The sequence below is a fragment of the Drosophila tropicalis genome, unplaced genomic scaffold, assembly GCF_018151085.1.
Source record: "Drosophila tropicalis isolate 14030-0801.00 unplaced genomic scaffold, ASM1815108v1 contig_332, whole genome shotgun sequence".
NCBI classification, from domain to species: domain Eukaryota; kingdom Metazoa; phylum Arthropoda; class Insecta; order Diptera; family Drosophilidae; genus Drosophila; species Drosophila tropicalis.
In genome coordinates this window covers 149823-221911 of record NW_027172790.1, presented here as the reverse complement: position 1 = coordinate 221911, position 72089 = coordinate 149823, and the positions used below count along the sequence as shown (strand labels likewise).

General features: G+C 41.0%; 2 protein-coding genes across 2 annotated transcripts; one reads left to right on the top strand and one right to left on the bottom strand.

The window, feature by feature from the left end:
* Nucleotides 1-38955: 38955 nt before the first annotated feature.
* Nucleotides 38956-39690, top strand: LOC137572493 (uncharacterized). The gene has a single exon (XM_068284246.1). It carries the CDS (start codon nucleotides 38956-38958, stop codon nucleotides 39688-39690), a length of 735 nt encoding a protein of 244 aa, XP_068140347.1.
* A 13235-nt stretch (nucleotides 39691-52925) lies between these two features.
* Nucleotides 52926-59338, bottom strand: LOC137572492 (uncharacterized). Its single transcript, XM_068284244.1, has 4 exons — nucleotides 57998-59338; nucleotides 55920-57903; nucleotides 53994-55824; nucleotides 52926-53826 (listed from the first exon to the last, which is right to left on the bottom strand). Exons 1-4 carry the CDS (start codon nucleotides 59336-59338, stop codon nucleotides 52926-52928), a joined length of 6057 nt encoding a protein of 2018 aa, XP_068140345.1.
* Nucleotides 59339-72089: the final 12751 nt, after the last annotated feature.

The window sequence follows — 72089 nt, the reverse complement described above, 5'->3', positions numbered from 1 at the left end:
CTAGAGCCCTATCTCTGACCTGTTTTGCCATGGCTTCCATAGTCTCGGGAGTGTAACCCAGTGTTTCGATTTGGTCTAGTATTAAAGACATCTGTTGGTAAACGGCGAAGTAAAATTGATGAATGGATGCGCCTTTCTGGGTCATGGTGAATAGCTGATATTCTAGAGTGCTTAAATCTCGTTTGTCTGAGTACTCAGATAACAGACACTGAGAGATTGCACCCCAATGTAAAGCAGTGCGATATACTTTCAACAGTGTATTCGCATGGCCTGTAATTTTGCCTCGAATGGTTACCAGAATTGCAAAGTATTTGGGTGTTCCCTGAATGGGAGCATACAATTCCATCAAACGTGTGGCGGAAGCAAACCATGTTGAGAATTCTTCACGACTACCTGAGAATTTGTCAAGATTTTTTACGATATCTGGCACTTTGTCTAATTCATGCCAGTTATCCTGGACGCTAGCTGTCTGGTCCCTAAAGGGAATGTGTCCTGGCTGGGAAAAAATTTAATTGTTTCACTATTTCCTGTAGCTGAGATGACAAAATTGTTTGGATAGCTACATCTAATCCTTGTATCGACAGTGCCTCTATTCTATTTACGGCTGCTGCACCTGAGGTGGATGCTGTCGGAGCATCGGAAGCTGCTGCCTGACTACCACCCTGCTGGAGGACTGCTGCTTTAACCCAGTTGTCATTAGTCATTTTGGAAAAAATATTTCGAACCAGGTTTCTTTCAAGGAAATAAGTGTTACGATATCGCGAATATTATGACGTCACGAACGATATAATGCCGCGAAAATTGGATTTCAGTTTATATTGACAAAGGTATAGCGGTATGTCCGCTAATCTTGGTGGAAATGGTTTTTGGTACTTAAATACTTAGTTTGTGGTATTATGCAAAATTTTCAATATTAGATGATTATTCTCTTTTTTTTCAAAATTATTTCTTAAATCTTAATTTGTGGTATTATGCAAAATTTTTCAATATTAAATGATTATTCTCTTTTTTTCAAAATTATTTCTTAAATCTTAATTTGTGGTATTATGCAAAATTTTTCAATATTAAATGATTATTCTCTTTTTTTACAAAAAAAATTTTTTTTAAATTTTGAATTATTTCTTTCCCCTTTTTTTTTGGGATTACTTATTACTAGTTTCTTTTTCAATTTTTGATTCTTTTTTCTTGAGTGAGAAAAAATTTAATTAAGGATTTTATAAATATTTTAGCTTGTGTTTTTCTTTTTTCTTTTTAAATTTAAACTTTTGGTTTTGGCTCACAAATTTTTTCTCACTGTGTTTACACAAATTCTTTTATCTTTTCTTGATTTTCTTTCACTTAGAATTATTTTGCTTAACTTACATTATTAATAACATCTTCGGTGCTTGTACTGATCGGCTTGTAGGAGGGCTCGCTTTTCCAACGTTGAAGGTACTAACGCTCCTGGTCAAACACGTTTGGGTTATCAGTTTTCCTCTGAACGGATCTTGGAGGAAATTGCAGCGATAAATTTGACCCTGTCTGATTCTTAGTGTAGTTCAATATAGTGTTTTTATTTCGTTGACACTTTAAGGCATTTAACGCGTTTTCTCGGTCACGACCACTGATATCTTTCACTAACACTCGATCAAGTTTTATTTAGCAGGGTCCCTGCTCGGGCGCCAATTAAACACTTCCTTCACTCACGGTATAAAAAAATATAATTTTTATTTAAAGTCACTTTACAATTACAACTTAATGATAACTGAAAGATTCTGACTGAGTGAATTCCGCGGAGCTAAAGCGAAGTTTTACCGGATGGTTTCGACTAAGGCTTAAGACTGATTTTCTATGATTTGATTATGTTGGATGAAGGCTTGGATAATTGACGTCGTCGCAGGCGGCGGCGTTGGCTGAGTCCAATAGTCCACTAAGAGCGTGGGACCATTCTTTGTTTACACAAGTGTTCAGGACCATTCTTTGTTTATTGCCGAAATTTGTGGGGTGATTCTGGGTATCAGGTTTGTTGTTTATCCTAACGATCGGACTGTTGCTGGGGATAGGCGATCATGCGACAAATTGGCATCTGACGATTGAGTGGGGTGACTTGTTGTTTATCCTAGCTATCGGACTGTTATTTGAGACAGGCGATCATGCGACAAATGGGCATGTGACGACTGGGTGGGGTTGACCAATGGGAATTGCTTGTGATGATGAAATAGGATCGGCCAATGGGCATGTGTTGACGGACTTGGGTTTTATGGTATAAGTACTTGACTCCTTGTTATGATAGAAGTGCTTAACTTATATACGGATGTTTACTTTAACGTTATGAATTTTAGGGGGCGAAAAAGTTTTATGTTATTGCGTATTGGAGTTGGATATATGACTCCCCCATCCTAAAGAAAATAGCCTGTCCTCAGACGGATACATGGGGATATAGTGAGGGGTTTTTTCTCAGCAGTATAGATTTGATCAATTTTGTTTATAATTTGGGACTCAATTTTTTCAATAATTGGGGTTTCAAATTTTTCTGTGGGAGCTCGATTGTCATTTGATCGAATATGCTTAATTATTAATTTTTGTGGCATTGTCTTATAGAATAAGTATGTAATCAAACTTATTATAGTAAGTACAAAAGTGGTTAATGTAATAGTTTAAAATACAGTATAATTTTTGGATAAAGGAAATTATATAATTTTGTTTGGATAAAGGAAATAGCTTCTAGCCTGGTTATATTGTTTGTTACATAAATGCTTTGGCTATAGTCAAGCAATGAATTTATTATTACAATCGTAAATTTTTATTATGTTATTGCCTTCTATTATTAAATCGTTTTTTACGCAATTTTGGTTAATTTTAGTTTTTGGTAACTTCCATGTTAAAATGATGTTTGGTTAAATGTAATTAGTTTGAAAATTCTTATATGTTTCAGTGTATTTACAAGTGGTTGGGATTTGATTTAAAATGCCAATTATACATTCATTAGTTTCTATTTGTTTCGTATTTTTATTGAACAAAGTGTTGTTCTCGAATAGTATTTTTCGTATGAATTCTCTTTTAAAATATTTTTATTTTCATCTGGATAAGGAAGTATCTTAAAGATAGGGGTTTTTATTATTTCTGGAGGAATGTTTGAAATGATAAATATCTCGTTTGAATTCGGTTTAAGTTAGGTGGCAGTTTTTGTATTCAATAGTTTTATGACTTAAGTGATTATGTCTTAAAATTTTTGGGTTAAAAATTCCTAGTCTAGTGAGCTGCATGCCCATTTCTATGTCTTCAATGTATTCTGTGAAATCCTCAAAATTAAAGATTAGAACTTCTAATCTTACTGATTTTTTTTCTTCCCTGAGGTTGTTTATTACTTCTAAACCTTTATTAACAGTGTCTATTACGTAATTTAATTCGTTTCCTTGTACGCTATTGCTTTCAAGATTATTTATTATTTCTTCTAATTCATCTTTATCGTCCTGATCAAGAGTACCAAAAAGATATTTTTATATGTTTTGAATTAGGTTTTGAAAATCGGGAAAACAATATTTTTCTTTAAACAAATTATTCGTTCGATTCCTGGATGTAACAATTCTTTATGTTGTTTTAGGATTATTTCTTAAAATTGTGCAAACGTTTGAAGGTCCTCTAACTTAATGCTAGATTTCGAGGTTTTTGTATTTGCATTCGATTGTATTATTTCAATAAAAGCTTGTTGGAATATGGGAAAATCTTGTTCAATTTGAAAATATAGTACAGTGTTCTTACTGCAAAGATATCTTATGATTATATCCCTTGCGTAAGCATTGGTCATTTCTTTGTATGTTATTTTTATGTTTGTTTTATAAAAGTAAGTTGTTCTTTCTGCTTTGTCTTCTGAACCTCTAATGAATTCCTATTTGCCTGTTGAAATAATTAATGGGTTTTTCTACTATTGGAATGTAATTTTCATTATCCTCATGAGCACTATGTATTGTAGCTGTTGTGCTTTCTGTTGATCCTAAAAAGTTTTCATCTATTTTAATTCTGGAAAGGGTATCTGCTACGTGATTTTCTTTGCCAGGTAAATATTTAATTTTGTAATCAAACTCATTTAGTTTTATTTTCCATCTTTGAAGTTTCATATTGTAAGGAAGCTCTGGCTGGGGTACAATTCTCAGTCCCAGAGTCCAGTCTACAGAACATTTATTTGATCTGGAGACCTTGACGAGTATTAGGATAGGGGACTGAGACCACCTAAATGGGAGGAAAGAGAAGGGAAAGGAGTAGAAGGAGAGTCCAAGAGGAGTAGCAACGACTGATATCGTCTGACAAGCGAAGCCCGCTTGGCCAAGATCCGTTGCCTCTTGGACTGGGAAAAGGAAGCGTGAAAGGAAATGTTAGTGGGGTTATTAGACAGGGATGTTGAAGAGGAACTGCAACGAGCAAAGCTCGCTTGGGCAAGATCCGTTGCCTACTCACCTTGAGTGACTGAGCCTAGAGACCAGCGACTGACTTCGACTGCAGGAGAATGACTCATCCTGCCGAAGTCCGCTGATCCTTTGGCTCTACTCAAGTAGTTAAGTGGTCAAGGACAAGGGAAGGGAAAGGGTATACACAATTTGGTCACATATAAAGTAATAATGCCGGGTATATTAAATGTTAATGTATATTATATTGTTGATTAACTGATACTACACATTTTTAGTAAGTTGGGTCCCTACCACACTCAAGTAGAAATGAAGGGGGATCTAAGGACATGAGCTCACCTGCTAATCCTGGATGATTTCCTTAGGGCACTGTGGCTATTACTTTTCGCTGCTATTGCTTGCACTTGTCGACTTTTCACTCTCGTGGTTACTGGCGAAGTCATTTTCTCCTAATTCTAGCTTTCTGTTCAAACCCACCCTTGCTCTGCCTAATTATGTCCTAACGGTGAAAACATTCGATGCGTCTTGTGCTTCGGGACGCGTCACGATCGCCTTCTCTCTCTTTCACTTTCGGTTTTCTCATGGTCTCTTTAGCGTCGCCATGCAGCGCAGCGTCCGCAGTCGGGAGGTTGTTCTCTCCGCGACGCGTCGACCCTGCAGCCGCATTAGAAAGAGATGCGTCGATCGTAAATATTGCCTATCAGAAAAAAAGAACTACAGTTAGTTTTCATGTTGAGGTATTTAATGTGCCTTCCATGGGCCTATGAAAAATAGAAGTAACAATAATGAGAGGCCCCACATGGGCGTAGTTTAAACTGCAATGAAAATGTGACTCGTCACAATATTTGGTTCTTTTATGTTGTTCAGCCATACTAAAGGCTTATGGTCGCTTAGAATCGTGAACTTTCTACCGAAAAGGTATGGCCTGAAATATTTGCTTGCCCATACAATAGATAGTAATTCCTTTTCTATGGCTGAATGATTAAGTTCTTCCTCGTTAAGTGTTCTATTGCCATAAAAAATGGGTCTATGGTCCTGTGAGAGGAACGCACCTAAAGCTATATTGCTAACATCTATGGTTAGGAAAAATGGTTTTTTGAAATCGGGATATGCAAGTATAGGATCATTCATAAGGAGATATTTTAATTTTTCAAAGGATGAAATATAATTTGGGTCGTTTATGTTTATTTTAGCTTCTTTCTTTAATCCTAGAGTTAAAGGTTTTGCAGTATGTGCAAAGTTGGGTATAAATTTTCGGAAGAATCCGCATAATGCTAAGAATGATTTAATTTCTTTTGGGGTTTCAGGTATCGGAAATTTTTAAATTGCTTTGACTTTATCTGGGTTAGGTTTTATACCTTCTGTTGTTATTATATGACCAAGGAATGCTGTTTCCTTTTTCATTTATTCGCATTTGTCGATTTTTAGTTTAAGATAAGCTTCCTTTAGTTTGTTAAATAACTTTTTGAGTGATGAGTGAAGTGGAGTACACAATGATGTCATCCAGACAAACAAGACAATCCTTATAAACAAGGTCTTCCAAAAGATTATTCATGCATCTTTGAAATGTTACCGGGGCATTTTTAAGACCAAATGGCATACGTGTGTATTCGTAATGGCCATGCCTAATTGAGAAAGCTGTTTTTGCAATTGATTCAGGATCCATTTGAATTTGATGAAATCCCTTACCTAAATCAATGGTGGTGAAGTATTGGCGTTTTCCCCAGTTTGTCGAGAATTTCTATTGTGATTTAGATTTCGATAGTCAATGACTAATCTGAATTTTTGTTTGTTGGAAGCATCTCGTTTTTTTGGAACGATCCAAATGGGTGAACAGTAGGGGGAGTTCGATTTTCGAATAATACCATGTTCAATCATTTCATTTATTTGTTTGTTGATTTTTATATCATATCCTCATGTTTTGTATGAATATGCTTTATTGTATCCGTGAAAGTCAAATTTTCACCTTCGAGGTACTGAATCTCACTGAATTCTTACAAGACTTTTTAAGTTTTTCAGTTTTTTCTTTGTTTAAATGGTCGAGTCTATACTCATTGCTTTCTAATTTTTCTGGGTCCCTCTCTGTGGGTGGGTCCAAAAAATTCAATGTTTTGTTCTTCTTCGGACAATCTATTAATTGAAGAGCCTGAGTCGACTACACATCTCAAAGGTTTATTGTTCATCATTATTCTGATGAAGGACTTGGCCCTATCTCTCCTTGCGATTGATCCGAGGCATTCTGATAAAAATTTTCGGTTGTGTCCATTTTACTAATTCCACTATTACTTTCTCTTTGAATTTTTGTAGGCTGGTTTGCTACATTATTTTTTCGATAATTATTTTGTTGTTGATAATTCATTAGTTTTTGAGCCCTGTCAATATTTAATTTTTGTTGAAATTCTTTGAAAAGTTGTTGGTTTTGTGTTGTATCGGATTGTTTTGTACGAGACGGAGTTGTACTATTGGTACAAAGGGTTTTCCACCTTTTTGGGTTTGATTTGATTTTCTGATTTCTGTTATACTTATAACAGTTATACTTCTCGTATAACCCTCTCTTTGAGCTACTTGTTTCAGCTTGCTGACTGTGGTTATATCATATCTAGCTAACGTCATAAATAATCTATATGGTAATTTTTTTTATTACATCTTTTACAGTGTTTTTTAAAGCATTTGTATAAAGAATAATGTTATTTGCGTCGTTTTCCAGACTTAGTTTGTTTCTAATAATATGGGATTTATCTTCTAGTTCTGTTACACACTTACGAAGGTTTCCTGTAATGCTGATGTTGAAGAGGCGTCGAAGAAGTTCCTCACAGCGGGTCTGCGTCTCCAATTCATTGATGAGGAGTGACCTTAGTTCCGGCCAGGTGTTGGATTGTCCAATTTGTGAGAGCCGTTGTGCCTCTCCAGCGAGCTGCATCTCGATTGTACTGAACAATATGTTATGTTGTCTTATATCATGGGTTGGATATAAGTGCATAATGAAATCTATCCTCCTTATGAATGACGTCAGCTTCTCTGGTGCTCCATCATAGTTTGCCGTCTGTCTAAAGGTGTGCTTGATTAAGGTGGGCTTCGGTGAGTTCTACAGTTATTTGTTTCTTCTTTTTTTTTTTTTTTTTAAGTGGTGTTTGTTTTTTTTTTTTTGTTTTTCGGGGTTTTAGTGATGTTTTGTTTTGTTGATTTTCTGGGTTTTTTGTGGTGTTTTGTTTTGTTGACTTTCTGGGTTTTAGTTATGTTTTGTTTTGTAACAGTTCACTATAGTGATTATTCACTAATTCTATGTAACACTCCCATAATAATTCTATTTGTAACACGGATAGAATAACTAGTTCACTTTTACTGATCCTACCGACTGCGCCAATTAAATATCTGGCTTTCCCAAAGAGAAGAAAAAGATTTTGGAGTTAAAAGCAACGTACTTTGTTATTTGAATAAAAACCTAAAACTGAGTTACAAAAATGTCTTATGGTTAAATTAATAGGCTAAATTTGTGAGCCCTTTAGTGGCGTGATTGATATTGATGCGATTTGATTGGACCGAATTTAATTGCTGAATTAGCGTTCTCACGCTTTTGGTTCTTAGGGGGACAATTATTATTGCAAGTGTTTAATTGTTTATGTTAATTAAGAGTTAGCGTTCACACGCAAGTGTCCAATTGTTTATAAAAACGGATGTTTAGTTTAACCCTCAGAATTTTAGGGGCGAAAAATTTATATGTATGTTTTGGATATTGGAGTTGGATATATGACTATATATATATCTATATCTCTTGTTAGTAAATTCAAGCGAACCCAAAAAATCAATGTGAAATGTTTGGAGTGGTTCTTCTACCTTAGGCATTGGATGCAACAGTCCCTCCTTTTCCCCTTGCTTGCGGTTTGAGATAATACACGGAATGCAGCATGTAATATGTCGTTCAACATTGTCCTCGAGTTTCGAGGATTATGTCTTTCGACTTTCTGATAGAAAAATGTCCTCTCATGAGTTTCTTTAATAAGATCACGCTGAAAGGATAAAGGTACAACTTTTAGTTAGACGTCCATCAGTTTACATAATAGACCGGCCTTCATGAAGTAATCATTATGTGATGTTTTTTCAGACAGAATATTGATAATATCTTTTATCCGAATATTAGTACCCTCTCGATGTTCTACCTCGAAGTCAAATTCTTGTAGCTTTAGAATTCATCGGCCACTTTTGTGAAAGCCTTTGCAGTCGCTGACGAGTATGAAGCGTATTCCAAGTAAGTAGAATCGAAATTTGTTGAGAGCTTCAATGACGACAAGTATCTTCAGTAACTTTTAAAAGAACTGCTTCGAACACGGCAATCGAAACATCGGTGTGGAGTTCAGCCTGATGGTGAAAATTATACATTTTTAATACGGGCTTCTCTGCTATAAATGTTTTCAATCTGTTAAATGATTTGATTTTGGGATCATTAAAATGGAATTTAGCATTTTGGTTTAGTAGATTGGCTAGAGGCTTAGCTATTACTACAAAATTTGTAATTTGCTTTGGTGTAAAATGTACCGAAGTAATCGACGCCTTTTGCTGTAAATGGTTTTTTGTGGGTGAAAAAACTTTCTTTGGGCAGAAATCCCATTTTTGGTGTTTGTGGTTTTGACTTTTACGTTTACACCAAACACATGCAAGAACTGATGTATTACTACCTGTGTTCCGACATGTTGTTCGTCGACCGGAATTTTATTGATCAGCATCAGAGTAAAGATATGTTTGCCATCGAGAACAACTGGGCTTTTGGTATATGTCGATACCTCTTTTGCACGTTCTATTCTGCTATCTATCTAAAACGTCCATACGTTTATCGCTGTCAATCGAGGTAAGAACCGTTGATCTATATTGATTTGTAGTTCGTGGCTTATCATATCAGCCCAACGGCATCCTAGTACGGCGGCCATCGTTCCAGTTTCGGAATAGTTATATGTTTGATTGGAGAAACCCTTGCCTTAGATGTAATTAGTGGCACATCAAATTGACATTTATCCTCATTATCGTAGCTGCATCTGATATAGGCTTTTGCCCTTACGTCATTAAATATGTGCATTTCAACGCGCTCGGCATTGCTCAGATTAGAGCTATAACACCTTGGAATTTTGGTGCCTTCAATTGATATTAATCCCTTTATCCAATTTCGCCATTTGTTTATTAGATCTCCCTTGATTTGGTCATCCCAGCCTATTCAAGAAAAATTGACACAATTCAGCCTTTGAGGGCATTTTCGTGATTACTTTAATGTTGCAGATAACTTCATATGCACTAGGTTTGCAATGGAGATATTGATTACTGATTTGGGTTGTTCATCTTTAAATTTGCTAGCATTGTAATTTTTAACAATTTGAGCCAGAAATGGTGGGCAAGTAGTTCCAAACAACATTGCTTTCATTTGAAGCATTGATAGCTCTCTTTTTTGGTCAAGATCTATCTTTTTTTGGTCAATATCTCTCTAAAAGAAACATTGTGCTGCAGTATCAAATTCTGTAATGCTCACCTGATTGAACATTTCGCGAATGTCTGCTGCGACTGCTACCGCATATAGCCGAAATCGTATCAAAATTCCTATTATAAACGTTGACCAGTCTGGGCCAGTAAGCAGGTTGCTATTGAGGGACATACCGTTGCAAGTAGCCGTAGCGTCGATCACAAGTCGCACCTTGCCGGGCTTTTTGGGTTGATAATAGCAAAATGTGGTAAAAACCACAGTTTTGGAGAGTTGAGAACGTTAATGTACATATGTTAACTGGACGGCGTAACCTTTGTCCAAAAGTTTTGTTATTTCGTTTTTATATGCTTCTGCGGTATCCTTGTCTCTAAAAAAGCTTTCGCTCAAGGCATTTGTGTCGTTGAAAAGCCATTGAATTGCTTTCCATTAGTTTTATGTCATCCGATTTACATGGCAATTTCGTAGAAATTACCCTTTTGATTAATTGAGCTTTCGGGTTTTGCTATTGCTAACCGCTCATCCACAGACCGTGTTTTGTCGATCTTTATTGTGCAGGCACCGATGTTTTCAATACTGAATTGTTGCTTAATCATTTGTTCTAGACATACATCTTCTATTTGACAGCAAGTAAAATGTGATGCTTGTAGATTGGTTTGTGCTGGTCCATGTATAGCCAGCCTAATTTGGTTTTAGATAACATTGGCCGATGCTCATTGCCATCTATAATAGCTCGTGCGGTAATTAATTTAGCATGACGTTGTCCTAACAATACCATTGGTTGCCTATCTTGTTTTTATACCCTTGCCAAAAGGGTATATTAATTTTGGTCAGAACTGTGCAACGCACAGAACGAAGCATCTCCGACCATACAAAGTATATATATTCATGATCAGCACGACGTCCGTCCGTCCGCTCGTCTGGATCAACGCAAACTCCTCCTAGACCGTAAGAGCTACAGAGCTGAAAGCACGTAGGCTTGTATATACTGCAGGGGTTGTATATCTCAGCCGGATCGGACCATTATATCATATAGCTCCCATACAAACCACAAAGTCACGAACAGTGACTTTTCTCAATAACTTCGTTATTTTCTGTGCTATTATCGTAAGAGAGTTTATTACGTCTATAAACGACTGTTCCAAATTTAATTAAGATCGGATGACTATATCGTGTAGCTCCCATAGCAATGATCGGTCGAAAACAGTGACTTTTGTAAATAACTTCGTTACTTTAAACGCGATTGCTTTCAAATTAAACATCCCATAGAAACGATCGGTCGAAAACAGTGACTTTTGTAAATAACTTCGTTACTTTTAACGCGATTATTTTCAAATTAAACATTTATTAGTTTAATATATCTGTCAATGACTGTGCCAAATTTGATTAAGATCAAGCGACTATATCATGTAGCTCCCATAGGAACGATCGGTGGAAAACAGTGACTTTTATCAATATCTTCGTTATTGCCTATGATTGTAGGCCATTCTTTCGCAAACATAAGCCTTTCTATATAAAACGTTCTTCCACATTGATGGCTAATAGGTAAGGAAAGAGTTACCAAAAAAGTTGCAAGGGTATACAAACTTTGAAGCGGTCACAGTTAGCCCAGGCCCTCTGGTTTGGTACAAATTCTGTTATCTTCTTATAGTCGAGTTGTTGTGTTGGTATTTTTAGATCGTTGACTAACCAAACTCCATTTAGCTGATGTTTCGGACCGTTTTTTCCACTTATATTAATGGTTGCCGATTTCCTATCTGCCTCATATCTGTAGACACCACCTGTCCAAGTAAAACAAAATGGTTTTAAGTCACAATTTATGCCAACTTCTCTTGCCAAGCTCATTTCCATGATTGTGGAGGTGCTACCGTCATCCAAAAATGCGACCGTTTCTTTCGAGCCTTTTTCGCCATGTACTGTGACTGGTACCATTTTGAGTAATGTAGATTTTGGTGAATCAGACACGCATCCTGTGACGTTTGTAGTGGCTGCAAGATTTACCTGTATGTACCTGTAATGGGTTGTGACGGCTTTGTTACGATTAGCTAAATCCCATCTCTTTTTAATATCTGCTTTTAAGAATACGTTTCCCGCTGCAAATAAAGCAAATTTCTTTTGGTTTTGGCTTTGGTTGGGTTACCGGCTCTATTTCCTGTTGTTGGGATTGGGTTACTTTTAATTGCTCTGCGAATGACGACTGCTGGTAAATTGATCTGCTTGTCTTTGTGCCCACTCAGCTACTTGTCAAATATATAGAATGAAGAACGCACGTTTGCATCTCGTAGATATGGGCCCTACTCTCGAAGATAGTTTTCCGATCATCATAGCTAATCGTTGTGTGTGGATTAACCGGTTATCAGTATATTCCAAAGCAGAACTTATGTTTTGAACAGTGTTATTGAATTCTTCGAAATTGTCGATATTATTGACTGGCTTTACTTGGCACGCTCTTGACATCGACTCTAGTGCAATATTTTCGGCTCCACCGTACGCTTTATCTAAGATCGATATGATTTTATCTGAATCTTTTGCAGAGATTAGTAGCAAAGAAACCTTTTCCTTAGCCACTCCCTTCAGATCTTTTGATAATCGTTTGCTCGTAGCATTGAACTCTTGGATAAAATGTGTCCAATTCAACGCAGATGAATTATCAAAATGCAGGTGTTTGAGCTCTGCCGCGCCAGCATCTGGTTCATGGCTCTTGTTGCCATGTTTGCCAGAACAATCTGTTAGTGCGACCTTGGTTTTCAGAACATTTTTTCTTACTACCAGTGCATCTTCTTCCGCTTGAAGAAGTTCTAGTGCCCTTTGAACTAATATATATTTCATTGTGCATACTAGTTAAGTCTAAAAGCTTTGTCTCCTTTTCGCACATTTTACGCTTGACGTCTACGTATTCTGTATCCACATTTTTAATTTGATCCAAGTTCCTTAGAGATTGCCTGCTCGCGTTCTGCCTTTTCAGCATTGTTATAATTTAAACCTTTGAACGTACGAAGCTGTCGTTTTATCAATGTTTCCGTAACAAATTTCAGGTAGATTGCGGCAAAGCTGCTGTTTGCTCCACTGCCACATTTATGATTAGATGGTTTTGTTTTGATTAGAGACTGTATTTCTATCGGACCAATATGTCATTTATATTTTGATACGCTTATTAACTTTATTTGGATATATTCTTAATAGTATGTTTTACAATGTTCTTATCGTCGGCGTATTCTTTTTCAAGTGTGTCCGTAAATTGCTAAACTGAGAATACATTGAAATAATCGAAACTTTAAATACTATATGATCGATCTTGTTCGAGGCATCTTACTACGATACAAATAAGCTACGACAGTGCTCCGATCCTAACAATTTTCATACTTGATCTGCTTCAGACAAAAAAAGCACACAAAAACAATTTCAGCCAGATAGCTTTTAAGATGGCTGAGTAAAACGCATACGCATGGTCGGACAGACGGTCAGACGGACAGACGGACATTGCTATATGGACTCAGCTTTTCATGATGATCAAGAATATATATACTTTATGGGGTCGGAAACGTCTCCTTCTGTGGGTTACTAACATCTGACCGATTTTATAACACCCTCTGCAAGGGTATGACGTTGGCACAAAAGTTAAAGACAAAGAATTTAGGTCCTTATCGAGTAACTAAAGGCACATCAAAGGATACTTACGTTGTCACTAAAGAGGACAATGATTAAGATGATGGAGCTACAAAGAGGATGATGAGAACCACGGAATTTAATACTGCCACCTCTAACGACCATACAGACGACTCCAAAAATAGAACGAGAATGATGAAGAAGACGAAACTGAAGACAACTCCAAAGCCGACGATGACGACCACGAAGCATTTGGGGAAAATACAATTAAGGATGGCCGATCTGTGGGGATGGTGTGGTAGCGCTGTAAAGAAAGACCTATCCTCGAGCAGCTGATCGACGAGATGGCAAGAGCAGAGAAGACGATGTGGCAACGGAGAGTCAAAAACGCGAAGAGTGTAGAGAACGACAAACGACGTGTGTGTAAACGAAGCAAGAGTAAAATTTAAATTAAAATTTTAAAATTTCTTAAAAACCAATAAAATAATAACTTACCAAAAAATAAATAATAAATACATAAATATAAAATGCAGTAGGATTTTCACAAAAGGTATTACTTATTATCTGGACGTTGACGCGTACAATGCGAAGTACGTTCAAGTGGCCCATACGATGTTTCGCGCGAGCCCAAGCAGAGGGGGAGTGGACAGTCCCCGGCGGCCGACCGACCGTGGGGCGCAGCTGCATATCGGACGGCACGATCGCGTGGACAAATACAAATAAAACGGACAAAAAATTAAAAATATGATTAACTACAGCTAATTACGAGCTAAATGTGCTAAAATAGAAGTTTTCACAAGGGAAAGAGAGGCTTCTGATCTGATTACGGGATACAGAAGATTGTAATCAGAACATAGGATTCGAAAAGGTTCATGCAAAGAATAGTTAGAACTACAGTGTTTTAAGGATAGAGGAATAAAATTTCTAGTAGGTCTACGGGGTACAGATAGGTTTAACTGGTTCAATAGCTCAAGAGAGTCTATTTCTCCTATTAAAAGTAAATGAATAAAGATAGCAGATAGGATTAAAGAAAGGATTAAAAGTTAATTTATGGTGATCCCAATTTAGACCGCGAAGAGCAAAAAGCAGAAATTGCTTTTTAACAGATTCAATTTTACTTTGGTGCGTCTCATATTGAGGTGACCATATACAAGATCCGTACTCTAAGATAGTACGGGTTAAAGAAGTATACAGAATTTTGGTTGTGTACTGATCGTCAAACTCTTTTGACCATCGTTTCACAAACCCAAGAACATTCATAGCTTTACTAACTGTAGTAGAAATATTATTGAAGTAGGCAAGAAGACGATGTGAGGTAAAGCTTGACATCATCCGCGTACATAAGCACCCGAGAATTTGACACTACCAATGGAAGATCATTTATAAAAAGAGTGAATAGCAATGGACCCAAATGACTACCCTGAGGTACTCCAGAGGTCACTTGGATGGTCTTAGAAAATGAAGACTTAAAGAGGACCTTTTGTGTACGCTTAGAAAGATATTGAAGAATCCAATCTAGCAAAAGGCTGGGGATGCCAAGTGCGTTTAATTTATATAGAAGCAGAGTATGATTAACGGAGTCAAAGGCCTTGCTGAAGTCAGTTTAAATGACGTCAGTTTGCACGGCAGTCTTGAACCCTGTGATTGAGTGAGATGTAAATTCTAATAGGTTAGTAGTTGTCGATCTACGTTTTTTAAACCCATGTTGGGATGACGAAATGATTGAGCTAAAAAAATGCTGCAATTGAGATGTTATTATTTTCTCAAATGCTTTGGGTATGGCAGACAATTTAGAAATACCCCTATAATTGGAGGCTTCTACTTCTTCCCCTTTTTATGAAGAGGAATAATATATGATTCCTTCCAGATAGGCGGGAAGGCGGAAGATGTGACGGATAGTGTAAACAACTTAAGTATTGGCTTACATAGAGCCTCCGCGCAAAACCTTAATATGCAGCCTGGTATTCCATCAGGGCCAGGTGCATATATTGGTTTGACGGAACTGAGCACGCTAAGAACCGAACTTTCATCAAACACAGGGTCTAAAATGCAATTAGACGATTGCAAGTGATGATGATTTGCTTGATAAATCGAAGAGCAATAAGTTGTTTTGAAAAAAATCAGCAAACATGTCGGCAAATGCCTGATCATTTTCAGCTTTATTGTTTTCGAAAGACAAGTAAGACGAGTGCACCGATGTCTTACGTTTTACATTTACAAATTTATAAAATTGCTTAGGATCGCGAGAAAACCTGAGTTTACATCGCTGAAGATAATCCTTATAGCAATGTGAATTCAGCACCATAAAATTTGATCGAGCAACTACATATAGGGAAAAATCCGATGCTTTACCGGATTTTTTAAATCTTTTATAACATCTCGATTTTACGTTCTTCAAGTTACATAACTCACGTGACAGCCAAGGAGGTTTATCAGACCATCCTAGAGTCTCACGCGGGACACAAAAATTAAAGAACGACTCAAGAGTTTTATAGAAGACAGAAATGGCAGAGTCCGTATCCGTGCAAGTATACAGATATGTCCAATCATTAGTTAACAAGAGTTTCTTAAGATTAGTTAAGTTTGTCTTGCGAAAACATCGGGTTGGAGGCTTCGAGTTATTATGTCGAGACATAACACCAAAAAAAAGGTCAATGGTTATATCCGGAGTTGGATGAAAGTTGTCTTCGGGGATAACTAAGGGATCAGTCCTGGAAATATCGCAGATGGAAGAATCCAACACAAATACCAGATCTAGTGATCTGTTACGACTATTCAGGACAGGATTTATTTGAGTTAGGGACAACTCAAGCAGACCATCTATAAAACAATGTGACAAGGAGCGCAACAGTAATAAAGAATCAAATGAGAGGGTCTAGGCAATCTCAGGTAAATTAAAATCTCCCAGAACAACGAACAAGTCTTTGTCAGAGAGATATGAGGATATAAGTTGAATATCTTCCAAATGGTGAGTGTATACTGCCAAGTCGGACTGTGGTGGAATATACGAACAAGTAATATAGGCAGAAAAAGAATTAAACGAAATTTTAACACAAACAAATTCAATCTCCTGATTGGAGGACTGGTCAATTTCAGACGAGAACGCCGAGTCAACAGCGATCAAAACGCCACCACCATTACGGATAGTCCGATCATGTCTATATATTAAATATTTTGAGGGGAAAATTGAAACATCGGCAATATCAGGCTTCAGCCAAGTCTCAATAAAGGCAAGAATATGAAAGTCAAAAGCTATACTATCTACATAGAGTCTAAACAGTTTAGTCTTTAGTCCCCGTACGTTCTGATAGGCCCGAGGTAGGGGCGAAATTAGTTTTTTGACTCGCCAACAGGTGCAGACGAGCCGGAAGGAACGTTATTCACAGAGGCAGGTAGCAAGTTAATCGGAGGACGATTCTTGTTTTTTATTGTATACTCTTTACAATAAGGTGTTCCGGACAAAAATCTTTATGACATATTTGGCCAAAAAGATCTGGGGAGACACCTATTTTAAAGGACGAAATGTCCCGAGTATATAAAAAACGGAACTTTTCCACAGCAATGTTTGGTGCTTGAACTTTGCCCTGGATGTAGGCTATGACTTCTTCAGAAGTAGTATTGGGATCAAGCCTCGAAATAAAAATTTGCTTTTTGGGTGGAACTACAACAAGGCAACTAGGAATACTAGTCACAGCAGTAGCGGCTACAGCATATGCAGCAGCAGCTGAAGCAGCCAGCCTGAAAACGGATGTTTTCGGAAACTACAACCGATATCGTGTTAGTAGGTGGGATACTGTCTTCAGGGGAAATGGGAAGAGACTCCACACCTGCCAAAGCCGGACTCCTAAACGATATCAGCTGCTGTACATTTGGTGAAAAAGGGTCAGTGTCAAAAGCGGAAACTAGTAGAGACGAATGTGCCGACGGACTGAACTTTAGAACTTCTGAAAACAATAGATAACACATAACAAAACGCTTTATGTCCGTCACATGCGTCCCACAACTGTCGGAAACACTAGCAAACTCGTATCGCTACAACACAGAACAAATACAGATAACACACAAAACCCAACAACACAGGACAAAAAGCAAGATTAACACAATGGACAAGAGCAATGTGGTTTATAAAATACCATGCAACGGGAATAATGCAGAAAACTGAAGAAAACGATATAGTCACACAAAAAGCGGCAGTTATGGCACTGTGCGGCCAGTGGACATTCACCTTCCATTTTACTGCAGAAAACATGGTATATAAAGAAAAACATTACACCAAACGGTTCACTTTCAAAATGCTGCAGATAAAAAATACCGACAAATATAATACTTAATAATAAGGTAGATACCGACAACTACGCTTATTTATAAAGGCATTTATTAGGGACAAATCAGTGTATAGCTTCACGTTACGGAGATGCCGACGTGCAAAAATAAGTAGCTGATGTAATCACACTTAAATGTTAGTTTATTCTAAAATATTGTTTGTAATAAGCATTGCTCTGCACAACTGGTAATTTTGGAAAAAACAAAATAATTTTTGGAAGCAAGAGACTCTTGTGCATAAAACATAGTTAAGATCTCAACTCGGTTCAAAGAGGCAAGATTTTTACATAGAAATTGAGATTGTTGCTCGTTCGACTAGTTAATCTAGCTCCGCTATTGCCTTTGAAATAAATTTAATGCATTTAATCCTCAAGTTAGGTCAGCGTAAGCTTTTAAATTCTGCAAGTAATTTCAGGTTATTTTAAAAATTTCTAATAACTAATAATTATACAATCTCATTCCACTTACTCTAGTCTTGGCCTCTTGGCTACGAAAAAACAACTGAACACGCGGTTCTTATGTATGTACTTAGATCAATGCAGCTGCGTATTTTTCGCATTATTACTTATGTATAATAAAGTACCGCAAGAGTAGAATGACAGAGAGAGTTTTAAAGTTTTTAAAGAGCGTCATTCTGTTGGTTCGGACAGAGTTCCGTTTTGTGATACAGTGGTACAAAGTTTATTCGCAGGCCCGAATTTCGGCAACATTCCCCTCGCAACAAGTGGAGCTTGCTTCATTTTTCCCGACATCGAGGACTGCTAACTTTACTGCTGGTCTGGAGAGGACACCTAGTTGGGTCTGTACCTTCGCCTGACGGACTTGACCATCTTGTGCGGTAGTCACTTCGACCACTCGATCCTTTGTCCAGGTATTACGACGCTGATTTTAGTCCACTATAAGTACGATGTCGCCTACACCAATTGGCTTTACCTTTTTATGCCACTTGGACCTTCGTGTTATATTTGGTAGCATCTCTTTGACCCAGCGTTTCCAAAATAGGTTGGCGAACATCTCACTCTGGCGGAGCGACCATTTATAGTTGGTTTGGTTCCGGATCGCAAATCGGTTTTTCTCCATTTGATGAGCCAAGGAACAGGTGATTTGGCGTAAGACCTTCTTGATCTTCGTCGTCCAGGGACACGTATGTCAATGTCCTGGAGTTACCGTCATTTCCACCTCTGCCATTGCGGTAAGAAGACTTTCATCTGAGAATTTTTGATTCGGTGTTGTACGGTATAACACGGTTTTAACGGAACGCACTAAGCGCTCCCCAGGCTCCTCCCATGTGGGGAGCTGACGGTGGGTTGAAGTACCACGATATTTCCTGCTGCGTCAATTCTCAATGCATTTTCGCATCTTCCAGTTGAAGTTTGTCTCTAAGAAAAGCATTGGTTCCTCGTAAATTAGTCCCGTTATCGCTGTATATTTCCTTTGGTGTGCCTCGGCGCGCTATATGGTCTATGGTAAGTCTATTAGGCATGAGTTTGTGGTTAGACTATGCACGATCTCAATGCTTATTGCTCGCATTGTGAGGCAGGTTATCAGCATGTTCCATCTTTTCAATTACTTTCTTTCATCGATAACTGTAAGTGGCCAACCAGTCAACTCCTACATACGTAAACGCTGGCTTGAATGCACCCAGTCTAGCCCTCGGTAGGGGCGCCATTAAGGTTGCCATGGGTCGAGCACTACTCAGCTTACATTGTTGGCAATTTCGACGAATCCCTTTAAGGAGAGGTCTTAGTTTTGGAATAAAATATTTTTGCCTCACCTCATTTACTGTTGTCTCATGAATCATGTAATAATATTTTTCATGGTAGTGCCGGACTATCAGCTTTGCAACCCAGTGTTGGGTGGGTAGAGCGATTCGTCCTTCAGGGATGCCAGCGAAGCGACTGGCTCTGTCGCGTACACACAATACCCCATGATCATTTAGAAAGAGTTGTAACCTCCATAGTGGACTGATCCGGCAAACGTGGTTGCCGTTTTCGATGGCTGTGTACTCTTTGGTGAAGAAACATTCTGGCTTCATTAATTTGGGATGCCGGTCGTTTTGTATCCTCATTTGATTTACGTATTTTCTTGATCAATTTCATCTTATAGGCAAGCCAACATGCAATTGCCCTTGTCAATCGATTCCATTTTGAAAAATACTCGTAATTGATTCTTACTCATTCCCTTCGCATGTGAAGGAAACGAGGACGCAGTTCCTCAGTGACTGTCCTTTCATTGGTAGTTTCCGTCGGCCAATCTGCCGGCGGTAGTTTTAGGAATTTGGGTCCTTCGAACCTTTGTGTATATGTTTCAAGCCTATGTTGTCGTTTGGTGGCGATGTCCGCAACATTTAGTTTGCTTGGCACCCATCACCAGTTTCTGGCCTCTGTGAGCTCACATATCTCGGCTATCCTAAACATTACATATTGTTGATATCGTCGCGGATCTCCATCAAGCCACGCTAGTACCGTTTTCGAGTCGGTCCATAAGTAACATTCCTCAAAGTGGATTTCATGTTGTGCTATTATATTTTTCATCAGTCGCGCTCCAGTTACTGCTGCCTGTAGCTCCTGCAGGGTATCGAAAGCGGCTGCAACGGAGCTACCTTGGATTTGGCTGAAACGAGACTCAAAAAGTATTTGGTTATTTTGTTCGATACGGAAATACGTAACGGCAGAGTAGGCGTCTTCTCCCGCATCCACGAATACGTGAATTTGAACTCGGCAGTCTTGTGCATGCCAACTTTTAAAATAGCATCTCGGAATTCGCACGTTCTCTATCAAGGGTAAAAAGGACAGCCATGATTGCCACATATCCCGCAGATTGGGTGGTATTTCCTCATCCCAATCAATCTTCGATCGCCAAACTTGTTGGAGCAGTATTTTGAGATACATCATTATACAGGATACAAAACCCATGGGGTCAAAAACTGACATAAAATTTCCCTTTCCCTTGACTGAATAGCTTTAGCTGCCGCAGGAAACTCGTCCGCGTGTTTTTTAGCGTTCAGGTCGCGCACATAGTGCGCTATACAGGGTGAGCACGTGGCTCCAAATGTCAACACATTTAATTGGAAAGTTTCTACGACTCCGGTTGTCTGATTTTGCCATAGGAATCGTTGTGCTTTAGCGTCTTCTTCTCTTAGTGCTATTCGATGGAACATTTCGGCGATGTCACCGCTCACGCCGATTGCTCTCATTCTAAAGTTGTACATAATCTGCAGCAAGGGCACGAGCAAATCGGGTCCTTTTTAGAAGAAAGTCATTTAAGGCTACTCCTGATGATTGAGCTGCCGCGTCCCACACCAATCTGACTCTGTCAGGTTTATGTGGATTTCGTACAGTAAAAATGAGCAAGTACCATGCGTTTTCGGGTTTCTCCCTGATTTCTTCTTCTGGCAACTTTCTGGCATAGCCTTTGGCTATCAAGTTTTGTATTTGATTATGTAGCTCATTTGCAAAAGGAGGGTCTGCTGCCATTTTCTTTTGCATGCATTAGAGTCGTCGTTTTGCTACCGGAAGGCTATTTGGAAAAACACGGGGGCCATCTTTCCAAAGCAATCCCGTGGTGTACGTCCGCGAGCTGTAACTAACAGTGTCCTCCAGAATCTGTAGAGATCGCTCTTCATCAGGGGACTTGGTAAATATCGGCGGTGATTTTTCCTCCGTTAGCAAATGTTTTTTAACCATCTCATGCAAATCCAGATCGCATTGACACCGATGCAGGTTGAGTCCTCCCCCAGATCGTCCCGATCCGCCATATATAGTCCATCCTAGTCTCGTTTTTGCAGCTATTGGTTGCTGCCATTTTCCTTCGCGCACCTTTAGCGAAGCTATGAGATTCGGATTATTACTGCCGATTACCATTTGAGGCATTGCGTTAATGAAGCTCGGGATAGGCAGGTTTTTTAAATGCGGATATCTCTGTTTTATCTTATTTGCTATCATCGTCTCGGCTGAAAGACCAATGGACTTAACGGTACAGACTTTATTTACTTTAAATAATTTATTGCCCAGTCCTTCTTTTGAGATTCTCAAGTTCAGCTGCTTGGATTCCGGCTCCTGCCGACTAACATCGCCGGTCCATCATAGGGGGATTGGCGAAACCTTTCACTTCGAGCGCATCAACCAATTTTTCTTCTACAAGTGTTAGAGTCGATCCGTGCAAAGTTACTGGAACGATTTGAACATAGCATTCTGGCTGGTTGGATAGTGACCCACGATGATTGTGCAGAACGCTTTCCGTCACATCCTTGTGAAGGAGACGGTGATGTTTTGCTTTGCAGCCATTTATGTCGCAAGCTACGCGACTCCAGCAGGATCCCTTGTAGTTTTTGAGGCACTGAGCACATAGGTGATGGTTATTTATCGCGTTCCACCTGGCTTCGACTGACATCCGCAACAACTTTTCGCAAGACACTGGTTTGTGGTGTCCTTTGCATAACGCACAGACTGTGTTTTTAGGATTATCTGTAGACGCTGCGGTATGTGTATGCATCACTCCTCTGCTGATTCTCTTCTTGACGCTTTCTAGTAATATGTTGGGCGTAGATACGCGACTCGCCGCTTCCGCCAATTCAAACAACCAAACCGCTAGATGCTGTATGTTCGGGTAGGGTATGGATTTTGAATGTAGGGCCCAGTTAAGCATCATATCAGGTCCCGTCTTCTTGATAAGCTCTTGTAATAACGTAGGGTTGTTCAGGTGCGCATCTAGCTTGCTTGCCCTAATGGTAGCGCACATATTTTTCACCGCAAATGCAAACTCGATCAGCGGTTCTAGCTTGCCCTTTGGAGGAGGCAAATTTCGCACATTCTCCATCAACAGTTTTATTATGTGTTCCGGGCGTCCAAAGTACATTCTCAGGAACATTAGGCTGTCTCGCACGGCTTCAAGGGCCCTACCTTTCAGACATCTCTGCAGACGCATAGCGTTCTCCTCGTTGCTGTATCCACCGATCCGGGTGCTAGTTTCATAGGTGCTTATAAAGAGTGGCCATTCTCTTGGATCTCCTTTGAAAACTGGTGATTCCCTCGGCATTGATTGTCGAGCAGCTACTTGTTGTGGTGTTATGCCGTTAGTTTTGCACGGCATGCTCTGCGCTCTGGTACTCGTCGCCTGTGGAGTATTGGTAGCACTATCATTCGTCATCATTATGTATCGATGTATTCCAGCAGCATGTTGTGGATGATCCTTCGCTTCTCCGTTTGACTGTACTCTCGGGTTGAGTAGGGCGTACTTACGGCGCAGATATTCCCTTTCGAGGCACATTTCGTCCTCTAATTGTTCCAAAAGTATTTGCTGGTCTTCCGGCATTGCTTCATCATCCATGTGCTGATCTTTGTTGCCTGGGTGGTTAACCTTGAAATGTGATTCAGTTTCGAGGTTATGTTCACCTTCATCAGACACGTGGCGACATGTCTCGCACATCCAGGAACTCGAGGTGGCACTGTTTTTCGATCCGCAGCAGGTGCAGTGGAATTGAGATGCACACCTGGAGCATGTGAGCATTTCCTGGTTGGCCGGCTCCTGGCACAGACCACAGTTTCCAGTCGTTGCCATGTCTATATGTACGTAATTTTACACGTGGTAAAATTAAAATTTGTTCTTTCCTTGGGATTTGTATTAGTCCCTGCTCTTTAGGTCTCCGTAGCTCTACTACACCGTAGGAATTAAAGAATTTGCTCAATATTCTTTACGAAAGAGTAAATTTAATTTCTCGTAGAAATAAAAAAGAATTTCATATAGAATTTAAAAGAATTGTTGCTCGTTCCACTAGTTAATCTAGCTCCGCCAGTGCCTTTGAAATAAATTAATTGCATTTAATCCTCAAGTTAGGTCAGCGTAAGCTTTTTAATTCTGCAAGTAATTTCAGGTTATTTTACAAATTTCTTAACTAATAATTATACAATCTCATTCCTTTTACTCTAGTCTTGGCCTCTTGGCTACGAAAAAACAACTGAACACGCGGTTCTTATGTATGTACTTAGATCAATGCAGCTGCGTATTTTTCGCGCTTATATGTCTACTTATGTATAATAAAGTACCGCAAGAGTAGAATGAGAGAGAGGGTTTTAAAGTTTTTAAAGAGCGTCATTCTGTTGGTTCGGACAGAGTTCCGTTTTGTGATACAGTGGTACAAAGTTTATTCGCAGGCCCGAATTTCGGTAACAGAGATAATATATGAAATATGGAATCTAAGTTAGTCTATTCGTGTATATCTTCCATCAGTGTGGCTTAATCGTTTTGCCTTGATTTGTCATCATTAGTGTTCACGCCACTGAGTGAACAGCAGGGAGTGAGTGGTAGGAACTTTACTAGCTCCTCTTGTAACTACTTTATTGGCAATATTCCTGAAAACGGATGTTTGCCCGGACGGTTCGGAACGCGGACGCGCCCTGAAACCTGGCTCTCTATCGCGTCGGAGATTCAATCAAAAGTTTAGAACTTCTGAATTGAACCTCCATCGCCAAAAAGCTCCTCTTGGAGCTTATAAAACGCCAGCTGACAGGGTTTTAAGTGCATCCCCAGTCCGTTTCATAAAACTTCGCATCTCGAGCTCCAAGCCACGACACGAATCACAGCCCCATTTAAGGCCGCCACCCTGTGCAATACTATACCGCACCTTGGCTGTGTAACCAGCACATTTAAAGTGGATTACATTGTCACACAGCCAACAGTAAAGAAAGTCTTCACTGGTCTTGCTGGGATTATTACAATTATATTTGCAACAGACAGACATTATTAAATAATTGATTTATACAAAAACAAATTATAAATCAATATGTAAATAAAAAGAAAAATGTATATATTTGTTAAGAGAGACGTATACAAACCAAGGTAAAATATAACTGTATTATGCAAATTAGAAAGAGAAAACAAAAATAGAGAATATTTGTACCTATCTGTATTAAAACACACAACAACAAAAACTTGTCACCAGCGCGAGGTTTACGGCCGCGAGCGCGATCAAAAGAGAAAACAAAAGAATAAAGAGCACCAACACCACACAAACAAAAACAAAATATGAACTGTAAATTGAGAGCGCGGGTGGGAGCAAAATCAAAAACTAAGCAGCGCAACAACAAAATTATATTTGCGTTTGTTAAAGTTTTGATTATAAATTTATATAAATGTTTGTAAATTTAAAGCAAACTTCGCGATGAGTATAGCGATTTATTAAGATGAGTATTGAGATTTATTAAGAATGAGTAAGGCAAAGAATTTAAATTGAATATTATAAATTAGCTTCACGAAAGAATGAATGACAAAAATTAAGCGAGAGCGCAAAAAAAAACGACCGACTTCGATGAGTGACAATAAATAAATGAACGAAATATTAGAAAGACATACTTATAATTTTAACACAAAGCTATTAAGCTTGCTAATAAAACATTAACTAGCCAGATAAAACAAAGAAAAGGAAGAAGCCTCAGAAAAGTTACATGAACAGCTGGACAAACATGATTTTGAGACACTCAAAAAGAGTGGGACGTGTCAACAGCTTTCAAGAGACATCACGAATCGAAACTTGAGAGACTATTAAAACATTGCAACAGCGTTCTCTTAAATAACAACAACCACACAAACGATTGGTATATAAAAACACGAATGTATAATTTCTGACTGACGTATGATGACATATTAATTTTAACATCAGATAAAGGGAATAAGACAGTTGCTATAAAAAAGACTGATTGTGACAAAAAAATGGATCGTATACTTAACGATTTAAATACAGATGAAACTTTAAGGAAGGACTCAACCACTTGACTACAGAACAAAAATAAGAACTTACGGATTATCTTTAATTAATAAAGAAGGTACGCCATTCATCAATTGAATCTCCATCCTAATTACTATGCAAACACATGGTCAACAAATTAAAAAATATAACGGCAGACGCAACATACAACGTAAAGAACGCCTTAGAATTTAAGACTAGGATTAATTACACATACGTTTGCGTCGATGTAGTATGTTTTTCCTAGTATTCTAATCAAATTGTCACTTGACACGTTTGAGAAAAAATAGATAAAAACCAGAGGGCTAACTTCGACCGCGTCAAAGTTTGTACTCCCTTGCAACTTTTTAGGTAACTTTTTCCTTACCTATTTGCCATCAATGTGGAAGAACGTTTTATCTAAAAAGGCAAAAGTCACTGTTTTCGCCCGATCGTTCCTATGGGAGGTATATGATATAGTAATCCGATCTTGATCAAATTTGGCACAGTCGTTTATAAGCGTAATAAACTCTCTAATATTAAGTTTCACGATAATAACATAGAAAATAACGAAGTTATTGAGAAAAGTCACTGTTCGTTACTTTGGGGTTTGTATGGGAGCTATATGATATAGTGGTCCGATCCGGCTGAGATATAAAACCCCTGCAGAATATACAAGCCTACGTGCAAAATTTCAGCTCTGTAGCTCTTACGGTCTAGGAGGAGTTTGCGTTGATCCAGACGGACGGACGGACGGACGGACATGGCTAGTTGAACTCGTCTCGTCGTGCTGATCAAGAATATATATACTTTGTATGGTCGGAGATGCTTCGTTCTATGCGTTGCACACTTCTGACCAAAATTAATATACCCTTTTTGCAAGGGTATACAAATTAGCCAAGACAGGGGCTAAGAGGCTAAGAAAACAGCTCCACAGAGAAAGCCAACACTAACAATAAAAGAAATTCAGGAAATTCGAATTACAAATCAAACCAAAACAATTCAGGGCAGAACCATTATAAGCAAAACCACCAATACAATATGTCAAATCATACCGATTCGCAAAATAACCAACAGCTTCGAGAAGAATTTCAACAAAATCTTAATTAGGGCAGACGAGAAAATCCCCTTAATTATCAGATTCAGAATTAACCTCAGAATCAAAACCCTTTGGTAAATCAACCCACTAAAAGGCAAAGAGAGAGTACCAGTGGTCAGAGTAAAATGGAATGGTCCGAAAATTTTCATCAATCAGCCTCGGATCAGATAACTCAGACAGAACAGTTGGATTAAATAGATCAAACGAATACTTCCAATCAAATCCCTATGTCCAACTAAAAATCAATAACATTCCTTTAAAGTGCGTTATAGATACAGGCTCTTCAATAAATAATATCAACGAAAATTATTTCAATTTTCCAGAAACAATGGAAAATTTAAATGTTCAAACAATAAAAGGAATAATTGAGCTTAATAAAAACGTATCTTTTGCACCAAGCAAACTTTGCCACAAACATCAAAAATTTAATACCATAAATTTTCATCAACATATTGTGTAGAAAATATCTCGAAGCATGCCAGACCGTTATTAAACATTATGTAACATTATCAAATCACAAATTCTATTTCAAATACACCAACAAAGAAAAAAAAAGAAGAATCAATACCTTATCCTCCCCCAGAGTTCGAATATGAAGCATTTGTACATGAAATAAGTAACGCTATCGAGGAAAGATTGAATTTAGACTTGATAATTTAAATTCAGAAGAAATAGAAAGGTTAAAGAAACAATGCATAAATTAAGCGAATTTCCAGTATAGGAAAGGTGAAAACAGAAAACAATAAAACAGAACATCAGAACTAAGCACATAGACCCAATTCACAAACACCCATACAATTACCCACAAATCTTTGACGAAGAAGTCAATAAACCAATTAATGAAATGATAGAACATCATCATTCGGAAATCGAAATCGCCCTGTTGTTCACCAATCTGGATCGTACCTAAAAAGAGGACCCATCAAAGGACCCCACAAAAGTTCCGCCTAGTAATCGACTATCGTAGTCTAAATGACATTACTGTCGATGACAAGTTCCCAATACCAGTAATGGATGAAATATTAGACAAACTTGGAAAATGTCAATGTTTTACAACTATTGACCTCGCCAAGGAATTCCATCAAATCCAAATGGACCTTAAATCAATCAAAAAAACCGCATTTTCAACTAAACATGGTCATTAAAAAATGCACCAGCAACATTCCAAAGATGTATGAACAATTTATTAGAAGATTTAATCTATAAAGATTGTTTAGTCTTCTTAGACGATATTATTGTTTATTCCACCTCATTAGAAGAACATTTGGCATCAATAAAAATGGTCTTTGCTAAATTGCGCAATGCTAATCTAAAACTACAATTAGATAAATGCGAGTTCTTGAAAAAGGAAACAGAATTTTTAGGTCACGTCATAACTAAAGAAAAAATCAAACCAAACCCAGACAAAGTCAAAGCTATTCTAAAATTTCTAAGAATTTAATTACAAAATAAGATAGATAGATGAAAATCTTTTAGGTGAAAAAAATAAGTAGTTATAGAGATACAGTACATAGTGCTCAAGAAGATAACGAAAACCTAATAGCCATTTCAGAAAATCCTCTGAATTTCTACAATCGTCAAATAGAATTCAATAAATGCAACGAAAATAAAGTCAACGTTACTCACTATTTTCACAAAACGAAGATAGAAATATCATATGTAGAAATGACCAATCAGTTTGCTAAAGAAGTTATTAAGGAATATTTATGCTCAAAAAATAACGCACTTTATATTCAAAACGACACAGATTTTCAAATACTCCAAGAAGCCTATCTTGAAATAATTAGTCCAGACAGCCAAACAAAAATATTAAGAACCACGTATAAATTAAAAGACATTCCCACTTATGCAGAATTCAAAGAAATTATTCTTAAAAACCATAAATCACTACTTCATCCAGGTATAAGAAAAATACTATTATCCAGACTATCAAAAATTAATTCAAAACTTTATTACCAAATTATCTTTTGAAACCACCCCAGAGATATTTAACGCTAGAGAAAAATACGTGATAGATTTCTATTTAATCGAATATCAACAATTTTTATCTCGTATAGATATTTATTCAAAGTGCGTGACTTTAGTTAGAAGTTAAAAGTCAAGATTGGCTCGAAACAAAAAGGGCAATCACAAAAATCTTTAACGATATGGGTAAACCCTTGGAAATAAAAGCAGATAAGGAGTCATCATTCATTTTCATAGCACTTCAAAATTGGCTACAATGGGAAAACGTTAATATAAGTATAACATCGAGCAAAAATGGTGTTTTAAACGTGGAAAGATTCTACACGACTGTAAACGAAAAGCTAAGAGTTATTAATGCAGAAACTAGTATAGAGGACAAACAAACTAAATTTGAAACTATCCTTTTCACAAATAACCATAAAACTAAACATTTAACGACAAACAGAACACCAGCAGATATCTTTATTTATGCAGGCACACCTCCTTATAATACACAAGCTAATAGAGCAAGACCAATTGATAAATTTGTAAGATTCCAATTATTTACAAAGTCTGTTAAATGCTCATGTATATACCGAAACCGGTATTGTAGTATCGATTGTGAGTAATAAGTATCGATTGTTAGCAATAAGTCCTCGATAGGTTGAGAGACGGCGTCTCTCTTCTCTTCCGGCGACGCAACGAGCAAGGTGCTTCTGCGCAGAAAAACCAGGAAATAAAAATTAATCGTTATCATATTTTCCCAATAAATAGGTGTTTACAACTCAGAAGTGGGATGACCACCCGAAAGGATACATATTTCGGGACACGGCGCGCCACACGTTCCACATCTAGAACGGCCGCCTCCACGCCCACCGCTGCTGGTGCACCCACTGCTGTGACTACCGCTGCAGTACCGACGGCCACAGGAGCCGCCGCTGCTGCGCCTGCCGCTGCAATACCGAGAGCCGCTGTGCCAACTGCCGCCACACTCGCCCCTGCTGGGCCACTCTGACATGCTCGCCCCCGCCGGGCCATACTTAATCGCCCCTGCCGGGCCAACTGCTGACATGCTCGCCTTCGCCGGGACAACTGCTGCTATACGAGCCCCTGCGGTTAACTGATGCCACCTCCGCCCCTGCTGGGCCAACCGCTGCGACACCCCCCCCCCGGCCAACTGCTGACATGCTCGCCCCTGCCGGGCCCGCCGCTGCTGGGCCAACCGCCGCCATACGAGCCCCTGCTGGGTCACACGCCCCTGCCGGGCCAACTGCTGACATGCTCGCCCCTGCCGGGCCGCCGCTGCTGGGCCAACCGCCGCCATACGAGCCCCTGCTGGATTAACTGATGCCCCGCTGGGCCCCCTGCTACCCCGCGCCCTGCTGGGCAACTGCCGTCATACTCGCCCCTGCTGGACCGCCCGCTGCCACCACTGTGCCCACCGCTGCCACTGCTGGGCTAACTGATGCCACCTCCGCCCTTGCTGGGCCAACCGCTGCGACACTCGCCCCTGCCGGGCCAACTGCTGACATGCTCGCCCCTGCCGGGCCCGCCGCTGCTGGGCCAACCGCCGCCATACGAGCCCCTGCTGGGCCCGCTGCTGCCGTCATACTCGCCCCTGCTGGGTTAACCGCTGCCACACTCGCCCCTGTCGGCCCCGCTGCGGCTATATTCGCCCCCGCTGTAACCGCTGCCGCCGCTGCACCCGCTGCCACTGCTGTGCCCGCTGCCGCTGCTGTGCCCACCACCGCTGCCGCTGCTGTACCCGCCGCCTCTGGGCTCGTGCCCAACTGCTGCCATACCCGCTGCCACTGCTGTGCCCCCACCGCTGCCGCTCTGTGCCACCCGCTGCTGTGCTCGCTGCCACTGCTGTGCCCGCCGCCGCTGCCGCCTGCCTGCTTGCCGCCCTGCCTGCCGCCGCTGCCGCCTAACGCTGTGCCCGCCGCCTCTCACCTCTGCTGCACCACCACCGCTGCCACTGCTGTGCCCGCCGCCCTGCCGCCTCTGCACCCACTGCCACTGCTGTCCCCGCTGCCGCTGCTGTGCCCGCCGCCACTGCCGCCGCTGCCCACTGCTGTGCCCGCTGCCGCTGCTGTGCCCGCCGCCGCTGCCGCCTCTGCACCCGCTGCCACTGCTGTGCCCGCTGCCCCTGCCGCTGCTGTGCCCGCCGCCGCTGCCGCCTCTGCACCCGCTGCCACTGCGCTGCACCCGCTGCCACTGATGTGCCCGCTGCCGCTGCTGTGCCCGCCGCCGCTGCCGCCTGCCTGCACCCGCTGCCACTGCTGTACCCCCGCCATTGCCGCCACCAGCCCGCTGCCGCCACTGTGCCTGCCGCCACCACTGTACCCGCTGCCGTCATTGCGCCCGCCGCCGCCATTGCACCCGCTGCCACTATTGCGCCCGCCGCCGCCATTGCACTCGCTGCCGGCGCCCCGCTGCCACTGCTGCCGCCACTGGGCCTGCTGCCGCCATTGCACCCGTTGTCACCCCCTGTGCCCGCCGCCGCTGCTGTACCCACCACCGCTGCCACTGCTGTACCCGCCGCCGCTGCCCCCCCATCCCTTACAAACCTGCACGCCGCTGCCACTTCCACTGTGCCTGCGGATGCCCGCCGACTATATGTCTGCCATGCGGGCTGCGGCCTCGCTCGCCGCCCCTGCCACTGGTCCCGACGCGGACCCATGGGAAGAGGTGCCCGCTTTAGTGCCCTCCGTATCGACTGCCGCGGCCGCCATCACACCGGCCACTTCCGCCTCCCCCAGCCTGGATGAGCAACTGGGGACGCTGCAGAAACAACATGAGTTGCTACAGCTACAGCATCAAATCCTCAAACTGCAGCAGGGGATTGACGAATTCCAAGCACCGAGACAGCAAGTCAGCGACGTGAGTGTCATTGAGAGCATGGTGGCTCGATTTTCAGCGGATACCGCATACGATGTGAAGAAATGGCTGAACGATCTGGAAGACGCATTTGAAATTCTGCAGTTGAACGACCGCCTACGTTTGGTCGCATGCCGTCGTATGCTGGAAGGTACGGCGGCGGTGCTGCTGCGCACGGTATCGGTGCACAGCTACGAAGAATTGAAGGCAATCCTCTTGCGAGAATTTGGACGCTCGTGTAGCATCGAGGAAGTGTACCACGCTCTGCGTGGCCGGCGCATCAAGGCAGGCGAGGGATGTTTAAGATTCGCAATCGAGATGCAGGAGATTGCCATGAATGCTCCGATTCCGGAGAACGAGCTGGTCGACCTGATCATTGATGGATTGCGGGACAACTCTACTCGAGTCGGCATGCTGTACTCAGCTCGGACAATGGCTGAACTGAAGCCCCTACTGGAACGCTACGAGCGCCTCCGTATGCAGGCCGCTGCCTCCAGACAAAGCAATAGTGTGAAGGCGCAGCCAACAACAACTGCCGTGGCGCCTGGAAACAAATCGTCAGGCACCGTCACGAGTGAGACCAGATGCTTCAACTGCTCAGGATGGGGGGCATTACAAGAGTCAATGCCCGAAACCAATGAGACCTCCGAATTCATGTTTCAAGTGTGGCATAGTGGGCCACAGCTACAAAAACTGCCCGTCTCGAATTGGAAATGCCACCAATATCACTGCTGCCGCCGCCGCTGATGAAGCGGGAAATCGACTAGACCATTTACAACTGGTGAGTGTTGCTTTTGTTTGTGATGAAGTGCAAGATAGGAGATTTATAGATATGTTTGCTCTCCTTGATTCGGGCAGTCCAAAGAGTTTTATCCGTCAATCTGAAGTCCCCTCCAACTGCCGTCTTAGCCCCCGGCTACATTGAACTGCCGTGGTTTAGGAAATAGCCAACTTCTGTCCTTAGGCCAAGTCCAGTGTAGGGTTCGCCTCCGCAACACACATACAATACATACGTTTGAAGTCCTGACGAACCAAGCAACCGAACTGCCGATGATTATAGGTAGAGATCTTCTGTATAAAATTAATATTAGACTCTGTAAACTGAAAGAACTGAAATATGAAAAAGAATCGTTGATACTCATGAATAAACCGACTGAATGTATAAATCCAAATCTTACTGCTGTTCTGAAGTCCTTTGACATATTTAGGGAAGAGAGAGTGATACTGCCGTATGATAGGAATGAGATTGTATCTGCCGAATTGTTGTCTGATTCTCCCCTTCCGAAAACTTCTGCTGTACCTTCGGAAACATTGAACGATGCACTTATGGCGATAAATGCCATTGAGCTCCCTGCTGTCAGTGAATTAGACTTTGATATAGAGCCCGCGTTACGGGAAGAGCAAACCGCAGCCCTTAAGTCTATTATTTCCACTTCGTATGTACAAGTTGATCCAGATTTAATCAAGCCCATGAACTATGAGATGAAAATAGAATTGACTAGCCAAACTCCGATTTTCTGCCGCCCCCGCCGTCTGTCGCACCACGAACGCATCGAGGTGCGTGAGATTTGTGACGATCTCTTGAAAGCTGGCATTATTCGCCACAGTAGTTCCCCTTACGCTGCCGCGATTGTCCCTGTACGCAAAAAGGACAACACCCTAAGGAAGTGTGTAGATTACCGCCCGTTGAACAAAATTACAGTTCGAGATCATTTTCCGATTCCTCTGTTAGATGATTGCATTGAACATCTGGGTGGCAAATCATTCTTCACTATCTTGGACTTGAAGAACGGTTTCCACCATGTGAAAATGCACCCAGACTCAATCAAATATACTGCCTTTGTAACCCCTGATGGCCAGTTTGAATATGTACGCATGCCCTTCGGACTTTGTAATGGCCCTTCCGTGTTCGCTAGATTCGTTTATTTTGTCCTTAAGGAATTTATAAACCGAGGTCAACTGGTGATATATATGGACGACATTCTAGTCGCGTCGCATGACTTTGAAACCCACCTTGAGATTCTGAAGGAAATATTGTATGTGTTAAGAGTGAACGGGCTTTGCCTGAAGCTGACGAAATGCCGTTTTGCGTATAGGGAACTAGAGTACTTGGGCTACTTAGCCAATTCCGCCGGTATCACGCCTAAACCAGCTCATATTCAGGCGATACGGGATTTGCCCATTCCAAGGGATAGCAAGGAACTAGAGCGTTGCCTAGGCCTATTCTCATACTTCCGCCGATTTGTATCAGGTTTCGCTAAGATTGCGTGTCCGCTGTCCCGATTGTTAAGAAAAGATACCCCTTATGTCTTCTCCGATGAATGCCTTGAAGCTTTCCGAACACTGAAGTTGAAATTGATCGAATCCCCCGTGTTATCTATTTACAACCCGAAGTCTGAAACAGAGTTACACTGCGATGCTAGTTCAATTGGTTTTGGAGCAGTGCTCCTCCAGAAACAAACAGACGGTAAATTACACCCAGTGTCCTACTTCTCTAAGATGGCCTCCGCCGCTGAATCGAAACTACACAGTTATGAGCTAGAGACGTTAGCTATAGTGTATTCCTTGAAACGTTTTGAGACATACCTTAAGTTCATCCCGTTCAAAATCGTGACCGATTGTAATTCCCTTGCGCTGACACTGAGAAATGGTGGACATTCCGCCAAGATTGCTCGCTGGGCCCTGCTGTTGGAAAACTATAACTACACGATTGTACACCGCTCGGGGGTTGGTATGCCCCATGCTGATGCTCTAAGCAGAATAGAAACTGCCGCATACGTTGACGATATAAACCTCGACTTCCAACTGCAGTTAACCCAGAACCGGGACCCTGAGATTGTCAAACTCCGAGATGAGTTAGAGAAATATGAGATAGCGGATTTCGAACTGCGAGATGGAGTAGTGTACCGCCTGTCCTCGACGAGTGTACCCCAACTTTATGTCCCTTCCGAAATGATAAATCATGTCATACGAGTAGTGCACGAGAAGCTTGGCCATATGGCCACGGAGAAATGTTGTGCACAGATCAAGAAGCATTACTGGTTCCCGTGTATGAAGTCTTATGTTAACAATTACATTAAAAATTGCCTCAAGTGTATCTACTACTCCGCGTCCGCTTCGGACCACCGTGTCACGCTACATAGTATTCCGAAAGTGCCCCTTCCGTTTGATACCGTCCATATTGACCATTTGGGCCCCCTTCCGTCCATACGTTCTAAGAAAAAGTATCTTCTGGTTGTCATTGACGCTTTCACCAAATTTGTGAAGCTGTACCCTGCCGCCACGACGAATTCACGTGAAGTATGCCAGACATTAGAATCTCAGTATTTCGCAAATTACAGTAGACCCCGCCGAATCATCAGCGATCGAGGTACCTGCTTTACTTCCTCCGAGTTTGAAGAATTTCTGAAGGCCAATAATATAATTCATGTGCTGAATGCCACTGCCTCACCCCGGGCCAACGGCCAAGTCGAGCGGGTTAACCGCGTGTTGGGCCCCATGTTGGGTAAACTGACGGAACCTGTGGACCATGCAGATTGGGTCCAACAACTGCCGAACATAGAGTTTGCATTGAATAACTCCGTCCACTCCACAACCAAATTTGCCGCTTCCGTACTTCTATTCGGTGTTGAACAACGAGGTGTGGTAGTAGACGAACTAACCGAACGGTTGGGTGAGAGAACGGAGGAGGTCGATGCCTCAGAGGTAGACGTCCGGAGATTAGCCTTCCGTAACATTGTTAAGTCCCAAGAATATAATTCGGAATATTATTCGAAGCATCACCTCCCTGCCGTTAGTTTTGAGGAGGGGGATTTCGTAGTTATTAAGAATGTGGATACTTCGGCAGGCACAAACAAAAAGCTTATCAGGCGGTATCGTGGTCCGTATGTGGTTCATAAAAAACTTCCGAATGACCGATATGTTATCCGGGATGTAGAGGGCTCCCAAATCACCCAACTACCATATGATGGGGTCCTAGAAGCCTCCAAATTAAAGCTATGGGTTGCCCCTGATCAAGATTGCACTTCTGATAGCCAAACAAAGGCGACACCAGCCACTTAAGATTCTTATTTACCCCCCTTCGTTGTTAACCATTGGAATCGAGGTCGATTCCTCGTCAGGACGGCCGAGTTGTAAGATTCCAATTATTTACAAAGTCTGTTAAATGCTCATGTATATACCGAAACCGGTATTGTAGTATCGATTGTTAGTAATAAGTATCGATTGTTAGTAATAAGTATCGATTGTTAGCGATAAGTCCTCGATAGGTTGAGAGACGGCGTCTCTCTTCTCTTCCGGCGACGCAACGAGCAAGTTGCATCTGCGCAGAAAAACCAAAGATAAAATCCAGGAAATACAAATTAATCGTTATCATATTTTCCCAATAAATAGGTGTTTACAAATTAAACGAAAATAGAAACGATTTTGAAATAAATACACACTATAAACAAGCTTCTTTTAGTTAGATCGAAAACGAGAACATCCTTAAAGATAACAGGTGAAGGAATTACCCAAGTTGACGACAAACATTATATTGAAACAAACCGAGGTAGACAAACAACACACTACAAATCGAAATTCAAAAAGAAAAGGAAAATTCATCAAAGTAAATATACTAATTAATTCTACTCTTATCAATGGTACACTCGACGCATAATCAAAGCATTGAAATTAATCCCATAAAGGCACCTAATGGATATCTTGTATTCAAAATAATGAACTTAATCATATTATTAAAGCAGTGAACAAAAATATAGAACTCCTAAATAACCTTACTATTCAACAGGATGCAGACACAAAATTAAATATACTAATGTTCAACTTAGAGCATTTTACAGAATGCATAGAAGACATAGAGTTAGGAATGCATTTGACAAGACAAGGAATATTTAATCCAAAACTTTTAAACCATCAAAAAATATTTAACATAAATACAGAAAAACTTTTAAACATAAAAACATCTACTTGGTTAAAATCAGACACAAATGAAATTTTAATTATTTCGCATATACCTAGACAAATATTTAAAACATCGCTATTCAAAATTATATCTCATCCCAGATGAAAATAATAACACTTTAACAGAAAACATTCAAGAAACTTACTATATTCAAAATAATAAAATTTATGCAAAATCAACCAAAAAAAAAGAAATACATGAGTGTATAGTTGGCATTATTACACAAAAACCAGCAGAATGCAAATACACAAAGTTACAACAAATTCAATTAGTTATGTAGAACCCAACATTATCGTAACTTGGAACTTGCCCAAGACAAATTTAAAACAAAATTGTAACCAGAATAAAATATTCATAGAAGGAAACAATATCATAAAAATATACGACTCAATATTAGTAGTATCAATAGTGAATACATTACAAGATTATACCCCAAATATTTATGTAACCAACAATGTAACAAAACTAGAACCAATCTCTTATATCCAAGCTAAACAAATCATTTCCGAAAAAAATACGTATAACAAAATATTTAACATCATATCTACCACAACATTTATAATTACACTAATAAGTTTAACCCTATATCTTATATATAAATTTAAGTCAATATCAAAAAAAATAATTATTACACAAATTAAGAATAAAACTTTTGTACAATCAAGTGACTCAGCTTTTGACAATTCCGTTTTACATGAATTGTCCCGATCCCAAGAAATTTCACTTGCAACACAGCAAGAACTTCCAACTCTATACCCTGTATTTCCAGCCTGAGCTCAGGCTATTTTCTACGTGTTGGGGGAGTAATATATCCGCCACCACCCCCCCACTTAATTTCTCATTCCATTCACCCACATAACTTGACCCCCCTTTAGTCTAAAAAACAGCGGATGTTTACTGCAACCGAGACTAAACAAAAATCCTATAAACAAATGTCCCCAAAAAATCTTACAAGCGTGAGAACGCTTAGTAGGCAAGAATCAATAAGCCAATCCAAATCCAGATCCCTTGTCACCAGATCAATTGGGGGCTCCAATATTAATATTAAAAGCGTTTTAACCGAACTTTAATCATATCTGTATGAATAATCATAAGTTAGTTCTTAAGACGCTTTGTTTCAATAAAGATCGTTTTTGAGTCTCACCAATCCATATTTTTTTTAATAATTAAAAGAATTGGATTTATTACTATATATTATGGTTCAGCATGAACTGTGCCAAAGACTGCGCTTAGCACATGTCCGTCACTCCCGCTCCCACTATCCACAGCCAACTTTTCCCAGAAACAATCGGCAATTTCGGTTGTTTACTAAATTGTTAAAATGAACCATTCTGACGTAGGCCACTAGAACTGCCATTTAGAAAATGGTTCGGCGTTAGTGCTTCCGATTTCTCGCTTTTTAAAGGCACCTAGGTCAGAGGACTTGAATTCGAAATTTGCTCTACGTCAGCAAAGGCTCATTTTAGCATCTCTTCCTTTAGGCCGGCCTTTGGCAGTATTTTTGAAAGTAAATATTTAGTTGAACGTACCAGTCGCTTTGCGGTGAACTGGGAGGGTTAAACTTGAACTCCAATGTGGGATATTCTTGCTCCACAGCTGAGGTTGATATGCGTTCTATGGGGCACCCCTCTACTGTCAACAATTGACTTCAATAGGCAGAGAAATTTGTTCTATGAGCCAAGACCGGGTTACTTTTGTAAAATAATATATCCAAGATGAACACGTCACTGTCCATGCATAGTGGTTTTCAGATTGATTCTTTATTGGAAATTATTCTTTTGCTTAAGCTAAGTTTACATATATATTCATATGCTGCGACTTATGCGACAGCTACAAAAGAGAGGGGAGGTCAGTACATACATACATATTTTTGGAGCGCTTGCATCAAAGTGCTTGGTCAGCGTTCACACTAACTTACGGATGGATAAAACTGGTGCCCTGGTAATACATTTTGACAGAAAGTTCAGTTCTGTCGGTTCTAGTAAGGTTGAACGCATAGCATTTCTTGTTAGCTACAATGGTACTTCAAAGTTCCTAGGTGCTCCAAAAGTGAAGTCTGCAACTGGCCAAAATGTTGCTGAGGCAGTTTTTGACAAGCTAGTTAAATGGAATGTAGTTGACTGTAATGTATGTGACCCATCTCTAAGAAGCTGTTATCGTGGCACTGTAAAAAAGGTCTGTTAACAGCTGCACGTCAGTCGTTCTACTAATTGCTTCGGAACAACATCGGACTCCCCTGCTACAACTACGAGGGACTACTGCTACAACTATGAGGGACTACTGCTACAACTACGAGGGACTACTGCTACAACTACGAGGGATTTAACTACTACTGGACTTCTACTTGTGCTACTACAACAACTACATATCCCAAAATTCTACTGTACCATTATCTATTAATAAACCATATACATATATATAAGTTTGCACAAACACTAAATTGGCGACGAGGATGGGATAATTCGTCAAACTATATATATACAGTTGCAATCGACCAAGCGAAAGCGAACAAAGAGACGCCAAAAACCGCATGCGTGCTGGCGCCAAGTTTATTGGAATAAAGATAATAAATCAGTGATAATGTCAGGAGTGGGTCAGTTAGAATCATTTGACTTAAATCACACAAACAAATGGACAACTTACAAGCAGCGTTTTGAGATGTATCTTCTGGCCAATGACGTTTCGGAGGAAGCTGGGAAGAAGGCTGCATTACTTACGCTGGCTGGCGCTCCACTGTTCGAGCTTCTAACGTCATTGGCATCCCCTACTCAGGTGAGCGATTTGAGTTTATCGGAAATATATGAAATACTCAACCAACATTTGTCTCCATGTCAATCGGAAATTGCGGCCTACTACCAATTTCACAAGCGAGACCAACTAATTGATGAATCGGTTGCGAACTACATGGCTGCACTTAGGACTCTCGCAGTCGACTGCAAATTCGGAGCTGCTTTGGATCGTATGTTGCGCGATCGCTTCGTATGTGGAATGAAGGATGAGGGTCTCCAGAAGAGTCTGCTAGCAGAGGCAGATTTAACGATTCAACGCGCGATGGAACGCGCCACATCTAGTGAGGCCGCTGCTCACAGCGCTTGGGCCATGCGAAATACAGCTGAGAGCACTGAGTCGATACACGAAGTGCAGACCAACGCGATCCGTCCAAGCCGACCCAATCAGCACCACCAGCCATGCGATGGTTGCGGGGGGTGCTCACTTGCGGAAACTATGCCCACATCGGAACACTGTGTGCCATGCCTGTCACCGAGCAGGCCATCTTCAACGAGTCTGCCGGGCTGTAAGAGACCAGGGTCGTAAAGCATTCAACACATCGAGTGGCCATGCCTCCTACCGAGGACCACACAAGCAAAAGCCGAATGAAGAATACAGTGTCCATTGCCCAAAGGAAATCGTTACAATAATTATAAATAAACGAAAATGCCAATTCGAAGTGGATTCGGGGTCTGCGATCACTATGATAGACGAAGCTATGTTTCGTTATATCTGGCCAACGGATAGACCGAATATTCAAGATTGTTCTCTAGAGTTTACGGATTACCAGAAAACCCGAATTCCTGTTATTGGCATCGTGGATACATCTGTCCAGTACGATAATATATACATTCCGAATCTTCCACTGGTTGTTACATCAAGCGGTGGATCGAATTTACTTGGACGCAACTGGTTTATGCCCTTAGGCATCAGCATAGAAGGAATACATGCGATTAACGCTAAACTTAGCATCGAGGCAACTCTGGCGAAGTATAAGGATCTGTTTTCGTCTGAATTAGGCCGTTTTCGGGGGCCACCTGTGTCATTGCAAATCAATACTGATGCAACACCAGTCCGACTGCCAGCAAGACGCATTTGCAATTCAAGAATTATATGAAGAAGAATTAGACCGTCTGTGCTCCCAACGAATCCTAGTACCCATTGAATACTCCGACTGGGCGTTCCTACAGTGCCAGTAATTAAAAAGGATGGTACTATTCGCATATATGGCGACTACAAGTCTACAATTAATAAAGTGATTAAGCAACACGGCCATCAAATTCCTCCAATGAATTCATTATTAGCATCAGTTGAAGGAGGATCCATATTTGCGAAAATCGACTTGGCTCAGGCGTACCAACAACTAGTGGTAGATGAGCAGTCTGCGTTGATGCAAACTATATGTGTAGGAAATGAAGTGTCAGGCAGGCATAATCATGGCAATCGTTTGGTACCGAGTGAGCGAGACAGAACGACACGCAGCGGCCGTACCTATCTGGTCGACTCACTCATGAAAATAAAGCAGAAGCGTCGATCGAAAAGCACTCGCAATCGTACTCTCGCCTCGACCACATCGCACACCCAAATTTGTCGCTAAGGCCATTATAATAATTAATAAATATACATATGTATAACACAAAGAAACATTGTTAATAAATAATAAAGTTTAAATAAGGAAATCACATCCTTAAATAATATTGAATTAAATAACCAGGAATATTCCAATTCTACAAACTGGGGGCTCAACCAAAATTTCTGGCCCAAGACAATTAGTGAAAATCGTGTGTGTGTGTGTGTGAAGTTCGCAAATGAACAAAAAATTGTTAAAATTACATGCATTCACGTGTAATATATATACAAAGTCAAGGTTGTTGGCGAACGAATTTCAAAAGACGCAACCACTACAAGTTCAAAAACTAGTGGAAGTTGGCGCGACTGTACGAGAGGCGACGAGTGGACGGTGAGACGGTGAGCAGTCGGACGACGCAAGAAGAGCGTCACGCAGAATTTTGGCGCCGTTTCGGCAAAAGTCGGCGGCTGAAGTTGAGAGCAGCTCGAGAAGGGTGGTGACTCGAGAGGAAAAGAGAAAGCAGACAGCGGACACGAAATTGATGAAAATTAGTGTTCACTGTGGAAGCAGACAGACGGAGAGAGCAGACAGCGGACACGAAGTTGATGATAACCAGTGTTCACTGTGGAAGCAGACAGACGGAGAGAGCAGACAGAGGGCACGAAGTTGATGATAACCAGTGTTCACTGTGGAAGCAGACAGACGGAGAAAGCAGACAGCGGACACGAAATTGATGATTATTAGTGGTCACTGTGGAAGCAGACAGACGGAGAGAGCAGACAGAGGGCACGAAGTTGATGATAACCAGTGTTCACTGTGGAAGCAGACAGACGGAGAGAGCAGACAGAGAGCACGAAGTTAATGATAACTAGTGTTCACTGTGGAAACGGAAAACCAAAGGAGAGCAGAAAGCGGAGAACAGAAACCGTTACAAAAGCAGACGACGCCGACAAGACCAAACGAGAAGGCAGCAGACACGAAGTTGAGACAATTGGTGTGGAAGCAGACAAAGAGAGATCACGAGAACGAGTGGAAAACAGCCGAGTGAGTAGCGACAACAGAGTGAGTGGCAACAGAGAGCGAACCGAACAGTTGCTACAGAGATATTGAGTGGCTCCATAGAGCAGGACGACTATAGTTGGGTGAGCTGTTTAATTATTGTCTTGAGTGTGAGTTACTTTGCTTGCACAGCGAAACCAGACTGGTGGCAAAAATATTGATGAAATTGATGCGAGCTGCAGAGAGCACATTTCTAAGAATCGTCTGAATTAAACCATAACCTAACACAATTTGACCTACATTAACATAGTGTGTAAATCTTGTTAAGTCGTAACAAATTTGATTGATTAATACTACCTATATATTACTATACCAATCTTGTTAAGCAATATAACTGTAATTGAGTGAAATGGATCGAGGTGAGATTCTAACGTTGCGTATTGAGGAGTTGCGCACTAAATTGAGAGAGTTAGGGCTAGAGACTACAGGCCTTAAAGCAGAGCTGCAAAAGCGTCTACTCGCTCACTACGATCTAATAGAAATTGAGAATGACGGGCAGGAGGCAGATTTCGCCTCGGCTAGAACAATTCGAGAAGTCCCGAACACAGATGGGCAAAGGTCATGGTTCACACTAAAAGATGTGGAGGGAAGCGTTTCAGAGTTTTGCGGTTTAGGTTCGATTGATGTTGTACAATGGATTAGGGAGCTAGAAGAATGCGCTTTAACCGTACAGTGGAGTCAGTTACAGCTTTTTGTGTATGCAAAACAATTGTTAAAGGGAGCTGCATTATCGTTTATACGTAGTAAGAGAGATATTTGTAGTTGTTGGCCAAAGGTTTCCTTACCACACGCAAGCGATGTATGAATAAAATAGCTAGCAAAGAATATCATCTATGCAAAAATGTTGCTAAATTTGTATTCTTTATGTAATGCTCATTTAACACGTATGAACAAATTTGCATATTTCACTAATTACTAAAAGTTGTAACTTCGTAGGTAGGTTATGATCCGATCGAAGTGAAAATTAAAGTTAAATATAGGTAAAGTAATATCGTCATGGCATTACTCGGAAGTTGCCACCGAGCTTTACAATTTGGGGTCTATAACAGAGATGGAATATAGATAATGAATAACACCTACAAAAACAAAAACTAATTAATGCCATACTTTATTTTAAAGGGTAAGGACATATTTCTACCGCTTGTGAGTATATAATTGGTCATAATGGATATTACACAGATTTACAAAATCGAAGACCATTTGAGGTCAATAAACATGATCAAGAGATGAACTTCTTTTATGAAGTGCTGTTTTAAAATATTTCGGAAGATTTTTTTGTCTATATAAACATACGATATTCGTGATGTGTACATATATAAAGTAAAACATTCACGAATTGCTAGCATCAAATTCAATCAAAATTGCAATTGTTGCCAATAAAAAACTCATAAATTCAGTATTTGCAATAATGGTGAACAAATTATCCTAATCATTTAAATTTTACTTTCTTATAAAACATTTCAAATTCGCAATATTTTGTAACTATCTAGTGATCATTTTGAGAAAATATTTTAAGAAATCTGGCTAGAAACTAGCCACTTTTAGGGCGAAAAACACACATATCTTGTCGCTTTACAGTTTGATGTTTTTGAATGTGGGCGCCTTGAGGGGGCGTGTGTGGAATTTCTTTTTCATGCAAAGCTTTCGAAAAGTGCCAAAAACCAAAAGGGAAATGGGTAAAACGAACGAAGATTAAGCATGGGCAAATGGCACGTGCTGACCTTAAGGAGGGCAGGAACTAGGAGTAGTTGAAGAAGGGCAAATATTTTGGAGTAGTTGGAGGAGTAGAGAAGAGTTGTGAAATATTTTACGTGATCGCCATTGGCTGGCCATTGATTTATGCCACTCGAGTGGAGCGCAGCTTCAAAGTGTCAATAGCTTGAGACTTGAGTGGCTTGCCTTCAGTTGCCAGTTACGAACATTTCGGTTGCATTTTAGCCAAATTGCTTTGAAGCCGCTCAGATGCCCCACCCGGCCAACCATCCTAGTTCCCTGGCTCCTTTCGGTATTGATAAGTGCGCACATGGCTGGCACTTAAAATGAGAAATAAAAAAATAAAAAAATAAGCTCAAGTAAACTTTGTAACTAAATAGGAGCGCCCTTTTTTGTGCTTGTATATATATATATATATGTAGGAAATGAAGTGTCAGGCAGGCATAATCATGGCAATCGTTTGGTACCGAGTGAGCGAGACAGAACGACACGCAGCGGCCGTACCTATCTGGTCGACTCACTCATGAAAATAAAGCAGAAGCGTCGATCGAAAAGCACTCGCAATCGTACTCTCGCCTCGATCACATCGCACACCCAAATTTGTCGCTAAGGCCATTATAATAATTAATAAATATATGTATGCTTAACACAAAGAAACATTGTTAATAAATAATAAAAAGTTTAAATAAGGAAATCACATCCTTAAATAATATTGAATTAAATAACCAGGAATATTCCAATTCTACAAACTGGGGGCTCAACCGAGATTTCTGGCCCAAGACAATTAGTGAAAATCGTGTGTGTGTGTGTGTGAAGTTCGCAAATGAACAAAAAATTGTTAAAATTGCATGCATTAACGTGTAATATATATACAAAGTCAAGGTTGTTGGCGAACGAATTTCAAAAGACGCAACCACTACAAGTTCAAAAACTAGTGGAAGTTGGCGTGACTGTACGAGAGGCGACGAGTGGACGGTGAGACGGTGAGCGGTCGGACGACGCAAGAAGAGCGTCACCCAGAATTTTGGCGCCGTTTCGGCAAAAGTCGGCGGCTGAAGTTGAGAGCAGCTCGAGAAGGGTGGTGACTCGAGAGGAAAAGAGAAAGCAGACAGCGGACACGAAATTGATGAAAATTAGTGTTCACTGTGGAAGCAGACAGACGGAGAGAGCAGACAGCGGACACGAAGTTGATGATAACCAGTGTTCACTGTGGAAGCAGACAGACGGAGAAGCAGACAGCGGACACGAAATTGATGAAAATTAGTGTTCACTGTGGAAGCAGACAGACGGAGAGAGCAGACAGCGGACACGAAGTTGATGATAACCAGTGTTCACTGTGGAAGCAGACAGACGGAGATAGCAGACAGCGGACACGAAATTGATGATAATTAGTGTTCACTGTGGAAGCAGACAGACGGAGAGAGCAGACAGAGGGCACGAAGTTGATGATAACCAGTGTTCACTGTGGAAGCAGACAGACGGAGAGAGCAGACAGAGGGCACGAAGTTGATGATAACCAGTGTTCACTGTGGAAGCAGACAGACGGAGAGAGCAGACAGAGAGCACGAAGTTGGTGATAACTAGTGTTCACTGTGGAAACGGAAAACCAAAGGAGAACAGAAAGCGGAGAACAGAAACCGTTACAAAAGCAGACGACGCCGACAAGACCAAACGAGAAGGCAGCAGACACGAAGTTGAGACAATTGGTGTGGAAGCAGACAAAGAGAGATCACGAGAACGAGTGGAAAACAGCCGAGTGAGTAGCGACAACAGAGTGAGTGGCAACAGAGAGCGAACCGAACAGTTGCTACAGAGATATTGAGTGGCTCCATAGAGCAGGACGACTATAGTTGGGTGAGCTGTTTAATTATTGTCTTGAGTGTGAGTTACTTTGCTTGCACAGCGAAACCAGACTGGTGGCAAAAATATTGACGAAATTGATGCGAGCTGCAGAGAGCACATTTCTAAGAATCGTCTGAATTAAACCATAACCTAACACAATTTGACCTACATTAACATAGTGTGTAAATCTTGTTAAGTCGTAACAAATTTGATTGATTAATACTACCTATATATTACTATACCAATCTTGTTAAGCAATATAACTGTAATTGAGTGAAATGGATCGAGGTGAGATTCTAACGTTGCGTATTGAGGAGTTGCGCACTAAATTGAGAGAGTTAGGGCTAGAGACTACAGGCCTTAAAGCAGAGCTGCAAAAGCGTCTACTCGCTCACTACGATCTAATAGAAATTGAGAATGACGGGCAGGAGGCAGATTTCGCCTCGGCTAGAACAATTCGAGAAGTCCCGAACACAGATGGGCAAAGGTCATGGTTCACACTAAAAGATGTGGAGGGAAGCGTTTCAGAGTTTTGCGGTTTAGGTTCGATTGATGTTGTACAATGGATTAGGGAGCTAGAAGAATGCGCTTTAACCGTACAGTGGAGTCAGTTACAGCTTTTTGTGTATGCAAAACAATTGTTAAAGGGAGCTGCATTATCGTTTATACGTAGTAAGAGATATTTGTAGTTGGGAGTCCCTGAAAGTAGCTTTGAAAAACGAATTTAGAGTAAAGGTTTCATCAGCAGAAGTTCATAGAAGACTGAGCAATCGACAGTTAAAGAGAGGTGAGAACTTGTATGAGTTTTTGTATTCGTTAATGGAAATCGCAAAGCCAATCGATTTGGATGACGAAAGTTTAATCGAGTATTTCGTAGAAGGTATACCAGACATGAGAGCAAATAAGGCATTATTGTATCAGGCGAGAACAGTGGATGCGTTAAAAGTTCAAATAGAGACCTACTTAAAATCCTATGATCCTAGAAAGTCGTCAAAGAAAACAACATTCGAGTCATCTGTTCACAAGCAAGGTAGAGATAATAGAGAGAAAAATTCGACAACAAAAGATGATCGCAAATGTTTTAAGTGTGGTGATCCTTCACACATGATGAGAGACTGTAACAAGAAAACGTTTACTTGTTTTAAATGTGGCAAAACAGGCCATCGTTCGTTTGAATGTAAAGATAAAGATACCACCAAAGTTGAAAGCACCAATGTTGTAGATGATAAATTAATAAAAGCATCAGGTAAATTTACTGATTCGGGTTTGGAGTTGAAAGAAGTAACTTATAAATCGATTAAGTTCAACGGTCTAATTGATACAGGAGCAAATTTGAGTCTCATACGTAAAAGCGTGTTTGTTAAACTCGGAATTAAGTCACTAACTGGATATTCGAAGACCCTTACAGGCATTGGTGGAAGTCATGTGATGACCTTCGGTAGTTTTAGCATAACTGTCAAGATAGATGGCATTGAGATGGAAGTCGAGTTTCATATCGTTCCTGATGAAGACATGGCATATGAGGCAATTTTGGGTAGAACCATATTAGATCACGTCGATTTGGTTGTTACCAAGAAAGGTACAAAGTTTGTGAGCATCAACAGAAAAGAATCACTGTGTAACGCGAATAAATCTTGTGCTGAGTTGTTTGAGGAATTTGAAAGTATGTGTATGCACAGTGCAGAACAGAATAAATTGGAAATCAAGAGTGAATTGTCACATATCAGTGCAGAAATCGGTAGTGAAGTCAAGAAGTTGATTAATAGTTACAAACCTATTAGAAATACAAACACTCCTATAGAAATGAAGATTGTACTAACGGATGAGTTGCCAGTTTATCAGCATCCAAGGCGTCTAGCAGAGTCTGATCAGAAAATCGTTGATAGTATAGTACAAGAATGGTTAGAGGAGAAGATAATAAGGCCAAGTTTTTCCGAATATGCTTCGCCTGTTGTACTTGTAACAAAGAAGAATGGGAAAAAGCGTCTGTGCTGCGATTACAGAAAGCTAAATGAGAAAGTGGTCCGAGATAATTTTCCTATGCCACAGATGGACACCGTATTAGAAAAACTTCAAAGTGCGTTGGTTTACACTACTTTAGATCTAACAAACGGGTTTTTCCATGTTCCTGTTGAGGAAAAATCTCAGAAGTACACTGCATTCGTAACTCAGAATGGTCAGTATGAATTCCTGTACGTACCATTCGGAATTTCCAACTCTCCAGCAGTTTTTACCAGATTTATAATGGCAGTAATGAGAGAATCAGTAAAGAATGGAGATGCAGTGGTGTATATGGACGATATAATTATACCAAGTGTTAGCGTGAATGATGGTCTAATTAAACTTAAAAGGGTGTTGAAGATAGCTGCGGAAAATGGGTTGAGAATAAACTGGGAGAAATGTCAGATACTGCAGAGTAAAGTAAATTTTTGGGCTATATAGTTGAAAATGGAAGTATTAAGCCAAGTAAGGAGAAGACTGATGCCGTTTCAAGATTCCCGATCCCACATGATAAGAAGTCAGTTCAACGATTTTTAGGGTTAACATCGTATTTCCGTAAATTTATCGAAGGATACGCAGTAACAGCTAAGCCCTTGACTGACATTTTGCGAAAGGACAACAAGTTTGAGTTTAAAGAATTGCAAATGGTAGCGTTTGAGCAATTGAAGTTAGCATTGATCAAAGGTCCTGTTTTAAAGCTATACAATCCTAAGCTAGAGACTGAAATTCACACTGATGCCTCGAAACATGGTATCGGAGCTGCGCTTTTACAGAAAGATTCGGACGATGGTTTATTCCATCCGGTACAATATATGATTCGGAAAACTAAACCTTGCGAAGAGAAGTATGATTCATATGAACTTGAGGTTTTAGCAGTTATTGGAGCATTAATAAAGTGGCGTATATATGTGTTAGGATTGAGTTTTAAGATTTTGACAGGAATAGAGATGCGTAGTCCTGATGATCCCAAAATGAGAAAGCTGATAACCGATTCGTTAATAAAAGAATTAGACTGTGGTCGTGATGAGATTAGAGCGGAGGCTCGAAAGAATATCGATGAAATACAGCAGGAAAGGAAAAGAACGTTCGACAAAAACAGGAAATGTGAAAGAAAATACAATTTAAACGAGTTAGTGGCGATTAAACGTACGCAGTATGGGACAGGTCTAAAGTTGAGAGGTAAATACTTAGGACCATATAAAGTTACGAAGGTGAATAGGCACGGTCGACACGACGTCGAGAAGGTTGGCGACGGTGAAGGACCTTGTAAGACCTCAACAGTGGCTGAGTTCATGAAACCTTGGCTAGGATCATTCGGGTCGAATGACTTGTCAGGACAGCCGATTATAGGAAATGAAGTGTCAGGCAGGCATAATCATGGCAATCGTTTGGTACCGAGTGAGCGAGATAGAACGACACGCAGCGGCCGTACCTATCTGGTCGACTCACTCATGAAAATAAAGCAGAAGCGTCGATCGGAAAGCACTCGCAATCGTACTCTCGCCTCGATCACATCGCACACCCAAATTTGTCGCTAAGGCCATTACAATAATTAATAAATATACATATGTATTCTTAACACAAAGAAACATTGTTAATAAATAATAAAGTTTAAATAAGGAAATCACATCCTTAAATAATATTGAATTAAATAACCAGGAATATTCCAATTCTACATATGTATACACAAAGGTTATTTCAAAGTAACCAGACTACAATTTGGAATTTCTTCAGCCCCGGGCATATTTCAGAGCTGCATCGAACATATTGCAGAACGTTTCTGGTGTTTTACCCTACTTCGATGACATAATTGTTATGGGAAAATCAAAGGAAGAGCTAGCGGTGCGTCTTAATGAGGTTCTTTCAAGATTTGATAAGGCCGGACTACGCCTACGCAGAGACAAGTGTCAATTTGGAGTTCCATCAGTAGAATTTTTAGGTTTTAAAATCGATGCACTGGGTATAAGACCGTGTGCCAGTAAGGTCGAAGCTATCAAGTGCGCTCCGGCTCCAAAAGATAAGAAACAATTACAAGCATTCTTGGGACTCATCAATTTTTACCACGCATTCCTGCCACATAAGGCAACCGTTGCTGAACCGCTTCACCGACTACTGGATAAAAATGCGCCATGGGTGTGGGCCCATAAACATCAAGATGCCTTCATGAATCTGAAAAATCTTGTAACTTCACAAAATGTGCTAATGCATTTCGATAGCAAATTGCCAGTATCGTTAACCTGCGATGCATCTCCGTACGGAATTGGAGCGGTGCTGAGCCACAAACTTCAGGATGGATCAGAGAAGCCTATTGCCTTCTATTCTAGAACTCTCTCCAAGACAGAAAGAAACTACTCGCAAATCGACAGAGAAGCCGTTGGGCTTATAGCAGGCGTTAAAAAATTTCACAATTATCTATATGGCCGTTCGTTTACTCTCGTCACAGATCATCGCCCATTGCTCGGAATATTTACAACGGCCAAGGCAACTCCAAATGTAATTTCCACACAGATGCTTCGAAGAGCAATATTCTTGAATGCCTATGACTTTACACTAATTCACAGACCTGGATCAAAAATGGGCAACGCCGACTTCTTAAGCCGATGCCCATTACCACAACAAGGCGAAGGCAACACTACAGAAGAAGTGTTAATGATTGAATGGGCCGGAACACCACTTGTCAGCGCTCAATCTCTAGCGTTACAGACTAAGAAGGACGCGCATTTATCAAAGGTTCTGAACTGGGTGTTAAGGGGATGGCCCAATGGAAAAGTTGATCGTTCAGATCAGCTTTACTCGTATTTTTCTCGCCGACATGAGCTTTCAGCAAACAAAGGAATTCTTGTATGGGGCAACCGGGCTGTGATTCCCGAACCATCTAGAACGGCCTTACTTCAAGCGTTGCATGCTTCACACCCGGGGATTGTAAAAATGAAAGCCATGGCTCGAAGCTACATTTGGTGGCCTAATATTGATGCTGAAACAGAGCTACTTGTGAAACGTTGCAATCTCTGTCAGCAAAACCAAAACGAACAGCCTCATACAACTACACATCATTGGGAATCTGCCAGACAACCTTGGCACGCCTTCATATAGATTTCGCTGGCCCCTTTAATGGGAATACCTTCTTACTAGTCGTGGATTAATTTTCGAAATGGCTAGAAGTCTCTGTTGTGAAATCTACATCATCTGCTGCTGCTATTAAATTCTTGAGACAGCTGTTTGCAACGCACGGATTACCGGACGAAATAGTGTCAGATAATGGCACTGCATTCACGTCTGAAGAATTCAGGATTTTTATGAAAAACAACGTGATTCGACACATTCGGTCGGCTCCATTTTCATCCTGCCACAAATGGGCAAGCCGAGCGCATGGTACAAAGTACCAAGAATTACCTGAAAAAGTTTGACAGAAATCTTAACATAGATCTCGCACTGGCGCGGTATCTTTTTAGCCAACATACTACCCCTCACTCCACGACAAATCGTACTCCTGCAGAACTACTATGTAATCAAGAGCTTAAGTCATATTTCGACAAAATTCAACCCAAGGAAATAACATACCGAAAGGTCTGCGACCCAACAAATGATAAGCAGTTTTCTATTGGTGCTCCGGTTTGGGTCCGTAACTACGCCCCCGGTCCGAAGTGGATAGAAGGCGAAATTGTGGACCAAACAGGCCCCATTTCATACAACGTTCGTTTACATGATCGCCGTATTATGAAACGTCATTTCGACAAAGTTCGCCATCGGGTTCCGCCTGTCGAATGTACTCAAGACACGGAATCAATCGAACTACCTGCTGAAGATGCAGTCTCGATATCTGATGATATACCCGACTGTCCTGAATTGTCTGAGCCGGCACCATTGTCCCCAGCTCCGGTGACTCCTCGCAGATCGAGTCGGAAAAGACAACCCCCGGAGTTCTTTAACCCATCTGGGTGTTAAGGGGTGTTATGTATGTGACCCATCTCTAAGAAGCTGTTATCGTGGCACTGTAAAAAAGGTCTGTTAACAGCTGCACGTCAGTCGTTCTACTAATTGCTTCGGAACAACATCGGACTCCCCTGCTACAACTACGAGGGACTACTGCTACAACTACGAGGGATTTCTATTACTGCACTACTACGATAGCTACGAGGGATTACTACTACTGGACTTCTACTTCTGCTACTACAACAACTACATATCCCAAAATTTTACTGTACCATTATCTATTAATAAACCATATACATATATATAAGTTTGCACAAACACAAAATTGACCAAGTCAATGGTTTGTCCTATGACACCACGGCAGCAAATACGGGCATTTTATAAGGAGTAGCAGTTCTATTAGAAAAAAAGTTAGGACGCAGTCTAATAAAACTACCGTGCCGCCACCATATGTACGAAATCATATTGCTAAGCGTATTTGAGCTAAAGGTATGCTCCACATCTGCAGCAGAAGTTCCGATATTTGAAATGTTTTCCAAATCATGGCCAAATTTGAAGAAAGAGATATTTGAAAGTGGCGCTGCAGATGAAACAATTTGTGTAAAAATTTGTGGAGCACAACGCCTGGATTTCACGAAATTTTGTCTTAGTGAACTACAGAAGTGTCAGAGCGGAGAAGATTATAAAGAATTTCTTCAGCTTCCTTTAATCGTTCTTGGTGTAAAGCAATACACTTTTCGTACTCCTGGACCAACTAGCCATGTCCGCTGGATGTCATATATTATATCTTATATTCCTTTAAGATATTTTTATTTAGACATCAATTTCGGCTGACAAAAAAAGGAAGAAAATGGTTTGCGTGATGTTTACATTTTCTTGGGGAAAATGTACATTAAAGCATGGTTCAAGTGTACAAACGCTATTGAGGCTCCTTTCCATGACCTTAACCATGTAAAAAATTGTTTAAAATATGCAAGTACTGACTCCGAAACCTCGTCTACAGTATTGAACAAAATTAGCAATCATTTATGGTACCTTGCCGAAAACTTAATAGCTCTGGCGTTTTTATACCCTTGCAAAAAGGGTATATTAATTTTGGTCAGAAGTGTGCAACGCATAGAACGAAGCATCTCCGACCATACAAAGTATATATTCTTGATCAGCACGACGAGACGAGTGCAAATAGTCATGTCCGTCCGTCCGTACGTCCGTCTGGATCAACGCAAACTCCTCCTAGACCGTAAGAGCTACAGAGCTGAATTTGGCACGTAGGCTTGTATATTATGCACTATATCATACAGCTCCCATACAAACCCCAAAGTAACTGTTTGTGTTGGGGGGTCAAATTTCCTTCTGGTTGATGGCAGCTAGGTTAACTTTTCCTTTTCCCTTTTTCCTCCCAGTAAATTGGTTGACACGCAGAGAGTAATTTCACTTCACTTGATGTATTCAGGTATAAACTTCAACTAACTCTAGCTTAGCTTAAGAGCAGGGCACCAAGCCCCGCTTGGAGCGGAGTGTGGGGAGTTCTTTCGTGGGGAGAGCGATGGGCACCATCGGGAGAGCGGCGCGAGGTGAAAGCTTCCGCCTCCTTTAACCCTTGTGTTGCCCGGTTGGGCATAAACATGCTCCCCCCCTTGCAGGAGTGCAAGACCCAGGCAGTTTAATGGCACGCTCCGGACAGGGTCCAGCCAAAAACTGTGCGCATCGCAATCGGCCGCCCGCCAACCCCAGGTAGACTCCCTTCTAGCATGACCTCCGTGATCACATCCGCGCCCAGGACCAGAGACACTGACGACGGTCGGTAGAACGTCTCATCCGCCAGGACGATGCCCTCAAACCTTTTGGCGATCTGTGGGTCCACCGGAGCGCTTGGAGTGCGGCAGCACAAGCCATCGACCACCTTCAGGATCGCCTCCAATCGCCATTCTTCACTGATTGGGGACCGGATCACTGCTGCCACCGCTTTCTCTGCCCCTATATTGACGGCTGTCAACTTGAAGGCCGTGGCCAATGACGTCGCCATCGACGATACCGCAGAACAAGGGTCCACCAGGGCCTTCACGTCGAAGGTTTTTCCCTCCGTCTCAATACGCACCATCGCCGTGGGCATCAGATGCGGATTGCGGTGCTGCAGCAGTGTGGTCAAGGTCAGTTTCGGATCGGAGGCTGGCGTTGGCGCGACCCTTCGTCTGGAGGACTCGGGGGTGACTCGGCGTACGACGGAGCTTGGAGTGCGTCGACGTGTCTGTTCATGGAAGTGAAGCAGCGTGTGGTGATCCTCCTCACAGATTCGGCACTTATCACCGCTTAAGCAGCTTCCTCCGGAATGTTGGTGGGCCAGGCAATTGGCGCAGTACTTATTCGCCAGCACTGCCCTCATCCTCTTCTCCACGTTCAGCCGCAGGAAGCGACGGCATCGCTTCAGAGGATGGATTCCGCGACAGACTCGGCAACGGAAGGACTCAGTTCCTCGCGAACATCTGCGCTCCTCTTTCGATGCCTGTACTGAACGCGGTCTCGGAGCCATGGAAACGGGATCTAGGTTGACGAATATCAGGAAGCTGCCGGGACAAATAATGAAGAGAGCGGATTAATGTAGGACGATAGAACACATATTACTACTGGCAGCTCGGCCCTTCTTACTTGGGAGGAAGGACCAAGTGCTGGACGCTACTGTAGTTTTACGTAATGGGTTTGAATTCTTTCTTCTGGAGGAAGAAAGATCAACTTTGCGACGGGACGCTTCACAATACCGCGAGCGGTAAGCAGTTCGACGACGCGGACATTGCCGTCACTGCCAGGGTGTGTCTGGTGGATTCGCCCGAGACGCCATTCATTAAATGGAAGATTGTCGTCTTTGAGTACCACCAGATCGCCCACTTCAAGATTTTTAGAAGGGAATCGCCACTTATTGCGCTTATGTAGCTCCTTCAGATACTCGTCTTTCCATCGGGTGCAGAAATGCTGACTCACGGCCTTCAGACGCTGCCACCGGTTAATGATAGACGGTACCTGATCCTTGATTTCAGGTTCCGTCACGGATAGCAATGGACCGCCAACTAGGAAATGGCCTGGGGTCAAAGCTAAAGAGTCGGTGGGGTCTTCAGACATAGGAGAAATCGGCCGCGAGTTCAAACACGCCTCTACCTTAGCCAGCAGCGTAGAGAACTCTTCAAAAGTATACCTTTGGTTGCAAGTGGCCTTGTAGAACAGAGTTTTAAAACTCTTAACTCCAGCCTCCCACAACCCTCCCATGTGTGGTGCCCCGGGAGGGATGAAATGCCAGGACAGATTCTGATGGCTGTAGTGGGATAATATTTTCTGCTGGGTAGAACTTAGGAAATCTTTTTCAAGCACTCTGGATGCACCTACGAAGTTTTTTCCGTTGTCGGACTGCACTTGCTGGGGACACCCTCGCCTCGATACAAAGCGAGCGAATGCTGCCAGAAATGCTTCGGTACTCAAATCCGAAGTTGCCTCAAGGTGAATGGCTTTGGTGGAAAAGCAAACAAAGACACACACATATCCCTTTGATATGCGGCAAGCGCGGCCGGTGAAACTCTTGATGTCGAAAGGACCTGCGAAATCTATCCCGGTGGTCGTGAAAGGTCGTGCGAAGGTAGTTCGCTGGGCCGGAAGGGTGCCCATTAGCTGTGATTGCAGCCTTCTTTTATAAATCACACAGACTTTGCATGAATTGACCACCGATTTTACTAGATTCCGCAGTCTTGGAATCCAGTATCTCTGTCGGATGAGACGGACTACCAGTTGGCGGCCCCCATGGAGAGAGATCTGATGCGTGAAAAGCACCAACAGCCGGGACAACGGACTTACTACTGGCAACAGAATGGGGTTACGCTCATCGTAACTAAGGGCCGCTGCTTGTTGCACGCGCCCACATGCCCGGATCACACCTGATACGTCAATGAAAGGATTCAAATTGAGAATGGTGCTAGACGTGGGTAGAGATTTCTTATGCTGTAGACACCGATGTTCCGTCGGAAAGTAATCACGCTGAGTGACTCGGATCAACGCCTGGAGTACTTGATTGATCTCGCTAGAGGTCACCTCCCCGGAGTAATCGTTTGGAAGTTTACGACACCTTCTGCCGAAACGGATCACATATGCTATCACTCGTAAGGCACGTGCCAGATTGGAAAAACGAGATAATATCTCGTTGGCTGGCTTAGCGATTGCGACGTGGACCTTCACTACCCGCTTCTCCAAGGCAGTGTCTAGTGGGAGTGGTGTCGCTCGCTGCCAGGACTCTTGTGGTTCCCATAGCCATGGTGGGCCGTGCCACCACAAATCCTTGTGTACCAATTCCTGCGCACTCAGGCCGCGGCTAGGGAGATCTGCTGGGTTGTCCTCTGAACTAACGTGATTCCATGGGGCGTCATTTGTTGCCGTCACAATCTTTGCTACCCGATTTGCGACAAACGTTGTCCATGTGCAGGGTGGCTTATTTAACCACGACAGTACGACGGTGGAATCTGACCAATAAAACGCCTCCGCATTATCAACTGGAAGTTGCGGGAGAACTGCAGCTGCCAGTTCCGCTAAAAGTGTAGCTCCGCATATGATATGCCTTGGTCATTGCTAACGCGCACGTAAATTGCGGCACCATAAGCCCGCTGTGACGCATCGCAAAAACAATGGAATTGGATGTCGGAATTTGGGTCATGAAGAACCCATCGTGGAATCCGGATCTGGTCAAGGAAGGAGTAGCTCTTTGTAAAATCCTGCCACCTGTGATGGAGTTCACTGGGCAATTGATCATCCCACCCTAGCTCTTGTAACCAGAGCTCTTGCATAAACACCTTGGCTTGAATCACAAAGGGAGCCAGCCAGCCAGCGGGATCGAATAACTTGGCGATCTGCCCGAGGACTTCTCGCTTAGTATAAGCTGACTTGACATCTTGGGGTGAGATGACAAAATAAAATTCATCCGTAGTCGCTTTCCATCGGATTCCCAGTGTTTTCGCTGTGCTGGCCTCTTCGATGTCGAGGAAATCAGCATTCAGTAAATGACTCTTTGGAATACAACTGAGCACGCTCTTCACATTCGATGTCCACTTGCGCAAGGGAAAGCCAGCTGAACCCAGAGCGTCTTGAAGTTCATTGACCATTGCGATTGCCGTTGTTTCATTATGAGCCCCTGCCAGGACATCATCGACATACATATAGGACTTGATAATATCGCTAGCCAAAGGAAATTTGGATTGTACATCACTTGCGAGTTGCTGAAGTACTCGGATGGCTAAGAACGGAGCACAGTTAATGCCAAACGTGACGGTATTCAGCTCGTAATCACCAAGTTGCCCCTCTTTATTTCGGAACAGGATCCTCTGAAATGGCGTATGGATTGGATCGACCATAATTTGGCGGTACATTTTTGTGATGTCGGCATTGAAAACTACTCGGAAAAAACGCCACTTGAGAATCTGAGTAGTGAGATCGGACTGAAGTACCGGACCAGGGTAAAGTATGTCGTTGAGACTTACTCCGTTGGTGGACTTGCTAGAGGCGTTAAAAACTACCCGTACCTTTGTTGTGGTGCTGTCGGGCTTGAAAACCGCATGGTGTGGCAAATAAAAATTGTTATTAGTGCCGTCAAATGGAACCTGACGCATGTGGCCCAAGTCCAAATATTCTTGGATGACGGCGTCATACTCAGTTTTTGCCGGAATATTTTTAAGGAGTCGGCTTTCGTTTTTTAGGAACTGAGCCAATGCCCCTGGTCTGGAATGACCAAGGTTGATGTTGGTTGGATCTCGAAACGGAAGTGAGACCGTATATCTCCCCGAAACATCTCTTCTTGTGGTCTTCTGGAAATTGACCTCGCAAACAGAGTCAGAATCTCCTACCGGTTTGCCCGGTAGATCCTCCACCTCCCAAAACCTTGTGAGAAGAGTTTCAAGTCCCTCCTCTCTGCTAACTGCGACCCTCGTGGTGAACGCGGCACATGAACTGACGGGGACCCCTTGCAACGGGCCTGAAATGACCCAACCGAATCTCGTCTCTTGAGCCATTAAAGATCCGCACACTTCGGTCTGGATGCCGGAAAGAGTCACCGCTGGTATTACATCAATGCCAAGGAGTAGATCGATCTTTGCCTTTAATCTGAAGGAGGGGTCGGCTAGAGGAATATTGGGCATTCCTTCCAGTGTGGCTTGGGCTATCGTACATGACGGCAAATCATCAGCAACTTGGGACAAGACAAACGCTTCTATCTCGATCTGGACTGGAGGTCCATGCGATGACCGAATGCTTATGTGACAGACCTTCAAGGTTCTATTGACCTTTCCGTTAATGCCTGTCACTTCGGCCCTGACAGTTTGGAATGGTAACTTCATGAGTCGGAACATTCTTTCGGATATGAAATTGGCTTCAGAAGCCGGGTCTAATAGCGCCCGTGAAGCATAAGTAGTGCCCTTGTGCCAAAAGTCCACGATCGCTGTACCTAGCAACTTATCTCGTGAGGACCTTGCCTCAGAGGTAAAGTAAGTCCGGACAATATTGTGCGAACTGGGCTGGGCTGGGACCGACGTTGGATTATTCTCCGGTCGGGCGTCCTTGTGCAAGAGCGTATTGTGACGCCCCTTGCACGTGAAGCAATTGTGCTGACTCGGACAGTCCTCTTGCGAAACAGTTCAGACAAAGGGACTTTTTCTTTATGTATGCCACCCTCTCTGGCACCGTCATCTGAAGGAAGCGGGGACATCGACGCACCGGGTGATTCTCCTTCATACAGAGATCACAGGATTTTGGTTTGGTGGTCACCTTGGCTTCAAATGTATTAGCCTTTCGGGTGGCTGGAATCGGATTTCGTGGAGGTTTCGATGTGGGAACCGAAATAGCCATTGCAGTTGTATTTTCCACCGCTTCGAGCGTACGGAACCGCTCAGTGAGGAAATCGTCCATCATTTGCCACTCTGGAATGGCAGTCTTGTCTCCCAGAGATTGCTCCCATAATGAAAGGGTATTCTTTGGCAATTTGATGGAACAGAAAAATACGAACATGCCTCCCCAAGTGGTTACTGGCAGGCCACAGTGCTCAAAAGCGCGAACGGATGCCTGCAGAGCATTCTGATGATCCTGTAATGCTTTTCCGGACTCATGGGAAATTTGAGGCAGGTCAAGAAGTGCTCGGAATTGGCTGTTCACGATAAGTCGCTTATTTTCGAAACGCTGTTTAAGTGCATTCCATGCCGTTTCAAAACCATCATTTGTAAGCGGGAATTTTGCTACAATGAGGTTGGCTTCACCCCTCGTTTTCGCTAGGAGATGGTACAGCTTTTCAACAGGGGAAATTCGCGAATCGCTTATGTAGATGGCTGTAAACAAGTCACGGAACGTGGGCCATTTTAAATAATCTCCCGTAAAGACTTCTGTGTCAATGGGTGGCAATCGACAGCCTCGTTCTGCTGGTGCAGAGGTAGGCGCATGACGGTTCGGAGGAGTCGGAGCAGACCCTTCATGGATAAGCTCGTTTAATCGAGCCGTGCATCGCTCGTAAACTTGATAGCATTTGTCAAATTTAGCTTGGATGGCTAAATCTTCAGAGCTATCGTCTTTACCATCTGAGAGTGCCTCGCATTTCTCATATTCCTGCTCGACCTTCTCCCACAACGCTTGAACTCGGTCACGACGGACTTGGAGCGTAAATACGCTGACCTCGGACAGTGACGTGACGTGGGTGTCGACTTCAAACTGACTTAGTTTATCGCAAATGGAAACAAACTTCTTCAAAGCCATGGTGGAAGCAGCTAAAACCCTTTTGGTCTCGGACCGAGTGACTCTTGGGGCGGTTACCAAAATCTGTGGAAGTGGTACCAATGATTTGACCTCTTTTTGGCTTGCTCGTCGTGGCTCTGACGTGGCTTGCTGAAAGGTCGTGCTCGATGGTGCGGACTTGAGAGTTAGTGGACTAGAGAGGGTCTGAAATGCTCGGGAAGGAGGAGTAGTAGGGCTGGTACTCCTCTGGCGCTGACCTGGAGCAGCAATTGAGGATTTGCTCGGGGCGGAAGTGTTCTCAGCAGCTTTCTCGTCTTTTGACGGGCTCGTGCTCATAACCCCAGAGAGTGGCGGTTATAAAGTGGTGAGCTGGCTTGGCACGGCTTGAAAATTAGCCAAAAAGACGAACTGGAACGTTTGGGAAAAACTGGAACACTACCAAACCACCTGACGAACGGCTTTGAAACGCCTTGAAATAGATTGAAAAAACCAGAAAACGAGCTGGTACGTTTGGAATGACTTGGAACACTACCAAAAACCCTAAGAACGGCTTGGAGCACCTTGGAATTCAAATATAACTACAACGATGCGACTTGGAGCGGGTGGAAACACTTTGGAATTGAAAATAGAACCAAAGATAAGACTTGAAACGCTTGGAAACACTTTGTAATTGGAATCTAACTCCAAAGATACGACTTGGAACACGTGGGAATATTTTGGAATTGAAATATAACTCCAAAAATACGACTTGGAACACGTGGGAATATCAAATATAACTACAAAGATGCGACTTGGAGCGGGTGGAAACACTTTGGAATTGAAATAGAACCAAAGATAAGACTTGAAACGCTTGGAAACACTTTGTAATTGGAATCTAACTCCAAAGATACGACTTGGAACACGTGGGAATACTTTGGAATTGAAATATAACTCCAAAAATACGACTTGGAACACGTGGGAATATTTTGGAATTGAAATATAACTCCAAAAAATGCGACTTGGAACGCGTGGAAACACTTTGGAATTTGAATCTAACTCCAAAGATACGACTTGGAACACGTGGGAATATTTTGGACTTGAAATATAACTCAAAAATACGACTTGGAACACGTGGGAATATTTTGGAATTGAAATATAACTCCAAAAATACGACTTGGAACACGTGGGAATATTTTGGAATTGAAATATAACTCCAAAAAATGCGACTTGGAACGCGTGGAAACACTTTGGAATTGGAATCTAACTCCAAAGATACGACTTGGAACGCGTGGGAATAGAATAAACAAAAAACGCGGAACACAAATTTTTACCAATTAAATATTATTCGATTTTTTCCTCAACGTGACCCTTCAACATATATACCCCACAAAGTGCCTGCCAACCTAGGGTATACAGCACAGCTACTTTTGGTCGTTTGCTTTGTGCCGGTCTTTGGCACATGAGCTTGCAGCTGTGCTGGTATACTGCAGTTAAGCGGTACTTATGTATGCACGTATGTATGTGTGTATATAGGCTGCAAGGGATAGCGGGATTTGTTCGCGGTGATGGAAAAATATATTTGTGTGCGAAAAAATTAGAAATTTTTGTGGAATATATGTATGTATGGATATGTATATGAGAATCAATATGTAAAATTTTATGTATGGAAAAAAATATGTATATGTATATGGATATGAATATATATATATGTAAAATTTTATGTATGGAAAAATATGTATATATATGTATGTGTATGGATATGTAAAATGTTGGAGTATATATATGTATTTAAAAAATTTCTTTTTTTTTTTTTTTTTAAATATGAAAATATGGAATGGCGATATGCAGAGGTGTGAATGGATCGGATTTCTTTATATAAATTAATGGTTTTTTTTTTTTTTTTTTTAATATGATTTCTTTTGCTGTGTCTAACCGATATGCCCCCAACTTTATAGGGTGTCTGGTCACCAGAAATGTCTAAGTGTGGCTTTTATATGTGAGAGGGTGGTTCACTTTCGTTTTTTTTTTTTTTTTTTAAATCTTTATTATTCGTATTGAAAATTTTCTTCTCTTCGTTGGAACCACCTTTCACTGCGCGCACACTTTTCCCAGGAGTGGACTGTATTTGCACAAACCCTTTATTTTTGGATTTAATGTAGCACTGGATATGTTTGTAATTTTTGTCACATTCACACACTCTGCTTGCATATATATATATATTTTATATGTAGGAGATCACTTTTTCCGTAGGTTTGATTCACTGCATACATACATATGTGTTAATATTTTTTTGAAATTGCGAAAAAATATATATTGGAAATAGGCAAATGAAATATGGCGCCTTATATACTTGGCCTATATATGCCAAAGTGCGAGAAAAAAAAACTTGAAGTGGGCGAACCAATATGGCGCCTTATGTACTGGACACATATATATGTATGAAAATTTGGGGACCAAAATTTTCTCTCCTTTGAGGAGGAAAAATTTGCGTGAAAGTAATTTTTACTTGGATTAGGAGAATCAATGGCAACAATTATATGTATGTGAGTATGGGTACGGATGCTGGAGGCATGTACATGTACTCATATACCTATAATTTGCAAAAAAAATTACTTAGCTTGAAATATGGATGAAATTCCACCGATACTAGTGGTTCGAGAGGATCTTAGTATCCGGCTCGAAGGACCAAATGTTTGTGTAGGGGGTCGAATTTCCTTCTGGTTGATGGCAGCTAGGTGAACTTTTCCTTTTCCCTTTTTCCTCCCAGTAAATTGGTTGACACGCAGAGAGTAATTTCACTTCACTTGATGTATTCAGGTATAAACTTCAACTAACTCTAGCTTAGCTTAAGAGCAGGGCACCAAGCCCCGCTTGGAGCGGAGTGTGGGGAGTTCTTTCGTGGGGAGAGCGATGGGCACCATCGGGAGAGCGGCGCGAGGTGAAAGCTTCCGCCTCCTTTAACCCTTGTGTTGCCCGGTTGGGCATAAACAGTAACGAACAGTGACTTTTCTCAATAACTTCGTTATTTTCTATGTTAAAACTTAATATTAGAGAGTTTATTACGCCTATAAACTACTGTGCCAAATTTAATCAAGATCGGGTGACTATATCATATAGCTTCCATAGGAACGATCGGTGGAAAACAGTGACTTTGATCAATATCTTCGTTATTTCCTATGATTGTAGGCAGAACAGAAGCCTTTTTTATAAAACGTTCTTCCACATTGATGGCTAATAGGTAAGGAAAGAGTTACCAAAAAAGTTGCAAGGGTATACAAACTTGGACGCGGTCGAAGTTAGCCCCGGTCCTCTGGTTTTTCTTATTGTTTTATCCAAACTCCATTTATAGAAAAATAATGTAAGGCAATGTAAAACAAACCGATCAGCTGTGTGGCGTTGCCACTTAGTTTACTCTTTTTTCAGCTGGTTACCTAAATTTCGATTCTCACCACTTTAGTAAATATCGATAACAACACCAAAAATACTAAATAGTCGAAATCAGTTGAATGCTAAAATAACTGGAATTCCTGTACATTACACCACTGTTTAATTCGTAGTATAGTCAACGGCACGAATTCAACAGAAATGTGAAAGTCTGTGATATTACAATATCTATTGACGAATATCCTTTGCATGGAAAGTTCCTACTAATTTCTCTTGTAAATCTTCTAGAATATAGTATGAATTTCCTTGTTTTCCACATACACGAGCTTCAAGAAACGCCGGACGAAATCAGTGGAATTTAAAAACAAATGCAATCCCTGTACGTTACACACAGTACACATCATCGACTCCATTCGCCACATATGCATGCTCAATTAATAAAAGTTTACTCCAGTTTACAAAAAAGAACACATACAAACACACAAATGTGTGTGTGTTGCTGTGTAGTGTGTGTGCAAACAAAAATTATTCAAGAGCCTCGCACGAGCTATCATTGGAATTTGGTTTTTACTCTTGTTGTTGAAAATTGTGTTGTACACTGAGTTGCATCGGGTGAGGATTGGAACATTGCCTGGTCATTGTATACATAAATAAACAATCAGTGGCTTTTTCACTATGGAAAATTGTGTCGAATTTCGTAGAAAATAGGAGGGGCCTTTGAGGGCTTTCCAATTTGCCTTACAGAGTATCTCAAAGTCGATGCCGCCGCTTGGGTTATTTACTTATTTACTTACATGTATGTTTATCTATGGGCACATAATTGAAGTGTCGTGTGTGCATATATACAAAATTGTTGACAATATTACTGTTAAATGCCAAAGCATTTGGAGCAATTGTGCGTAAATACCCGTTAATAGCTTATAAATGGTTACACTTTTGATGTTTATCGTATTTTCAGGTTCAGTTCAATTCGTCCCCATCGATTATTCAATATGTGTTTGCTTTATTAAAGCCTTTTCGATGGAGTATTTCAATATTGAAATTAAAGTTGATTCGAGTGCATTTTTGGTCATTCAGTTCAATTGTTGAATGAAATGTCAATTTTGATAATAGATATGAAGAAATTGAACCAAAAAACGGATTGGGATAGCGTAAAAGGTTTTTTTTTTTTATTAATTTCTCTATCTAAATTGATGCTTTTTGGAGTATTTAGTAATTCTTTTAATGTTTTTAAAATATTTATACAATTTAAATGACTAGTTAATTGAAATTTTGCTTATTGATCGCATTGGCATATCATCATAGGGTCTGTTGTAAATCAATCAATAACTTTTGTTGCACAAGTTTTTAAACTTTTAACCACTTCTTTTATGCTTTCTATGATTCAAGTCTAAGTCTCAGTCCATTCTCTAGCTTTTCTCTTTAGTTGATGTGGGTTTATGTACTTGTTGGCTCACGGCTGCGCCCTTGCGGATCCCCAATCTGTTCGCTTTATATGATGCGGCCTTCGAATGATTTCAACCGAGGCGGCTTCGAGGCACTTGCGATTTGGAAGGAATGAGATGACCAGGATGACTTCAATCCAGATGCTTTATTTTCTTAACCTAAAATATAGTACAATTGTCGGCGAGCACAGAAGGTGCTATTAATTAATTTCAAAAGTAAAATTCAAGGACAGCAAACCACGCTGTCTTTTACAAAATTCAAAGTTCTGAAACGAGAAAGTAACAATTTAACGCTTAAGTGTTAAGCTGGTGTCATTCTCCATGCAATTGTCCTGAATAGGCAACGGACAGAGTTTGACTACCGGTCGTTTCATGAGTCCCTTGACTGTCTTCAAAGTCACCACCCTCACTAGTCCATCGGGTCCTGCATGTGTCTCCATAACCCGACCTAGAGGCCATTGATGAGAAGGTTAAAGGAGCTTCACCGATCAGAAAGTGAAAGTGAAAGTTAAATCGTCAGGATCGTTTGATAGGGGACATAACGGTCTTGAATTTAAACAAGACTCAATCTGTGCCAACACAGTTGCCATTTTGTATTATCAGTAGGTGTTCATTGATTGAATGTTTTTATTGTATGAATTTGGTTCTCTTAGCTAGCTTGCTAGCTGTCAGGCGCAGCGGCAGAGCAGCCGTTTTATATAAACATTATATATAAGTAAAGTAACAATATGTAAGACGGGCAGAGAGTGTGAGTTACGTATGCACATATGTATATTAGCGGTCAGTATGGGAAACATGCTGACCTGGCTCTAAACGATGAATGCAATGGGTGCATATCACATTACGTTTGCACTTGAAATGTGTATTTATTTTTTTTTTGTTTTTTTTTTTTTTTTTTTTTATATGATGTACTTAATAACGATAAAGAAAATGAAATGATCAAAAATATTCATATTTCAAAAAAATTTATATACATATGCTATTACCTATGTATGTTATTATGAAATAAAAAGTTTTAATCTATCTTTATGAACTATCTGTTTTTTGTTTTTGTCATTAACTATTATAACATTATTCCTATCTCCCATTTCCGTTACTTTATACGGACCAGTATATTTATAATCTAACTTATGACCTTTTCGTTTCTTAGTAATACTTTATTTCCTACTGATATATCTATATTGTTTACTTTCTGATCATACAGTACCTTATTTTTATTCTTATGCTCTTCTAGCATTACCCTAGCTCTTTTATATGCTACTTCTAAATACAAATTACTTGTTTTACCAAATACTAGCTCGTATGGACAATAAGTATGTGCCATAGAGGGGGTCGTGTTGAAACAGAAGACAAAATATTGAAGCCATACGTCCCAATCAGTTTTATCAACCGATATGTAGGATCGTATGTATTCATTTAAAGTTCTATGACTTCTTTCTATTGTTCCAACTGTCTGTTGGTGGTGTGCTGTAGATGTAATAATTTTAATATCTAAATATTTGCACAAATTGTCTATAATTGAATTCTTGTATTCTGTTCCCATGTCCGTAATGAACGTCTTCATTAGACCGTACTTCAGGATAAAAGATTCAAATATTGCTTTAGCGACAGTATTAGCATTCTTATTCGGAACAGGTATGGCAACTAAATATTTAGTTAACTCACATATTAAAGTGACTGCATACTCGTTTCCATTTTCTGATTTTGGTAGTGGACCAATCGTGTCCACTATCACTCTGTCGAAAACATTTATGGGTGTTTCTGTTATTGTTAGTGGGGTCTTACTGTGTTTCGTTATTTTAGCTTTCTGGCATTTTTGATATTTTCTTATGTACTCAGTGATATCACGAGTGATATTCTTCCAAAAATAATGTCTTTTGATTTTTGCTAAAGTTTTTGAAATGCCATTATGACCTCCTGTATGGTATCGTCATGGAAGTTAGACAAAATAGCTTCTTTATCTTTTTGTTTATCTATTATGGTCACCGGGTTGAGTAGCGCTACTCTTAATGTTTTTAATGTTTTATTGCCCATTTACTTGAAATTATCCATTGAAGTATTTTCAAAGATATTTTCCCACGGTGCCACTTTGAGTTGTTTGATATTATTTATACCGGTTCAATCCTTTGGAAAAAGGACCTAAGTCTAGGATTCTATTGGATATAAATCGCTAACATCATATCTTCCAGTAATTTTTCTGCCATGTTTAAATAAACATAACATATCTTTTACATGCAATGTCACTACTTTGCGTACTTCGTCATTGTTTATGACTTCATATACCCTGGGATTAGAAGCTGTTTTTAAAGATTGCGTAGGCAATTCTTGTTCTTTATTTTCCGCGCGGATTTTCTGTCTATTCTGATATCTTGTAGTGACTTTATTGATATTGCCAGTTATATTTTGTAGGTTTTTGATGGTTATTCTTGATAACACATCAGCTACATAGTTGTCTTTTCCCTTTAAGTATTCAACTGTGAAATCATATTCTTCTAATTCGAGCCTCATACGTGTCAGTTTAGAACTGGGATTGATCATTGAGAAGAGGTATATTAAAGGTCTATGGTCTGTTTTTATTAAGAAATGTTTTCCATATATATATGGTCTAAAGTGTAATATTGCCCGCGTTTTACAGCTAATTCCTGCTCAGTAGTACACTTATTACTTTCTCCTTTAGTGAAAGATCTGGATGCATAAGCAGTGGGAAGTTGGAGTCCATCATGGTTTTAAGTTAAAACCGCTCCACATGCATGTTTGCTTGCATCCGTAATTATACAGAATTCTTTATTAAAGTCGGGGTATTGTAACAATGTTGGTTCCATTAGTTTACTTTTTAAATATTGGAATGCATTCAACTGACCATTCAAAGGGAACATTCTTTTTACATAACCTTGTTATGTGTCGGGAATATTCGGCGAAGTTTTTAATAAATCGTCTATAATAATTGCAAAAGGCTATAAAACGTCTAGCGCTATCCGCATTGTGCGGGACTGGGTAATTCATGATGACGTCATATTTCTTGTCATCTGGAAGTATTCCTTGACCAAGAAAAGTAACCTCATGCATAAAAAATGAACATTTTCTTTAGGTTGTATTCCCTGCATTTGTCAAAAACATCTGTTAAGTTTTTTAGCATGTGTTTTTCGGAACAACTTATAACTATTAGGTCATCCATGTAAAGGAATGCTTGTGAAGGTTCTAATCCAGAGAATGCAATGGTCATCATCCTCTGAAATGAGTTAGGCGCTATTTTTAAACCAAATAGTAATCGCGTGAAGCGATATGAATCCTTGCTAATATAACTCAAGAGTTTTGCTCAAGTTCAATTTGGTGAAAACCTGACATTAATTCAAGGCATGAAAAATATTTAGCTCGGCACAATTGATCAAGAATATCGTCAATTCCGGGGGGTGCAAACTTATCTGACAGCAATTTTTTATTTATTTTTTCGTCGTAGAACCCGGAAGTGATTTCTTTGGTTTCGGTATCAAATCCGAACACATCGCTATACTGGGTGCATATTCTTAAAGTTGTTTTTTAAACAATTTTTTTTAAAAGGAACAAAAATGAGCAAAAAAAATGATTACTACAATAAACTAGACACATTCGTTAGTAACTTGCCTTGTTTAGTTGCATGTTTTGATATGCAATTTTCAAGAAATACTCCACGGAACACAATTAAAATTGTTAGATTTTTGCTAAAAATACAATCAGCAATAACACTGGACATTAAAAACACCACGAACATTTATATACATGTAGGAACCGGTGATGAGGCACCGATACACAATAAAAGAACCAGAAGCGGTCATCGTTTCTAAAGCCAGTTTGTAGTGCTAAGCCTCATATAATAATGAAAGACGGTCACACGGGACTTGGAAGTTTGCAACGACAGCGCGCACACGTTTCGGGACAGACCTGCAGTCAGTTTGATTTTTGTTAAAGCCATAAGAAATTAATTGTAACACTAACATCATTGCCAATAACCGAAACCGGAATATAAATAAAATACCACAAATTGGGGGCTCACCCGGAATGGCAGATTAAAAGTGAAACAATTAATTTTGCCTAGTTAATTTCAAAAATTCGTTAAAACTTGTGAAATTCTGAGAAGGAAGGAAACAGCAAGTGACGCTGCCTCGAGAGAACCGTCGTTTCAGTGAGTGGAAGCGAGACAGCTGCAGTAAAAGCGCGGTATCGGCGAGCGACAATAAACTTGAAAATTCGACCGATGAGCGAGACAGCAAGTGACGCTGAGATAAGGCAACTGCAGAAGGAGTGAGAAAGCTGATCAGGAAGGGGGTTCTGCAATTTTCGCATCACCTGACAGAACATTCGTGAGAAGTTTGGCCGAAGAAGGTACCATTGGGATACTCCAGCAATCAAAAGGCAAGGCAGGAACGGATCGAAGTGCACAATAGAGAGCGTTGGAGAAGTGTACGGCGCTAGAGAGATTGTGACGATTCCGGTTGCAAGATTGATTCAAGGTTGCAAAATCGATACACGGCGGCTACAACGGAGGCTGTGTAAAGTGCTGGAGAAGTGTACAGTAATTTACCAGTGTTGGTGGCAAAAACGTTTCGAGTCTGTGTTAACTGCTGGAGAAGTGTACAGCGGTTAGCCAGGGCTGGAGGCAACGAAGCTTGAGTGAACTGCGTTAGTGGTGGCGGCGTAAGCAACAGAAGCTGAGTTAGCTGCTGGAGAAGTGTACAGTGGTTAACCAGGGTTGGAGAAAACGGAATTTAGAATTCTCCAGAAACTAGTGGTGGCGGAGAACAACAGAGACTAGCGTTGAGTTCTAGGAGTGAACTGCGTTAGTGGTGGCGGAGAGAAAAAAAAAACAGAAATTAGCGTTGAGTTCTAGAACTGAACTGCGTTAGTGGTGCCGGAGAACTACGGAGAGTAGCGTTGAGTTCTAGGAGTGAACTGCGTTAGTGGTGGCGGTGTGATCAACGATTGGCAGTGGCAACAACTTTAAGATTGGCGATAAGTTTAGATATTGGATAGTGCAGGAGGAGGATTTCCGAAGGAATTTGGCTATAAGGCTATTAAACATCGTAAAGGACTACAAAGCAGACCTACGTGGGACGAACGAGAGACCAGAAAAGCGTATGTTTATCATACGAAAGCGAAAACTGATAACAAATATCAAAGATAGAAAACAGTACTAACATAGTATAAGAAGATTTGTACGTAATTTTAAGTCCTTGTAATTGAGATGGAGCTTGCAGAGATTCTGGCTCTAAGCGTGGTTGCTTTGCGATCGAAATTATCCGAACTAGCGCTGCCTACAACTGGCATGAAACGGGATTTGCAGAATAGGTTACTTACCCATTATGGTTTGCAGCAGGAAAATGAGGAATCAGCTTACCGGGAAGTAGAGATTGCAGTAGAAAACGTAATAGACCCTAGAGATCTTGGTTTACTTTGAAAGATGTCGAATACAGTGTTCCACAGTTTTCAGGTTCAGATATTCCTAACATTGCTCTATGGATTGAAGAACTAGAAGAATGTGCAGACGCGGTACAGTGGAATGAATTACAGTTGTTTGTCTATGGAAAACAGTTACTGTGTGGGGCGGTAAAATCTTTCATAAGGAGTCAGAGAAATATTAAAAACTGGAGTTCTTTGAAAGCAGCTCTTCGTGCTGAGTTTAGTGTAAAAATATCTTTAGCTGCAGTTCATAAAAAGTTAACTCAGCCCCAACAGAAGAAAGGTGAAACTCTAAATGAATATTTATACGCATTGATGGAAATTGCGAAGCTGGTAAACGTAGATGAGGAAAGTCTTATAGAGTACTTCGTTAAAGGTATTCCGTATACAAAATCCAACAAGATGATGTTATTCCAAGCTCGAAATAATTCAGAGCTAAAGTTTCAAATCGAAGTTTATAAGAAAGGACGTGATTCGTACAAGGCGACAAACAGATTTAAAAGTATGGCAAGGTCAGGTGAAGCACAGGCAGTGCAGTCTCGAGGTAGAAAATGTTTCGGTTGCGGAGATGCGACTCATTTAGCGAGAGAGGCAAGCAAATGTTGTTCAAAATGAGAAAGTTGAAGTTAGTTCGAGTACGTTCACTTTGTCTGGGTTAGAGCTAATGAAGGTTAGCTATGGGAACATTGAATTTAAAGGGCTTGTAGATACAGGAGCAGATATGTGCTTGATTCGTCGAAGTGTTTTTTGGAAGCTAGCAGCTAAAGAACTAACAGGTCCTGGGAAGTTTTTGGTGGGAATAGGAGATGCAAAGATTTTAAAGTTTGGTAGTTTCTCTATAATGGTGATCATCGACAAATTAAGGTAGTAGTTGAATTTCATGTAGTTCCCGATGAGAACATGGGGTTTGATGCTATTTTAGGAAGAACGATTCTTGGCAGTGTTGACATGAAGATAACCAAAAATGGCACACAGTTTCTGATTAGTCAAGAGCAAATGTTAGTAGAAGAAAAAACTGAATCAGTTGAGGATTGGATGAAGCAATTCGAAGATGTCTGCACAGTTTTTGAAGGGAAGGACGAAGTCGGTTTAGAGGTGTCTCATTTAAGTCCAGAACAAGCTAAAGAGGTCGTAATGATAGTTCAGGGATATGAGCCAAAACGTAATCCTGATGCGAAGATCGAAATGAGAATTATTTTGAAAGATGATATTCCCGTATACCAACATACAAGACGGTTGGCCTACTGTGATCAGGAGATTGTATATAATCAGATATTTCCATGTACCAGTAGAAGCAAGTTCGCAAAAGTTCACTGCATTTATTACGCAGATAGGCCAGTACGAATTCTTATATGTACCGTTTGGTATCTCAAACTCTCCAGCGGTTTACACGAGATTCATGATGGCAGCAATGCAGGAGTTGATTCAGAAAGGCATAGCGATCGTGTATATGGATGACATCATCATCCCAAGCAAGGACTTAGAAGAGGGAATGTCAAGAATGAAATTAGTTTTGTAGGTTGCCGAGAAGAACGGATTACAGTTAAACTGGAAAAAGTGTCAGATTCTACAAAATCAAGTCAATTTTCTGGGATACGTGATTAGTGAAGGGATGATAAAAACGAGTGAGGAGAAAACTTCAGCAGTACACAATTTTCCAAGACCGCGTAATAAGAAAGCAGTGCAAAGGTTTCTCGTTTTAAAATCGTATTTTCGAAAATTCATTGAGGGATATGCTTTAATGGCAAAGCCACTTTCCGATATGTTAAGGAAGGATAGTAAATTTGTGTTCAGCGAGATCGAAGAGGTAGCATTCCAATGATTGAAAGCATCATTAACAAGTGAGTCGGTATTGAGGTTATATAATCCGAAGGCGCAAGCAGAGGTCCATGCTGATGCATCGAAATATGGTTACGGGGCAATTCTAAAGCAGAAAGATACTGAGGATAATTTGTTCCATCCAATTCAATTCATGAGTCGAAAAACAAAGGCATGTGAGCAGAATTATCATTCATATGAGCTAGAAGTTTTATCTTTAATTGAGGCTCTAAAGAAGTGGAGGGTTTACATTCTTGGATTGCAGTTCACTATAGTTACAAACTGTAATGCGTTTACTATGACCATGAGAAAACAGGAAGTTCCCTTGAGAGTAGCTCGGTGGGCCATGTTTTTGCAGGATTTTAGTTACAGTCTAGAACATCGGTCAGGATCAACGATCAGGGATGTGGATGCTTTGAGTCGAGTTAGCTGTTGTTCAATAACAGACAGTGTTATGCATCATTTGAAAGAAGCGCAATTGGTGGATGATTGGACAAAAGCTGTACGAAGTTTACTTGAAAATGGCGAGTACGAGGATTTCTATATTTCAAATCAGGTCTTGTTCAAAGATGCCAATAAGCAGTTTGAGAACGGAATTATCTTACTGGCCCATAAACAAGGACATTTCTCAGCAAAGAAAACACAGTTATTAGTCGAAAAATCATATTTTATTCCTAAATTGAAAGATAAAGTAACACGATTAGGTGAGGGTTGCGTGCAGTGTATCATAAAAAATGCGAAAATGGGTAGAAAAGAAGGGTATCTGACAGTGATTGATAAGGGAGATCAGCCTCTCGTTACATATCATATTGACCATGTGGGTCCAATGGACATTACCAAGAAGAGGTACAATCATTTGTTAGTAGTTGTCGATGGTTTTAGTAAGTTCGTATGGTTATATCCTACCCGAAGTACCGGGTCAGAAGAAGTTGTAAATCATTTGGAAAAACAAGCAAATATATTCTGTAACCCAGTGAGAGTAGTGACCGATAGGGGAACGGCGTATACGTCACATTTGTTTGAGCAAT

Excerpts from the sequence above, each read along its gene's own strand:
- LOC137572493 (XM_068284246.1), top strand. The coding sequence starts at position 38,956 with ATGTCAGGAGTGGGTCAGTTAGAATCATTTGACTTAAATCACACAAAC.
- LOC137572492 (XM_068284244.1), bottom strand. The coding sequence starts at position 59,338 with ATGAGCACGAGCCCGTCAAAAGACGAGAAAGCTGCTGAGAACACTTCC. Across the intron at positions 55,825-55,919 it reads TTCCGACATCCAATTCCATT|CGGAACTGGCAGCTGCAGTT; the intron begins GTTTTTGCGATG and ends CTACACTTTTAG. Across the intron at positions 53,827-53,993 it reads GTGAAGCGTCCCGTCGCAAA|CTTCCTGATATTCGTCAACC; the intron begins GTTGATCTTTCT and ends TTGTCCCGGCAG.